Genomic DNA, 72,089 nt, shown 5'->3' on the forward strand with positions numbered 1-72,089 from the left:
TCTAAGGTAAGTAATAATTTGCTTATTATCTTAGAGATAATTAAATTATCTCTAAGATAAGTAATTGTGTGTCTGTAATAATTTGCTCGTCTTAAGCAAATTATTCTCAGGTAACAGAAGATCCTACATCATGGTCCTGCTGCTGACCTCTGGTCTGTTGTTTGTTGTTGTTTCTTTGAAATATATCAAAAGCAACAGTGAGAACAACTTTTGCAAAGACAATAAAGAGAACTGGGTTTATTCCTGGCAACAACTATCTATCAAGCAATGCAACATGGCTCAACAGCAACAGCAAGGGCCCCTCCGTTTCCAGTTCAGGCATTCGCCTTGTTAGGCCGACAACAAAGTTTATTTGCTCACAGCTGTTGAAGCCAATAGAACATCATCACATCTGGAAAAAGCAGAGATGCGACGCTAAGGCAACTAAAACGGATCCCATCAGAACCTTGACTGCATCTAGAAACTGGTGGGAAAGAGCAACCTGTGGAGAGCAACCTGTGGAGGGCAACCTGTGGAGAGCAACCTGTTTAGTGCAACCTGTGGAGAGCAACCTGTGGAGGGCAACCTGTGGAGAGCAACCTGTTTAGTGCAACCTGTGGAGAGCAACTCTCACTATGTTTCTCTAATCTGAACCGTTTGCAAATTCAGTTTTCTAGAAATTAATGCTACCTTTCTTGAGGACAATGTTCATTATAGTCAATCACCCCAATTTACATCATTTTTGAAATCCTGGGGGAACCGGAGCACCCGGAGAAAACCCTCCACTAACACGGGGAGAACAGACAAACTCCCACAGAAAGAGGCGCCTGGTTGAGAATGAAGAACGCTTTTCTGTGAAGATGCAGCACTAACCACTGCATCACCGTGTTGTCCTTTTTTGTTTTTTAGTCTAAAATATAAGATGTAATTTGGGGTTTTGAAAATGGTTCTGACCTGGACTCTTTAACTAGTTGTTTGTTTTAGAGGTTTTCTTTGCTCACCACAAATGTTTCTCCAATCGGAACCGTTTGCAAATTAAATTTTCCAGAAATTAATACGACCTTTTTTGAGGACAATTTACATTGGTCAATAACAATAATTTATATGGTTTTGGAAATCTGTGGGAAACCGGAGCACCCGGAGAAAAACCCACGGTCATTTTTTGGGGGGGATCTAAAATAAGAAATATATTTGGGGTTTTGCAAACGGTTAAGAAATTACATTTTTTCCTAGTTGCTTGATTCAGAGGCTTTCTTGCTTTTCTTTTTGAATATTTGTGGTTTTCTCAGCCCCAAACAGTGTCGTATCTTCTTAAACAATGATTTTTCCTTGGCGACTGCCCCCACTCGTTCCTGTGACAGATTTTCCACAGAGCGGTCCGTCACGTCCATGGATTCTATGTTACTTGGCATGTTTTCCATAAAGTCATTTACCTGGTTGGGAGAGGCATCAGGAACATCAATGTTTTCTGACAGGGTTTCCTCTGTCAGACGGTCCTGATCCATGGACGCAGTGTCAGAAACCTTGTTTTCCGGGGTAGTGTCTTTCTCGTTTGGTTCTTTTTGTCTCGCAGGTCCTAATTCGTGTTTGAGTTGATGTTCAGTTGTCATGTTTTGCTGCTGTGAGTTAAGCTCACAGCCGGAGTGAAGTTGTTTTAGGAGACTGTCCTTCTCAGCTTTAAGCTCGGTGATAATCTTCAGGTCACTCATCATTTGCTCTGAATAAGTTTTAATCTCTTTATGTACATGCTGCTTAATTGTTCCTAACTGCTGTATTAGAGTCAAAACCTTTCCTTCATATCTGGCTTTTAGTTCTTGGTAAGTAATTGTTGCGAACTCCAGAACAGATTGCAGATGTTTTGTTGCCCTAGTTGATTGCCATTGCAGGAAAGAGATCTCTTCTGCCTTTCTCTGATTGAGGTTGTCCTTCTCTGCTCTGAGTGCCTGGATGAGTTCAATGAGATCATGTTTAGTTTTTTCCAAATTAGCTTCTGTCAAGTGAGTCATTTCTTGCTGATAACCTTTGTTTTGCTGTTTAAAGACAGAAACATCTGCTTCATACCTCAACGTTAGTTCTAGGTATGAACCATTAATCTGCTCCAGTTCTCTCAACAGGTATTTCTCGGTTTCCTTGAAGCTGCTGATCTGCTTTGACATTTTCTCTATTAACTTCTGGTCCTGTATGATCTTGTCTTCATAGATCATCTGCAGGTCAGCCTGACGTTTCCTCTCACTAATGTCTGCTTCAGATTTGGACTGAAGCTCCTCATATTTAGCCTTCATGTCGTCCAGCTCTTGTTGGAGTGCTCTGTTTTTGTCTTTTAATTCCTCAACCCTTGACATGAACGCTCGCTCTGTGGCAATATGATCTACCTTCACTGTGTCTAGGTCCTTTTGCAGCTGCTGTTTTGTTTCGCTGTCCACCTCGGAATCGATAATTGCAGGGCTGAGAGTCTCTGGATTGTTGCACATTTCAATTGCCTGTAGTTGTTTCTTCAACTCGATGCTCCTGCCGATGAAAATCTCCTTAAGAGCTCTCTGCGTCTCTACCTCAGCTTTTGCTTCCTCCAGTTTTGTTTGGGTGTCGTCCAACTTTTGGTTCTGGTCAAGCAATTTTGCTTTCTCCATTTTTAAAAGAGAGGCAAGTCGTTGTATCTCTATGTGGAAATCAAAGGGAGGAGGTCTGTTCCCTACCCACCCATACTGACGTCCTTTGGCTACCTCACTGATGGAATTATATTGGCTTTGATGTGCCATGTTTTGACAAAATAATACTTGTTCAAATCAGTCTGTTAACGATCTCACTGTAAAAGCGCTTTGTGTGCGTCTGAACTCCTCGGTAGTGCAGCAAGCAATGACAAGAAGGTAGAAGTTTGTTACATAGATAGAGTGCTGATGACATCACAAGCATGACTCTAGTTGTGACATCACAGAGTTTTCCTTCATCTTTGGAATGTGTTACCGTTGGTTACACTGTCTATGTTGTTATACAATCAGTTTATGGAGAGACGTTTTTTTTGGCAATATTTACATAAAATGTGTGAATTTAGATTTCCAGATTTGTTTCATTGTGTCCAATGAAACATAAAACCTTTCAAAAGTTTTCACACACTCACACTTTTACAAACCTGAAAATAGCAAAGAAAAATGATACTCTCCTTTAAATCTTTGTTTTAATATGTAGCGTCGCTGCTGGCTATCAGTTTGTATTGGGACTTTTTTGTCCTCCTCTGTGATTCTGTACATTCATTTTCGCGTTTAGATGTTTTCCTGTTGGCCTTTCATTAAACCCCTCAAGAGGCTCGGCAGCACAAACACTCAGCGATGATGGAGATCAGCGGGAGCTTACGTCCATCAATCAGTTCTTGGTCCATTAAGTCCCCTCAGAAATATTATCTGTTTCTTTTTGTCTTTTTTTTTACTCTTGGTTTTGTGCTGCTTCTGTCTGCTGTCTCTTTTTGGATCCGTTTGGCCTGAGGTACCGGCTCTCCAGAACTAATCTAGACAAAAGTTTTCTCTTTTGTGATGTGATTAAAAAAAATGCCTCAAAGTCTTTTGTATTATTATTATTATTATTTGCTCTACAGAGCTAAAGCTGGTGGAATAATCTGTTGGTCTCCTTTCTTCCTTTTGTAGAGATATTTGATATTTGAGAGATAAGACACGCCGTGTCTTCCATTTTGTTGACCCCAGTAAAGGTTCCTCATTTCTGCCTGCTACTATGATTAAAGTCCGAGTTCTCCAGCAATCAGTGCAGAACGATTACCAATGAAACATGCAGCAGGAGATCTCTCACCTGTGCAACAACACCGGCTGTTTTACCTGGAGGTTGATACTGATGGAGCTGACAGTCTATGAAGCAACACTGACCTGAAACATAAAATATGCTGCTCTAATTGGAACTCTATAATGTAATCTCAGTAAATATGTTTTGTCTATTTTTATAAACTATCGTATCCGTAATAAAAACAGATAGGTTGCTGAATCTGGCTGATGGGTCGGTCCCGAATGTTTGGGCTGTTAGAGTCGGTTCTTTGAATTGAACCACTGGAACCGGCTCCTGGAGCCGTTCTTCATTATGAGGGCCGGGGCTGCAAACACAGTTCCTACCCAACTCTTCAAACCGCACAGTGATCGATCTGCACAGGTGCTGTGAGGAACAAAAGACAATTTTAACTCTGTTTCTCATCCAGTAGCATAAACACTGAAATTAAGAAACCACAATCCCTGAATTAGGAGGGAATGTGGGGCAAATGTGATGAAAGATTTGCATTATTACCAAACTTCTATCACTGCTGGATCAAAGAATTATGGAATATTATGTATTTATTCATATTTTAAAGGTATGTACTTTTAGGACTGCCATCTAGTAAAAGCTGCATGAGCTGGCTACTGGTGTCTAAAACTCAGTCACCATGTCTTCTCATCTTCTGAAACAACCAGGAGGGGTATTGTGAAGCACCGCCTCACAGGGCGGGTATCAAAAAGGCTAACATGAGGTGCAAGTTGGGCGGGTTAAAGTAAGAGAAACCAGATACTGCATTCAAAGCATGATGAAGACCAGCGAGCAAAACATTCACAGAGTGGATGTAGTAGAATATCAGAGTTCAGGAGACACAGGATAGAAGATTTGACTGAATCAAGACACTGTTCACAAGTTCAGACTGGGGAACTAACTGGCAAGTTGCTAGCTAAGCAGAAAAATAGATTGTATTTACTTAAATTTATACAAACCAATTTTCTCAATTACTGCAACATATAAAAGACAAGTAAAATTACATTGTGTGATTTAAGTATTGCAATCCTAAAATAACTTGAACAAGTTTGTTTTTAAATGTGTTTTATTTAAATGCATTTAGTTGTACATAAACCAAATAGTAAATCTTGACATTAAAAGTTAAATGCGAATAATCTATTTGGTCAAGACTTTTCCATGGTACAAAATATTCTTAAACTCATCTAAAATATTATTCTCAGCAACATTTATTTTTTTTCTGCCTACAACAGCAGCAATATATTTACTACATACATTAAAAATTCATGGTCTCATTTTCCGTCTGCTTGAGCAGAAATGGCGTAGTGTCTGGGTTTGTTAAAATGTTAAACTTTTACCACCTGAAAAACAGCGGCTTCCTGTTATTGTTGTGAGCGGAGGGTGAAAACACGCCGCCTGACGAGGTTCTGTGATTTATGAGCGCCGCAATCTCAAACAGATGTAAAGATAGCATGCAACTTTCTCCATTTTATTTTACAGAAAGAAATAATGACATAATTTGTCATTTTAATGTATGACAAGTTTGGTGTTTTTGCCCTGGGGAAAACAGAAATAAAGTTATGTAAAGTTATGGTACAATAAATAAACAAATAAATAAATAAATCCCAAATTCACCAGTGGTATAAAGAAATATACTGTGTTTGTGCATGCATCAATTAGAACCTTAAAAATACCAAAAACTATACTAACTACATTGGACACAAATGGATGTTTTGTGCATTTCTGAATATTCCAGTGAGCACCGTTGGGATCATGACTGGCGAATCGAAATTCATCCATGAACTAGTCAGGACAAAGAAATGAAAAAATAAATAAAAAATCTTTAAAAAAGTAATATAATAACCAATGAATACTCAGAGAGCTTTGGAAAGACTCTGGATTAGCAGAGTCTCCTTTTCCTTTCAACAGTTAGTAATGCACTGAACTGCTGCAGAGCAAGCAAGTTGAAACGTGTCTCCAGTTTGCTGCAAAATGATAGAACAAGATTTCAAAACACAGGTAGGATCAAATCTGTTCAGATTACAGCATATTGTAACTTTTTGGATGTCACACTCCACTGGCTTTAGAAATGGCACCATACCCACAGTGACATTTGGCCATAAGAACAACCTCCACTTGGTAACCAGTTCCAGGAGTGGCTCCACTTGCTGCTTGTTGACCCGGAAAATACATCTGAAACGCCAAACACTTGATAGTTATTGCCTCAGGATGCCCATCACAGACTTACCATCAACCCATCAGTATAACTTTGCTCAGACGTCATCCACCCCGACTAGCATGACAGGTACAGTAGTCTCAGAGGTAGCTGTGAGGCAAAGAGTACTCTGCAGTCAGAAAGTTGTCAGTTTGACTCCATCTTTCACAACTACGTCAATGTGCCCTCAGGTCCAGGGACTAAACTCCGAGTTACTTACTGATCTGTGTACCAAGAGGCAAGCTGGGGGAATGTGACATGGTGTAAAGGTGCTATTAGTGGTCGGTATGACTCGAAAAGTCCATCACCCCTGTCCACTGAGTCCATATACCGATGCATGAATGGGTAATGAATCCACATCCCACAGAACATCTTCCACAATCATTACCCATTCCGTGCTAAATCATCCTGAAGAAAAGCCTCACAGAGCCAGCGCACACCCGCGGTATCGTTCATTGCTGAGTTTCTTTTATTTTCTGATATTTTTCAAGGCAAACATGTTTTTAGTAGTACTTCTTAGATTCAGCCTTGGAGCATTTAAAAGAACTGCTTGATTTGTCTTGGTAGAAGTGTATTTTAAATTATTTTTTTTTAGGAAACTAGAGATATGTTTCTGAGATGTTTGGCAGTGGAACAAGAAAAATTCTTTGACACGAAGTTGCTTGCCAAAAGAGAGAAAGCCGCCGCTCTCTGATTCAGCGTGCTCCGATAATATTTTTTACTTCAAACACATACATGATGTGGATTTTCTGCCTGGCAGAAGCATCACCACATCCTGCTTTTCGAAGAATGTAAACGATTCTGCGTTTTTTTGTTGGATTTCTTGCCTGCTTCTGTTTTCATAATGTTTGTATCTGTGCATAAATCAGACAACGTCCTGATGCGATCACTACAAACTTTCTTGAAAAGCTCAACACCTTGACATTATCAAGCGCAACACCGGCTATCCTGCTATGGAAACTTGTCTGAGGGATTCCTATCAGTGTGTATAATTGAGCCATTTTTTCATGCCAGTTTTTCAATCACCAGAAATACAACAAAGTTTCCCTGATGCTATTATTTTAAAGTTATTTTAGATGTGGTAAATACAATTCCAGTTTAATTAATCACATTTCCCCCCCTTAAGATTTGAAGACACTGCAGATACTTTGCTTTGCATTTCACACACTGTTCTTGAAGTACACATTTACACACCAACACTCTGCTTTTCTTTGTTTCTTTCGTGTTCTGACAGGTTTGGATATGTAGAGTGTGGGTTATTTAACCACAATGTAACTCATCAGCATGTGAGCTCAGTGAGAGGCAAAAGTGAAACCTAGAAAAATGCCTGTTTTTTAAAAACATTGATGGCCACAAATATAGCAGTAAACAGTTAGCAAAAAAAGATAAGAAACTTTAGCAAATTTATTTTGTTTCTTACCTTCTCTCTCCTTAAGATAGGGTGAGAAGCTCAGTCATCCGGGAGGGACTCAGTGTAGAGCGGCTTCTCCTTCACATCGAGAGGAGCCAGTTGAGGCTCGGGCATCTGGTCAGGACGCCTCCTGGACGCCTCCCTGGTGAGGCGTTCCGGGCACGTCCCACCGGGAGGAGGCCCCGGGGAAGACCCAGGACACGCTGGAGGGACTATGTCTCTGGGCTGGGAACGCCTCGGGATTCCCCCGGAGGAGCTGAATTATTCATAGTGGACTCACGGGATTATATTACATTGACATGAACATTTTCAGTGTGATTGTGTTCAAACTGAGACTAACTTTCATCCTTCTGAGAATTTATTCTCTAACAATCATATGATCTTTCTACATCAGTGGTTCTCAAACTTTTTTCAGTGATGTACCCCCTTAAAAATATATTTTTAGTCAAGTATCCCCTGACATGGGCAAAACATTTTTGGAATTAAAAAGAGGTACAGTGCTGTAAAATCACTGTCTGATTTATTAAAGCCAAACAACTTATATCAGTGAACCTGACAAATACATCCATATTGCAAACATTGCATGGTTAAACAAAAAAGAAAAACAGAAGACAGTGACCACCAGGAAGGTATAAAACCAGTCAAACCGTTTTATTTTAAAGGATATTGAAACTAAATACTGAATATAAAATTTAGTGCATGAACACACATTTATATTTTATCGAACTTTTTACAAAATAATCAGAGAACGCAAATCATCCTGAGTAAACAGCAGCAGGCGGGGAACTGTGTTCAGCTCCAAAGGAATCATATCAATCAACGTGTGAACAGCAAAACCACTTGCTACATGTCAGAATTGGTCAAATATTTAATGATCCAATATGCATCATCAAATCACCAATTCAGTTCAATGTAAATAGACATTAAATGTCATAATATCCAGTATCAAGCAGTCTTCTAAAGACAGTGTTGCCGTCATGGCATGCTAACTGTTCCAATAGTCAACATTGGAATATTCCAATATTCCAATATGGATTTTTCTATATCTATATGTGACTGTGCGGTGAAGCTAAAAATTAAACTACTGTAATAATTGGTGCAACAACAGTTTGTCAGAAATATTTACAAATAAAATATAAATGGGGCATATGGGATCATTTCACCTCCTCTGGGTGTCACAGACACAGAATCTGAGCACCGGCAAGAGGAGCGTTCATATCTACTAGCTGGGGTTTATTTGACTATTTTTATGATTTACTTCATTTGTAAGAAATAAGCTATGTAGGAATATATGTGTGTGCCTGTGTTGCATTGTGCGTGTTTGTGTTTGTGTGGGTCAGACACACAACGTGTCCACATTTGTGTGCTTGTAGCCTGTATTTGTGTTGCTCATAAGCATTGTGTTGGTTTTGTGCTCCACTTACATGAAGAGCATTAGGGTTGTGTTTGTGTGAGTCGTGTGGAAATTAGGGCATAAGCAAATTATCACTGATATTTAAGATAAGTTATAATTTGCTTATCTTAGAGATAAGTGAATTATCTCTAAGATAATAAGTAAATTATTACATATCTCTAAGATAAGTAATAATTATCTTATTAATTAAGATAATTGGGGCCTGCCCATAGCAATGCATAAGGAGAGCAGTACTGACTTGCGAAGCAAGTCAGTACTGCCTCCATGCATTGCATGGCAGGCACCTATTATTCTACACCCAATAGAATGTCTCTTTATTTATTTTTCTTCCATCACCGTTAATGCGGCTCGTACCGCTGCATGCACCCCCACAAAAGTGGTATCAAAACGTGCGGCTCGATGCCGAGAAGGGAGCTATTATTTTTATAAGGAATTGGACTTACAATGGCGACGTAAAAAGCGAAAAACGAGCAAATTTTCCAACTGCCAAAACGCAGAGCATAACTGACACCAACTGCCGCTTTTTTAGAGTGAGAAATGAAGAGAATTTTTGACCCCAAAATAATTTTGAAATCGCCGTCACGCCCATAAATATCACACGATTAGTATCAAAATCGGTCCTGACATTGATACGCCTGTCTGCTCCGGTAAAATGTTTTCGAAATTTATCTAGACCGTACGGTTTTCTGTCACGGTGCTTCAGAGCAAAGTCATGCGACAGGATTTTCTGAGGCTGTCTGAGGCTCTCTCCCATGTATTTGAATAGAATTTCAGATCTGGGCACAACATTTCTTTCTCTTATCGCTGTTAATACTGTGAGTGACGTAGAGATATGAATTGCGGGACTATCGGAGACGACAAATAGCTCTCTCATACGCTTCAAATGCTTTTCGAATATGTATTACGGTTCCCGAACGGGAAGGAGTTGTTTCCAATGCTTTTTTTAGTTCAAACTGGCTGGCTCAAACAGAGAATTGTCTCCCCCTGCATGTCTCACTCACAGCTGACAGTTGGCAGAGAGAATTATTTACCATAGCAACGGAACTCAGGAGGCTATTGGCTGCTGGTTAGGACTACAAATACGCATCACTGTAGTTCTAACTATAGTGGAAGACTCAGTTGAAACAGAGGAGGACTGAACTGGCCTTTATAACTACTTGCTGCTATGGGCTGTATATAACTGATTTAACTCAGTCACCGTTACACATGGGATTAGTTTGGCCTTTTGAAATGAAGCATAAAGAAAATTTCAAAATAAAAGCCTTGAATATTTTTACATCAACTACTTGTGTTTTGAGCATTATATAACTGATTTAACCCAATGACTATTACACATGGGATTAGTTTGGACCTTTGAAATGAAGCTTAACAAAAATTTCAAAATAAAAGCCTCAACATGCCCCTGAGGTTAGTGCACCGCCGCAGGCGGTGCAATAATATTATTCTGCATTATCTTCTTCTCCCAGGTTAGGGAACTGCCTTGCGCAGCAAGGCAGTTCATTAGCATTAGCATTTTAGCTTAAATAAGCTATTAGCTATTTATTTGACTTATTAGCCATGTTTAGTATACTGAATGGAGTAAGTCCATTATAGAGAACATCCTAGTGATGTCCCACATGCTAGTGACAGCAATGATGCTAACATTAGCTTTTTTGCTAATTTTAGCTGATACACTTACTTTATCATACTGAACGGTGCAAGTACATGTTAGTCAACATTCTTGTCATTGTCCTCATATGATTGCGGCTTTTTTTAGCATTGATGCTAATTTCTAGCATCAGAACGCTGGGTCCAAACCGACGGGCACGCTTTGGCAGGCCCCGGTTAAATTTCTTCAGGAATTTTTTAGTTATTATTAATATGCAAATTATTACGTATATCTAAGGTAAGTAATAATTTGCTTATTATTATCTGTAATAAGTAATAATTTGCTTATTATCTTAGAGATAATTAAATTATCTCTAAGATAAGTAATTGTGTGTCTGTAATAATTTGCTCGTCTTAAGCAAATTATTCTCAGGTAACAGAAGATCCTACATCATGGTCCTGCTGCTGACCTCTGGTCTGTTGTCTCCTCTCCGACTCTTTGCTCCTTCTGTTGTGACAATAAACATTTCTTTGAAATATATCAAAAGCAACAGTGAGAACAACTTTTGCAAAGAAAAAAAAAACAGGACTGGGTTTATTCCTGGCAACAACTATCTATCAAGCAATGCAACATGGCTCAGCAGCAACAGCAAGGGCCCCTCCGTTTCCAGTTCAGGCATTTGCCTTGTTAGGCCGACAACAAAGTTTATTTGCCCACAGCTGTTGAAGCCAATAGAACATCATCACATCTGCAAAAAGCAGAGACGCGACGCTAAGGCAACTAAAACGGATCCCATCAAAACCTTGACTGCATCTAGAAACTGGTGGGAAAGAGCAACCTGTGGAGAGCAACCTGTGGAGGGCAACTTGTGGAGGGCAACCTGTGGAGGGCAACCTGTGGAGGGCAACCTGTGGAGAGCAACCTGTGTAGGGCAACCTGTGGAGAACAACCTGCGGAGAGCAACCTGCGGAGAGCAACCTGTGGAGAGCAACCTGTGGAGAGCAACCTGTTTAGTGCAACCTGTGGAGAGCAACCTGTGGAGAGCAACCTGTTTAGAGCAACCTGTGGAGAGCAACTCTCACTATGTTTGTCTAATCTGAACCGTTTGCAAATTCAGTTTTCTAGAAATTAATTCTACCTTTCTTGAGGACAATGTTCATTATAGTCAATCACCCCAATTTACATAATTTTTGAAATCCTGGATGGAACCGGAGCACCCGGAGAAAACCCTCCACTAACACGGGGAGAACAGACAAACTCCTACAGAAAGAGGCGCCTGGTTGAGAATGAAGAACGCTTTTCTGTGAAGATGCAGCACTAACCACTGCATCACCGTGTTGTCCTTTTTTATTTTTTAGTCTAAAATATAAGATGTAATTTGGGGTTTTGAAAACGGTTCTGACCTGGACTCTTTAACTAGTTGTTTGTTTTAGAGGTTTTCTTTGCTCACCACAAATGTCTCTCCAATCGGAACCGTTTGCAAATTAAATTTTCCAGAAATTAATACGACCTTTTTTGAGGACAATTTACATTGGTCAATAACAATAATTTATATGGTTTTGGAAATCTGTGGGAAACCGGAGCACCCGGAGAAAAACCCACGGTCATTTTTTTGGGGGGGATCTAAAATAAGAAATATATTTGGGGTTTTGCAAACGGTTAAGAAATTACATTTTTTCCTAGTCGCTTGATTCAGAAGCTTTCTTGCTTTTCTTCTTGAACATTTGCGGTTTTCTGAGCCCCAAACAGTGTCGTATCTTCTTAAACAATGATTTTTCCTTGGCGACTGCCCCCACTCGTTCCTGTGACAGATTTTCCACAGAGCGGTCCGTCACGTCCATGGATTCTATGTTACTTGGCATGTTTTCCATAAAGTCATTTACCTGGTTGGGAGAGGCACCAGGAACATCAGTGTTTTCTGACAGGGTTTCCTCTGTCAGACGGTCCTGATCCATGGACGCAGTGTCAGAAACCTTGTTTTCCGGGGTAGTGTCTTTCTCGTTGGGTTCTTTTTGTCTCCCAGGTCCTAATTCGTGTTTGAGTTGATGTTCAGTTTTCATGTTTTGCTGCTGTGAGTTAAGCTCACAGCCGGAGTGAAGTTGTTTTAGGAGACTGTCCTTCTCAGCTTTAAGCTCGGTGATAATCTTCAGGTCACTCATCATTTGCTCTGAATAAGTTTTAATCTCTTTATGTACATGCTGCTTAATTATTCCTAACTGCTGTATTAGAGTCAAAACCTTTCCTTCATATCTGGCTTTTAGTTCCTGGTAAGTAATTGTTGCGAATTCCAGAACAGATTGCAGATGTTTTCTTGCCCTAGTTGATTGCCATTGCAGGAAAGAGATCTCTTCTGCCTTTCTCTGATTGAGGTTGTCCTTCTCTGCTCTGAGTGCCTGGATGAGCTCAATAAGATCATGCTTGGTTTTTTCCAAATTCGCTTCTGTCAAGTGAGTCATTTCTTGCTGAAAACCTTTGTTTTGCTGTTTAAAGACAGAAACATCTGCTTCATACCTCACCGTTAGTTCTAGGTATGAACCATTAATCTGCTCCAGTTCTCTCAACAGGTATTTCTCGGTTTCCTTGAAGCTGCTGATCTCCTTTGACATTTTCTCTATTAACTTCTGGTCCTGCATGATCTTGTCTTCATTGACCATCTGCATGTCAGCCAGACGTTTCCTCTCATTAATGTCTGCTTCAGATTTGGACTGAAGCTCCTCATATTTAGCCTTCATGTCGTCCAGCTCTTGTTGGAGTGCTCTGTTTTTGTCTTTTAATTCCTCAATACTTGACATGAACGCTCGCTCTGTGGCAATATGATCTACCTTCACTGTGTCTAAGTCCTCTTGTAGCTGCTGTTTTGTTTCGCTGTCCACCTCGGAATCGATAACAGCAGGTCTGAGAGTCTCTGGATTGTTGCGCATTTCAATTGCCTGTAATTGTTTCCTCAACTCGATGCTCCTGCCGATGAAAATCTCCTTAAGAGCTCTCTGCGTCTCTACCTCAGCTTTTGCTTCCTCCAGTTTTGTTTGGGTGTCGTCCAACTTTTGGTTCTGGTCAAGCAATTTTGCTTTCTCCATTTTTAAAAGAGAGGCAAGTCGTTGTATCTCTATGTGGAAATCAAAGGGAGGAGGTCTGTTCCCTACCCACCCATACTGACGTCCTTTGGCTACCTCACTGATGGAATTATATTGGCTTTGATGTGCCATGTTTTGACAAAATAGTACTTGTTCAAATCAGTCTGTTAACAATCTCACTGTAAAAGCGCTTTGCGTGCGTCTGAACTCCTCGGTAGTGCAGCAAGCAATGACAAGAAGGTAGAAGTTTGTTACATAGATAGAGTGCTGATGACATCACAAGCATGACTCTAGTTGTGACATCACAGAGTTTTCCTTCATCTTTGGAATGTGTTACCGTTGGTTACACTGTCTGTGTTGTTATACAAGCAGTTTATGGAGAGACGTTTTTTTTTGGCAATATTTACATAAAATGTGTGAATTTAGATTTCCAGATTTGTTTCATTGTGTCCAATGAAACATAAAACCTTTCAAAAGTTTTCACACACTCACACTTTTACAAACCTGAAAATAGCAAAGAAAAATGATACTCTCCTTTAAATCTTTGTTTTAATATGTAGCGTCGCTGCTGGCTATCTGTTTGTATTGGAACTTCTTTGTCCTCCTCTGTGATTCTGTACATTCATTTTCGCGTTTAGATGTTTTCCTGTTGGCCTTTCATTAAACCCCTCAAGAGGCTCGGCAGCACAAACACTCAGCGATGATCGAGATCAGCGGGAGCTTACGTCCATCAATCAGTTCTTTGTCCATTAAGTCCCCTCAGAAATATTATCTGTTTCTTTTTGTCTTTTTTTTTACTCTTGGTTTTGTGCTGCTTCTGTCTGCTGTCTCTCTTTGGATCCGTTTGGCCTGAGATACCGGCTCTCCAGAACTAATCTAGACAAAGGTTTTCTCTTTTGTGATGTGATTTAAAAAAAAATGCCTCAAAGTCTTTTGTATTATTATTATTATTTGCTCTACAGAGCTAAAGCTGGTTGAATAATCTGTTGGTCTCCTCCTTTCTTCCTTTTGTAGAGATATTTGATATTTGAGAGATAAGACACGCCGTGTCTTCCATTTTGTTGACCCCAGTAAAGGTTCCTCATTTCTGCCTGCTACTATGATTAAAGTCCGAGTTCTCCAGCAATCAGTGCAGAACGATTACCAATGAAACATGCAGCAGGAGATCTCTCACCTGTGCAACAACACCGGCTGTTTTACCTGGAGGTTGATACTGATGGAGCTGACAGTCTATGAAGCAACACTGACCTGAAACATAAAATATGCTGCTATCATTGGAACTCTATAATGTAATCTCAGTAAATATGTTTTATACTATGTCTATTTTTATAAACTATCGTATCCGTAATAAAAACAGATAGGTTGCTGAATCTAGTTGATGGGTCGGTCCCGAATGTTTGGGCTGTTAGAGTCGGTTCTTTGAATTGAACCACGGGAACCGGCTCCTGGAGCCGTTCTTCATTATGAGGGCCGGGGCTGCAAACACAGTTCCTACCCAACTCTTCAAACCGCACAGTGATCGATCTGCACAGGTGCTGTGAGGAACAAAAGACAATTTTAACTCTGTTTCTCATCCAGTAGCATAAACACTGAAATTAAGAAACCACAATCCCTGAATTAGGAGGGAATGTGGGGCAAATGTGATGAAAGATTTGCATTATTACTAAACGTCTATCACTGCTGGATCAAAGAATTATGGAATATTATGTATTTATTCATATTTTAAAGGTATGTACTTTTAGGACTGCCATCTAGTAAAAGCTGCATGAGCTGGCTACTGGTGTCTAAAACTCAGTCACCATGTCTTCTCATCTTCTGAAACAACCAGGAGGGGTATTGTGAAGCACCGCCTCACAGGGCGGGTATCAAAAAGGCCCACATGAGGTGCAAGTTGGGCGGGTTAAAGTAAGAGAAACCAAATACTGCATTCAAAGCATGATGAAGACCAGCGAGCAAAACATTCACAGAGTGGATGTAGTAGAATATCAGAGTTCAGGAGACACAGGATAGAAGATTTGACTGAATCAAGACACTGTTCACAAGTTCAGACTGGGGAACTAACTGGCAAATTGCTAGCTAAGCAGAAAAATAGATTGTATTTACTTAAATTTATACAAACCAATTTTCTCAATTACTGCAACATATAAAAGACAAGTAAAATTACATTGTGTGATTTAAGTATTGCAATCCTAAAATAACTTGAACAAGTTTGTTTTTAAATGTGTTTTTTTAATGCATTTAGTTGTACATAAACTAAATAGTAAATCTTGACATTAAAAGTTAAATGCGAATAATCTATTTGGTCAAGACTTTTCCATGGTACAAAGTATTCTTAAACTCATCTAAAATATTATTCTCAGCAACATTTATTTTTTTTTTCTGCCTACAACAGCAGCAATATATTTACTACATACATTAAAGATTCATGGTCTCATTTTCCGTCTGCTTGAACCGAAATGGCGTAGTGTTTGTTAAAATGTTAAACTTTTACCACCCGAAATCCTCACCACCTTCAAATAATTCACTTTTTATTTTATTTTAGTTGTTGCATGGAGTCAATTTAAATAGATTAACTTATAAAGAATTACTATATTTGTTTTCTTTATCCAAAAGTTTCTGCCACTTGTTTAAGATGAGTACAAATAAGAAGTTGATGAGAATTAAGTGATGCTCACTTGAACTTTTTTTTTTAACCAGAAGGTTTTATTTTACAGTGAGGAAGGCCAGAGTCCAGCTCTAGCAGACGGCTGAAGGCATCTGATCCGCTTCAATCTCAGTACCTGTTCGCTCTAATGCAAAACTTTGGTAAGGTTAAATTTAGTCGGCTAAAGAAAGTCAGACGGTTCGTTCTCCAACTTCAGAAATCCCTTGAAGTAGTCAAGTTTCTTGTTTGATCAGATCTTGTCAGTCATTTCCATAGTATGATTATTAATTATCGATTCTGTTGTGTCTAGAGGCAATCTAATCATTCATTCACAATTTAAGCTTTATTACCAGGATTCTGCAGATTAAATATTTCATAGCACATTTCAATCATTCCGTTCATACAGTTTAGGCTCCATTACTCACCTGTTTTTTCTTGTACAAAATCCGTCCCACCAGCTTTCACGCACCCAGTGAGACTTTGTCTCCCCCATTCTTCCTCTGGCTGAGAAAGACTTGGTCTCTAACGACGGTTTCTACGTTGTTTCCCGAAAATAACCTTAAAGACCTGATGCAGGACTCGTTGAAAATGTTTCCTTGCTTGTTGTTTTTACCTCAGATTTTGGTTGAAAAGGCAAAATTGACTCAAAAAATGTTTTGGGTAACGGGTTGAGTTCTTCTTCTTTTCAGTTTTGGCGGTTGGTAAAAAACAAAAAAAGATAGGTAAGCATTACCGCCACCTGCCTGTAAGGAGTGTGAACATCAATACAGACATTAATGGCGTCTGTATTGAGGTACACATACGTATGTGTATACTGTACATACACATACTTATAGGTATACGTACTTTTAAATAAGATTAAATACCCTGGTATTTAAAAAGAAATCTAATTACTTGATTTCTAATAGATTTCGACTTGTGTCGTAATAGATTGATTATAGAAAGTAACTTTTCGTCTTTGCTTAGAGCTGACTCTAAATGCTGACGTTCCGCTACTTCTGCCATTATAACACAGTTTGTTTGTCGGAGGTTTTCTCCAGCTCTACATCATCAGGGTGGCGCCGGCGTCATGGCAATCATGTTAGTGTGAATTTACAAAACTTACAGTCTGATATAAAGGTAGGTTGTTAAATCAAAATGAGTCAGTACTGCTTGTAACACAAAACATAAATACAAATCCTTCACCTGCTTACACCAAACAAAATATCTTTAGAATAGTTAGCCAATTATTAATGTCAGGTGTTTTTACATTGTACATTTTTGGGGCTGTATTTCTATTGCAATAATTTATAAATAAGTCAAATGTTCAGTTTTATGACAGTTTATGTTTTTTGTGTGTGTTTGTTTGGTAGAGTCCTGCTCTCACATGTAAACTGATATTTAATTTTCCTACAGCAATAACTCATTCAAAACAGAATGACTGGAGGCTCATTTGGTTGCAACATGCAAAAACCGCTTGGACCTTTGTTTCAACATTTCATATAAATACATCTGAACTGTTTACCAGATGAGGTAAACATCTTTAACTCTGTCTTTAACTCTGTAAGAGAAGCAGGAGAAAAACATCCAAGAATCAAGGTGGGTCATTTTCATGTTTAAAGTAAGACAATTCAGAAGTAAATATATTATAAATATATTGTAAGTAACAAATGTCTGAATATTAAAACAGGTTGTTTTTATGGCATTATCAGCGTCTCGTTAAGAGACCAATATTTTATCAATATTATTTATAGTTTAATACACCCAAGCAATTTTATGGAAAATATAACATTTTGACAAAATGTCTTGTGTCACTTTTCTTAGTACGTTTAATTTTGTTTGTTCTTAATCAGCATGTGAGTTGATTGTTGAAAAAAGGCTACTCTGAATTTATTTTTTGTTGAACTTTAACCTTTACAGTATTAGCTGTGTAGATATTTAGAAATGTGGGATTAGTATGAAATTTAAAACCAGAATCAGCAGAAATAACAATTCCTAGTTCAAAAATTTATTTACAAATCTGTTCATTCAAATGTTTCCACATTCAGAATATTTTGTGCCACTGCTGATTACGGTACACTGCAAAAACACAAAATGTTACTGAGTAGTTTTTAGTAGTTTATAGTGCAAATATCTTAGTACACCTGAAATAATAAAAACTAACTTTTTAGATATTTTCACTCTTCAATATCTAAAAAGATAGATATCTTTATCTAAGATATAAGTTAAAATTTCTTATTCCACTGGCAGATTTTTTCACTTATAAGTAGGTTTTCATCAATATTCAGGGATTATTGACTTAAAAAAGTTCTAATATCTGGATAAAAAATTACTTATTGCTCAGGTTTGTCTGATGTCTAGTGTACTAAGATGTTTTCAGTAGGAACTAGATCAAAAATACTTGGTAAGACTTTGTGTGTTCCTTTTGTTTAATCCATTTGTCACGTATTCATGTTCAGCAGAAATGTCCGTGAACGCCTCTTCGTTCTTCAACAACAGCCTTTCGAACTCCAACATGTCGTCCAGCTTCTTCCTCAACTCTTTCTACACACTCTGCCTCAGCACCAGCCCAAGCTCCTCCATTTATACCACAGTCAACATCATCCGAATATTCCTCGTCCTCCCTCTCTGCCTCTTGATTCTCAGCCATGCTCTTCAGCAGCAAAAGAAAAGTCCATCCTCTTCCTCAGGGACAATGAGTCACACCGACTACTTCACCTATCATCTGGTGACCATGGAGCTCATCGATGTGTTGGGATATATTTTCTCCTTCATTGGCATGAATAACAATGATTTATATCTGACATACTGTGGGATCCATCTGATGTTCTTTGTGTGGTATGGCCAGATGTCCTTCCATGTCCTGACGTGCGTAGAGCGCTACCTGGCTGTGGTTCATCCCATCGCCTACGTGGGATTTAGGAATGAAAGAGGAGTCAGAATCAGGAACAGCATCGTTGGCTGTGTTTGGCTGCTTTCCTTTATTGGAATGGGTTTAATTATTGTGCGGAATCTGGTATTCCCTGCCTGCATGTTGATCATTTCCCTGACGAGCGTTTCCTTCTGCAGCCTGTCTGTGCTGTGTGTCCTGATCCGGACCGGTCCCGGGGAACAGGCTGAAAACCGGGACCGGGTCGTCCCGTCCAAGCAGAGAGCCTTTCACACCATTTCTGCCATTGTGGCAGCTCTTCTCCTGAGGTTAACATGGGGCATTCTTTACGTTTTCCTGTACCTAAGACAAGGAGCTGATGATTGCATCATAATAGTGTCCTGTGCCTGGTTCACCATCCCAAGCAGCCTGGTGTTACCGCTACTGTTTCTACACAGGGCAGGAGAACTACAGTGTTGTAAGCTGCAATGTTTGATAGAGAAGTTACACTTTTAGGGTTAAGTTAATGATATTTAAAATGTTTATCTAGGGAAATATTTATTTATTTTACTATTCTTATGAATTTTAACATTTTACTTCTTCAGTTTTTCCTTAGAAGCAAAGCAGTAAACTTTCCCCCCCTGCCAACTATATGACTCTCTACTAGAATCTCCTTTTGTTCAACGACATCAAATGAGGAAGCATTGAGCCTCTTTCTTTGACTGGTTCAGACGGAAGAAGACTTATCTTTACATAAATCAAGACAGCAGTGGAGTTGTTACAAGGCGGAGCTGGAAAGTTTAGGTTGCGTTTGCGCCGCCTGTTGGCCAGGTGTCGATATATGGAAGCGTGCAACGTTGGTAACCCACACCTGTTTGCAAAACAGCAATAAAACTATAATAGACATCGTTATCATAATTGTAATGTAATGAAATGCAATCGATAATGATGACTGTTTTGATAGTAATTATAGCACCTCAATATCAATAAATAAAGAAGTAAATAAATTCCCTCAAAAGATTCTATGAAAACTTTGAACTACTTTTTTTTATCTTCTAGGTATTTTGGTTCTGTGAAATAAAAACATTAATTTAGGTGCAATTTGCCAAAGGGCGTTTAAAAAATGTAACTAAGCTACACAAACAACTCCACACATTCCTCTCTAAGAATTACATAATGCTGAAACGAAAGCCTCTAAAAATGTCATTTTTGATTCCACATTTATACCATCATGAATGAATACATTTGTTTATGTAATGGTTTAATTTTTAATTAGTAGCTTTAAGTTTTATTTTTGACCCCCAGCAAAACTGATCACATATTTCAGGATGTTAGTGCACAGATCTTCTTTAAGTTTAGGCTGTCGGAAGAACAATGCTACAATAAACTTTATTAATCCTTGTAAGTCTGAGAGAATATTTAGTTCATAAGAAGGAGCTTTTACATCCCAGGAATGACTGTGTGGTTGGTGTTGCTTTTGAAAACGTAACAAATAATCAAGAAGCACAGTGGGGACATTTTGAGAAAAATTATTGGAAAAGAGGAAGTCTTTGAAATAATGTTGCAAAGACAAACTTTGGAAAGTGGAAGTAATTTTTACTTTCACATCCATCTATGTGTGGTTGAAGACATTTTTAACAGAAAAAGCAAATGGTTGCATAATCAGGCACTTTGACAGTTAAAAAAATTAAAGAAAATAAAAATAAAAACCAATGAGGTGATGCAATGAAATAATTATAATACTTCCACAATTCTGTGTCAAATACAGAAAACAAAAGTCTTTTACAGACAAAACGTTTTACTTTTAATGGCAAAATTAAACATTACAAAGCATATTAGAATCTATCTATCTATCTATCTATATATATATATACATATAAAAATTTCCTTCTCACCCTCTGCAGGTGGTCTCTCTCATCCTCTGAGCTCGGTTCCTCTACCAGAGGACTGGGAACTTGATCTTGGGGCTTCCAGTCCATATTCTGCACAGATGTTTTTGTACACTATGCCCGCCACTTGGTTATGTCGTTCCATATACGCTTTCCCTGCCAGCATCTTTCACCCTGCTGTCATGTGCTGGACTGTCTCAGGGGCCTCCTTTCACAACCTACACCTTGGGTCTTGTCTGGTAGATCTGAGCCTCTATTGCTCTGGGGTTTAGGGTCTGTTCCTGTGCAGCCAGGATGAGTGACTCTGTGCAGTCATTATCTGAGATATTCGCTGAGCACATCATCTGTTGAGGCTTTGTCCTTGATGTATTTATGGATCTTGGATGTTTCATCCTGGACAGTGGGTCTCACACTCACTAGTCCTCTGCCTCCTTCCTTACGGCTCGTGTACAGTCTCAGGGTGGAACGCTCCAAGCATGGTTAGTAGCTTCCGAGTCATAACATCCGTGGTCTTTATCTCCTCCTTTGGCCAGCTAAATATTCCTGCAGGGTATCTGATTACTGGTAAGGAATAGTTGTTTATCGCACGGATCTTGTTCTTCCCATTGAGCCTGATTCTCAGGCCTTGCCTTATTCATTGGAGGTATTTGGCTGTGGCTCCTTTCCTTGTGAGGTTGCCATTTGCTTGTGGTATTTCCAGGTACTTGGGAATATCTCTTCCCCTCTCTCTCTCTCTCTCTCTCTCTCTCTCTCTATATATATATATATATATATATATATATATATATATATATATATATATATATATATATATATATATATATATACAGTACCGGACGAAAGTTTGGACACACCTTTTAATTCAATGAGTTTCCTTTATTTTCATGACTATTGACATTGTAGATTCACACTGAAGGCATCAAAACTATGAATAACACATGTGGAAATATGCACTAAACAAAAAAGTGTAAAACAACTGAAAATACCCCTTATATTCTAGTTTCTTCAAAGTAGCAACCTTTTGCTGTGATTACTGCTTTGCACACACTCTGCATTTTCTTGATGGGCTTCAAGAGGTCGTCACCTGAAATGGTTTTCACTTCATAGGTCAACCTGCCCTGTCAGGTTAATAAGTGGGATTTCTTGCCTTATAAATAGTCATGAAAATAAAGAAAACCCATTGAATTAGAAGGTGTGTCCAAACGTTTGGTCTGTACTGTATACAATCATATGAGTTTGGTTTAATATTATTGTTGGGATTTGGGTTTCACCCTTTCTGCAGTTCATTTTGTTCTCCACCAGAGGGCGTCATGGAGCACGGTTGACCCAGCGCGTCTGCTGCTGCACACCTGAAATCAATCACGCCTCATCAAGAGAAGCTGAAGAGTCTGCTCCCTGCTGAACAGTGTTAGCCTGCAGTGGTAACGCAAAGTCCGCTTGTTGTTTTTCTTCTTGATTATCATGTTCAAACCCTGACTTACCTCCTTCTGTTTCCTCCTCTGAGCTTACTCCCTAATGAAGAATGGATTCCTTTCCACTCCTACCTTTGGCTGCCTCAGTCACCTGCAAACCTCCACAGATTCGCGTTTGGCGGCCTGGAGCTCCTCTTTCCCCGCTCCTCCCACTGTTCATTCGAACCTGGTCCGCCCTCCATGGTGCTCCTCAGAGTTCAGCGAGCTACGTAGTCGATCACGTGACTTCAGTGATGTGAAAAAAGTGTTTCTATTGCAGCTTTGTGAAATAAACCAATTTTGATTATAGCTGAGTTCACTGTTCGTGAGGATCTTTCTAGGAACCTTTCAGGCAGTTTTGGTTTTTGCATGAATGTTTGAGGACCACATTAATCTTGGATATAAAGTTTGGCAACATGCTGTGCAGCAATTGCTCCTTCTAATGTCAGCACATCTGACAACTTTGCATCCAAATAAGTACAGCGTCACAAAGCTCATTCAGGAGTCAGTTGTACAGAAGTGTTTGACTGCCAGAACTATTAAACGAGCACAGGAGCTGTATTTTGTTTAAACAAAAGAAAACTTGTTTACTTGTTGGCAGTAATAGTCAAATGCTACCAAACAATATATTTTCCTTCCTCTCTGAGCTCATATAGGAAATGATGCAAACACATTTGTGGAAAAAAAATAAATACATCCTGAGCTTATGTGATTAAGTTAAGTTATGTGATTAAGTTATGAAAGTTTGATGTCTGCAGTTAACTGCAACATCTGACAGCAATTGTCTCTCTGCACTAAAGGTTATTCTGCCTCTTCTTGTACCACAGGAAGCTGCAACAGGAAGGAACGTAAAATAGAAGCAGAGCTCAACAGAGTTTTCAGATACGAATCAGGTTCTCTTCTTTCTGAGGGAATGCACACAAACAACTAAAACTAATTTCTCCGACTAGAAGCAGAAGGATTTTAGCAGAGAAATACTTGACTAGGTTTTGCAAAGTAACACAAACAAACTTGATGAGTTTGATCTTCACTTAAATGACATCAGTTCCCAGTATAACCCCAGCTTAACCTGAAGATGACATCATTTCACACAGTTGGCCTCGTGTTTCAAAGCTTAACCCTTTGTGGGGATAACAAGAGAGAAGTGCCAACCCAAAGGACGCATCTGGGAACGTTAATTCAATATATGGAAACAAGGCTAACACAGACTGAACGGCTTCATTCACTTCCTCTACTGCCATTGCTAAAGCTAAAAGCAGACTACAATTCTAAAACAGAGCAGAAAACCAAAGTTATTGTTCCCAATTTCTTGTTTTGCTTGCTGATTTGCCCAGTAGAAAATCTCCTGGAGGGAATCCAGGGGAAGGGGACAAAACCTGGACTGTGCTGTAAGTGAGATTTTATTCAAGCGGAATCACACAGGAAGGCAATGGCCAGACCAGCTCCTCAGTGAAACTTCCTGGATTTGCTTATCAATATTTTTTACAGCCATTCAGATAATTCAGGATTAGTTTTGTTTTGCTTCTTTTGTTACAACTTTTTTACATCTTTATGTGTATAAATCTAATGTGATAATTTAATGCTGAACAACTTACTGGAGTTGGAATCCTAGGACTGAACCTGATTTACAATTATTGTTGCTCTTTCTTGTTGATTCTACTTCCTGGACTACAAGGACGTAGTACTACTTTCTTGTAGTCCAGGAAGTAGTTTCCTCAACTTCGTCCTCATATGACCAACAACACCAAACTTCCTTTCTGGAACACTGACTGAAACCTCAATCATCTTCCCTCCAACACTGCAGCATGATGAGCAGAACTCAGTGACACTCTAGGAATGTTTTTGATGATGGAATAACATGAGGTAGAGCTCAAAAGTGTATTTTAGATAATATTGCCCCTGTGACCTAATATCAACACAACAATAAAGCTTCATTTCTCATGTAACAGTTTTTAAATTGTATTTTTCTAGATTAATGAAAAATTCTATATAAATTTTCTCACCAACTGAAGTTTTGGTCAGTAGTTTTGGTCAGAAGTAGTAACTTCCTCTTTCAAAAATGTACATATGTGAATGACGTGTGAATTCGACTGAACCAACAACTTATTTATGGCTGGACAGAAAGTACCAAGACAGGAAATGGTTTTTTTTGTTCTAATAGACAAATGTTAAGTTTCCGCATAAGAAGCAATCAGTAAGGACAGATATTCAGTGAAGACAACACTTGACAATCCACTTAAACCGAGAACCACGATTTTTAGATCATGATTTAAACATGACCACCACTTTGCTGTGCTTATTAGGTAAGTATATCACATTTTCTCTTTGAATAGTTCGTCTGTATAGTGTGAAAAACAAAATGTTTGGACTTCAATTGCTGAGATGTTTAGTTTGCTTCAGTCTTTACTCTTGCGTACAATTTGTATTTAATACCCTCTCAACATAATTTTGGTAAATTTTGAATGTGGCCAGAATTTCTTCATGAGCGTCTGAACAGACAGTTGAACTTGCGATGTATTTAGCATGTTTTTTGTGAACAGGTGGAAACACTTAACATTTACACCACTGATTTATTTACATAAAAAATGTCAATATCAAATCATAAACATTATTCACTCTCCTTTTTTATATATATATAATGATTTGAATTATGTTTTCTTAATGTAGGGAGGTGAGGAAAAGCTGAATTGTAATTATTCATGGAAAATGACCAATCTTGTGGCTTCTGTAGCCTGATTACTCTGCCAGAGCTCTGCTACAGCTTCAGTTGAGGAAGTCAGGATCAATTGAGAAAATTATTTTTACATCTTCCTTAGAGGGGCTTTAGTCTGGGGTTTCCTCCGTACCTTATGGATTCTATGAATTCATAAGTTTCTCACCTTGGAAGTAAAGACTCGGGTCCATTTGCTCAAAAAAAAACTTTGCTGCCAGAATCTCAGTCTCTGAAACATGGCGACTCAGATACCTTCATAATCTTACAGGAATGTGGAGGAAATTAAACATTGCAGATCTCTTTTGCCCATTCAGTACATATACAGATTGTGCTTTATGACCTCCTCACTGTAATAGGATGCCTAATGTTTAAAGCCTTTGACATCCATTGAAGGAACTGGCTTGAAGTGGGTCAACAATGTCTCCATTAGAACCAACAGGATCAAAATGACTCCGCTTTTCTTCGTTCATGAAATGTTTTGATTCTTGTAATATTATTGTTGTAAATGATGTGATTTTAGTTCTGTTATTTTTTATGTTGGTTTTAACAACATTGATTGCCAAATAGACAATCAATGAAAATTAGCTTATTTCCGCTAATTCAGGCAAATTCACCTTCTATAATGTTGATTAAAGTGAACTGCCCCTTTAACAAAGTAGAATAAATAAATGTACTAAAAGCCCCATTTAACCCACACTGTTAGATCTAAAATATGCATAGCTGCTCCTCCAGAAGTATGTAAAAAAAAAAAAAATAGCAGTAAATTTATTACATGTGTTTTTTGTTTGTTTTGGGGTTTTTTTTTATTCATATCTAACAAATTGTAAACTTTGCTTTAGTTCCCAGTTTGCTCCTCTGCTGTGGAAAACTTACAGGTAAAACAAAAATCTTCTCTCATTATTGTTGACTAGAGCTGTGAATATTGACTGACATCCACATTTGATTCAATTATGTCTCCTGTTCATTCATCTTCATGCCACACCAGTTAAAAGTTGCCTCAGGGAAACTCAGACAACTTTTACCTGCACTTAAACTACTTTTATTACTACCTTTATTTTATTTTATTATTGTTGGGATTAATACAATGAGTTTTCCTGTTGGGAGAAAAAAAGAAGTGTGTTTTACTGGCAACTTGGCATCTGGAGAACCTTTGATCTTTTGAACTATAAATAGCTGCGAGAGGCGTTGGAGCAACAAACCCGTTATACTTGAAGAGACTCCATATGAGGCGTTTTGGGGAAATTGTAGTCGCTGATTGAACAAACGAATGGATTTAAGATGGATGCTGAGAGAGTTCTGGTGGAGCCAGCTGCACATTGTCTTAATCCCCCCGTTCTCCCTCCGTTATTACAATAGAATATATCATTGAATAGATCAGTGTTATATCCTGCAGAACACTGATCATTGAAACTATTAAGATGGTTTAGTCAAGTTTCCTGGTATTGTGGACCACTGTAGGCCACACCGCTGACACACTTTTTCAGCTCTGCCCACATATCATTTGTAGGACTGAGATCAGATCTGTAACGGTCACTTTAAAACACTGACTTTGTCTATAATCCACTTTGTAAATAACATGATACATGATTAGGTTCCGTCTCTAACTAGACGATTTGTCTTTTTTATTAAATTTTTTTTCCAACTCCACACACAGTGACAGAAAATGATAATATTTTTCCTTATGATACAGGAGTCTAACTATGAAGTGGTGGCTCTTTGAGTCCTAGAAAAATATAAATAAACATTACCAATATGAAAAACATTTCAGTTCTTTCTTCAGTTGCTGATGGAACAAAATCTTCCTATTGAAATGTGTTTTTCTGTGTTGAGTCTGTTTCATTTTGCACAGTTTTAAGATGATTAATACATCAATAATTCTGTTTTCAGCAGCACTAAAGCCAGTCCTGACTGTGTCTCCATCATGGCCGTGTTCTGGACCCTCAGTGAACCTGAGCTGTGCGGTTAAACCTTCATCTGCAGGATGGAGGTTCTACTGGTATAAAGTTGTTCCTGATCTAACACAGAACAACTACAGATATGATCTGCTGCTTGTTGGCTTCTATATGACTGTAGAGACCTCCTACATCGGTCATGGACAGAACCAAACAGCAGGATTTGCATGTAGAGCTGGAAGAGGAAACCCAGAGGATTTGACTGATTACAGTGAACCAAAGTTTGTCTGGTGTTCAGGTCAGTGTGATTCGAACTAATGATCTAATGATCTGTCATTCAGTTTTAGTTAATGTGTGATTATCTCATTCTGACTTAAGTGTGTGTATCATGTTAAACTAAGCAGGGCCGTGCAGAGACTTTTTGAGGGGCAGGGGCTCAATGTTAAAAATGGGCACATTGAACAAGATCTTAAAACACCGTGCAACAACACAGCAACAACCCATATTAATCAAGAATTTAATTGGATCCTATTATATCATTGCCATCATGTGGGGACAATGCAAAGCAAATCTAGTCTATATTTTCCCCAACAGGTATAAAGTTTCTGTTTCTGCTGCTGACAGTCCTGGAGGGCTGAGTTGATCTGAGACTGTAGCTGTTAAACAGACCAGATGAGGGAAGGTCAAAGGTTATGAAGTTATTAAATAAGAACATTTGCTGCTATTTTACTAATTAAGCCCTAATACTATCTATTTAACCTCTAGAACAGGGGTCTCAAACTCCAGTCCTCGAGGGCCGCAGTCCTACAAGTTTTAGATGTGCCACAGGTACAAAACGCTGGAATGAAATGGCTTAACTACCTCCTCCTTGTGTAGATCAGCTCTCCAGAGCCTTAATGACCTAATTATTCTGTTCAGGTGTGGTGCAGCAGAGGCACATCTAAAAGTTGCAGGACTGCGAACCTCGAGGACTGGAGTTTGAGACCCCTGATCTAGAACAACTTGGCTGCAGACCTATTTATAGGTCCAAAAGCTCAAAGGGGTTAACTCTATATAATGTTTTGACGTTAGTATCTCTGAGATCTAGAATTATAAGACTGAGATATCAAGGCAAAGAAAACTCAGTAGCTGCTGGTGGCCTCCAGACATTCAGGGGCCCCTAGAAATGGTTTAATTGAATAGAATAGAAGTACTTTGTTCATCCCAGCAGGGAAATTACTTCGCAGTTACAGCATAGAGACAAGACACAATAACAACGTCTGGGTGTTGAGTCTGGAGTTTGGCTGTGGCAGAGCTGATGACGTCACAGGCCATTGTAACACATAATTGGCCATAATTGTAACACAGACTGTAGATCTAAACCTGTAGCATCATTTATAGAGAATGACAATGTTATTAAATTTTATTTAATGCATTCAGCTGAGAAAATAAATACATTTAGGATTTAATTAGGAAGTTTACTTTGTAAAAGTTTAAAGAATCATCTTGCTAGTTTTATTGCTGTGTTACCATGGCTACAATATGATGTAATCTTTGTGTTTGAGTTGGGTTTGTTCACAAATACATCACAGCAAACGACCAATAATCAGTGATTGATTTTAAACTCGGCCAATGAACCTGGTCTCCCTCTCACAGATTCACCTTATCTGTCTAAGGCCCTATATTACCTTAGACTGGCCCTGAGTGTATGAAAAAAATATTCTTACCCATAATTTGTTAGTTAGGGGGCTCAGATACATCCTCCTCCTCCTCACCACGGACCTGGTGTCTGAACAACATGGAGGCTCTGAGGGTCATTATTAGACTGAGGGCAGCCAGACTAGTTTATTTTTACTAAATTATTATATTTAGCTAAATATTATTGCTGAGGGGCACAAACAGGCCTTCTGACATACAGATTTAAAATAAAAAATTGAAAAGAAAAAGAAAACTCAAAAAGGGCACTAGGGGCATCAAGGATAGAAGGCCAGGCGCTCATGCCCCTTTTGCCCCCTCCGCCCCCCTGAACGTGCCTGAAGCTAAGGCTACATTCACACTGCAGCCGGAAGTGACCCAAATTAGATTTTATTTTTCTTTAGTTTATTTTTTGGTCATGCGATCTGTATTGCAATTTTTTTTCCATGACAGTCTGAACAACACAGATTGGATTTTTTTCCAATGTGATTCAGGTGACTTGGATATGTGGTTCAAAATCTGATCCATATCTGATCTTTTTAAATCTGTACCACCAGGTCGCCTTCATCCTGCATGTCGTTGATATTCGACAAACATCACTAAAAGTTGCTTGTAAGAGGCAGGAGATCACATACAGGTTGCATATTTGGAAATATGAACGACTATACACAAAAAAATCCATTTAATAATAAATTGGAATTGAGCATTAATGTCTGGAGTTTGGCTGCAGCCTTAGAGAATAATCTTGTTCTCGTTCACAAACACAATTTGTACAAAAAGCAGTTATTAATTCAAATATTGGTACTTGGAAAATTTTCAAGGTATTATTGATAAAACTAAAGACTGACTGGACAAGGAGAAGAAAAAGTGAAACAAAGATTTTGTCCTGTTCTGAGTTTTTCTGTGTATTTATTTATTGTTTTCTGTGTCTCTAAGTCTCCTTGCTGTCCTGTCCTCCCCTTGATTGTTCCCTGGTGTCTCGTTTCCTTGATTATCCTCTGTGTATTTAACTCCACCTGTGTTCCTTGTTCTTCGTCGGGTCCTCGTCTCATTTTGGCTTCTGTTCTGCCGTGTGTCCGGTTAGTCCATTCGTGCTCTCTGTTGCTGCCTGTGTTGAGCCTCAGCTTCCGCTCAGCAGTGCTGCCAGGGATTTGGACTGTTTGTGTAGCAGTATTCATCATTAAATTTCCGTTTCTCATTTATACCTCACCACGTACACCACCACCTCATGACAGTTTTATTAGCACAAACTTTCAGGACTCCAGTACTGCACTTGTTGAAATCTGTGAAGAGGAAAAATTATTCATAAACATAGAAAATGTTTGATTTCAAGTTGATTTCCTCTTGATTTTTTTAAAATCTGATTTTTTAAAAAAATGTTAATTCTTGTTCTCCAGATTCTCATCCAGCAGCGTCTCTCACAGTGAGTCCTGACAGAGAGCAACTTTTCACTGATGAGAAAATCCAACTGAACTGCAAAGGAAACTCTGCTGACTGGAGAGTGAGGAGGTTTACATACCATCAGTCAGATTTATCAAACTGCTCCACCTGGGGAACAATGACTGGATCCTCATGTACCTTCATCAGTCCCCAGCACCATGAAGCAGTGTACTGGTGTGAGTCTGGATCAGGAGAGTTCAGCAATGCAGTCAACATCACTGTACACAGTAGGTTTATTTAAATGTTTTTATCTTCTGACTTTAAAGGTTGACGCCATGTTGTCCATCTTAATTAATGACATTAATGTTTACCTGTGAGTTCTGTTTATATATGTCTTTCAATATTGTGTCTTAATTATTGAAAGACATAATAATCAACTTGATTACATTGCACAGCGTTTAATGTTTTTTTTTTTTTTTTCTTTTTATGTATGTTTCAATTTTAAGAAAGCTGAGTGGTTCCGTTTAAATGTTTCTTTTACTTGTTTGGAGATGTCACTGTCTTTCATTGCTCACAATTTGACTAACAAGTTTTTACTATGAAATATAAACCAATAAACTGTTTCTTTGTCCAACAGCACCAGAGTCCATCCTCACTGTGTCTCCATCATGGCTGAATCTCGGAGCCTCAGTGACTCTGAGCTGTGAGGTTAAACCTTCATCTGCAGGATGGAGGTTCCACTGGTATCAAGCTGTTCCTGATTTATCAAAGAACATCTACAGATATGATCCACTGCCTGGTAACATCAGTGGGACTGTAAATAACTCCTTCATCATTCATGGACAGAAACACACAGCAGGTTTTGCATGTAGAGCTGGAAGAGGAAACCCAGAATATTTTACATTTTATAGTCAAACAAAGTTCATCTGGTCTGCAGGTCAGTGTGTTTCTGTTCTACTACTAAACTTATATCTTGTTATTGACCAACCTGACATCCCACTGATCACGTTAGATGTTTTGCTGCACAGAGGTTTGTAAAATTAGATTGTATGATTAAAGATTTAGTTTACCAAACAGAACTTTTTCCAGTGGTGAAAATAGATTTAATTTCCATTCATAAGAGCTGGACAATAAATCATTAACAGTATATATTGCAATAGACGAGGTCAATGTCAATAAATAATACATCTGATAGAATATTAAATAATTTCACTGAAGTCCAACGCAGAACCGCACAGCATTCTGGGAGATGTAGGCAGAGGAAAGGATTTTACCGCTCAACCTCTCATGGTCAACTAAGCTTGGTGGGTGGCATCAACTAACTCACTGGTTACCTAGCAACAACCTGCTGAGTAACATGCCTCATAAAAAAACATTTAAAATAAAAGAAAAATGGAGAGGAGTGATGAAGGATAAAACAGGAAAGGTCACTTTGCCAGTCTTTCAGTCTTTAGAATATTAAAACAAAAATAAGCAGTAATTATTGATATTGACTGATATGAAACTTTTATATATCGTCCAATCAAAAGCACAGAGGCCCAGACTTCCCTCCCCCCAGCAGACAAACATAGACCCTCCAATGTGTCCTGGGAGGAAAACCTGACCCCTCAGGGTCAGGGGTCAGGACGCCTCCTGGACGTCTGATCAGGCGTCCAAATCAGATGCCTGACATTTGATTCAAAAATAAATATAAAAACTGCGGGAAGCATTTGCAAAGGGTGGAAAAAGAGGAGATATTGATTGGATAATCACTGGAGATGCTGTAAAAAATAATTCAGTTTTTCATTCATGATCAACTATCAATGTGTGCTTAAAGGCTTTAGTTCAGAGGATTAAATAAACAGCTGGACAGCTGAGACAGTTAAAAACCACTGAGGTGAGAAGTGAGGAACAAAAATATCTAACACACAGTTATGTCTTTGGGATAAAGAGGTTTTTCCACCTTTTATAAGAACAATGCTGCAAAAATGTTACAAAATGTTTTAAATCTGAACAAAGAAAAGATTTTCCTTTTCAGCTGTTTGTGTTGATTCTTGTTGTCTTGTTGTTCCATGTTGTTTTCCAGATCCTCATCCAGCAGCTTCTCTCTCAGTCAGTCCTGACAGAGAGCAACACTTCACCTCTGAGTCTGTGACTCTGAACTGTGGAGGAAACTCTACTGAGTGGAGAGTGTGGGAGGTCATAGAATCAGGTTATCTGTTAAACATCAACAACTGCTCCACCTGGCGGTCAACGACTGGATCTTCATGTACCTTCAGTAGTCACTGGTCCCATAAATCAGTTTTCTGTTGTGAGTCTGGATCAGGAGAGTTCAGCAATGCGGTCAACATCACTTTTCAACGTATGTTATTATGTGTGGTTTTGATTAATTGTAGCAGTTTCTCATAAAATTAACTGTTCAATATTTCAAAAACTATTTGAAATGTAGTTTTTCAAAGTGAATGTATATATTCAAAGTGAATGAGAACCGTTTCAGACAGCCTGATTTAAATTCCCAGGTCCTTCTTGACAATGAGATCTAGATCTCAACGGGGTTTACCTGGTCAAATAAAGGAAATTAAAAAAAAAAAAATCAGATGATCACAGAAGAAGAAAATATTTGTTTGGAATAACTATAAATAACTCAGAGCCTCTCAGGATAGTTTTAAAGATCAGATAATAAATTATACCCAAACTTTGAAAACATTTGTAGATTTTGGTTTCCACAGTTTTTGGAATCATAGCGCTCATTTATACATTTAGTTTATCAAGTCTTTTTAAAATGTAACATTTATTTATCTTTTGATTACATTTTTACTCTACTGGAAAAATCTCAATATTTCTTTTCTCTTTCAACACAGTTTAAGCAAGTCTGTACTTTTAAATTCAAGTTACTTCTCTTCATCATCAAAACGTTGCTTCCTAGGTTGTCAGTAACTGTGTGGTCTGTAGCTTCTGTTAAATTCATTGAACATTGCGTGGAAAAAACATAAAATGTCAAACAAAATATATGTTCAGTTCATTCTCTGTAACTTCCTCTAAGGTTTTCAGCAGCTCATTTCTAACAGGACCTTAATATCTTCAGACTGGTTTACAGATGAAGATCTTCTCCTGGTGAGCCCCGTCCATCCTGTGACTGAAGGAGCTTCTGTTACTCTGAGCTGCAGACTGAGAGGAGAAAACCAACTTTCTAATGTGACTTTCTATCATAATGACAAACTGATCCAAAATGACAGCAGAGGAGAGCTGAATATCTCTGCAGTGTCTCAGTCAGATGAAGGTTTCTACAAGTGTGAACATTCAGGAAAAGTTTCACCTCAGAGCTGGATGGCAGTTAAAGGTGAGCAGAGATACGATATTTTAATAATTTAATGAGAGATAATAATCTGAATTAATGGAATGTTAGTATTGTGCAGAATTATTCTCTGATCATTTCCAGCAGCTAAACCTGCATTAAAACCTGGAAGCTCTTCATTTCCTGTGATGTTGCTCGTTGGACCAGTGATTGGAGTCGTTCTCTTAATTCTCCTGTTGCTGCTGCGTCGGTTCAGACAGACCAAAGGTGAGGCGATGAAGTGGTGAATTTGTATGTTTCGCTTTTATTGGTCATGGCGTTTATGACTCCATGAGCAATTTTTACTGTTATAGTATTTAGATAATTTGTAATTAGTTTGTTGAATTTAATTTGATGCATTTTTTAATCAAATAACAATACTTGCAACAGTAATAAGTCTTTGAAATCAAGTGTATTTTACTTGACAACTAAATCAGTAAATAAAATAAGTGAACTCAAGCAGTCAAATATTTTAGCTCCAAACCTGAACCAGGTCTAGAGCACCAAAGCTAAAGTTACTTACTGAAAAAAAATTGCTCTATCATAAGGTTTTTTTTGGGGGGGGGGGTTTCTCTATCTATATTTTTTGTATTTCACAAAACTGCAATCGAAACACTTTTCACATCACGAGTTTTGACCGATAAATTTCTTATTTTATTTTTTTTAATGCGATATTAGTGGAATACAGCCAATTTTGTGTACATTTGTAATGGAAATGTAATCTTTTACAACGATATGATACCATGTGCTATAATAGAGGTTGAATCAAAGTTTCAAATGGCCTTCAGGGTCATTACTGCCACCTACAGGTCAGAGAGAAACGTGTTTGAGAAATTTACTGGTTTAATTGAGAAATGTGTTTCAGGAACATTTTTAGGATCCAGTGTAGTTTTCTGTTAATGTCCAGCCTCAACCCTCCACATTCCTGACTGTTTCATTTTCTCCACCATTTTGTGACAATTGTTGCAATATGCAATTGTGATATTTGATCAGTATTTTTATTTACAAACCCAACATTTAAACCTGTCCGTCGATGTTACAGGTCCATGTTTAACAGACTTTTTATATTTATATAGGACATGACATAAAATAAAAATGTCTCTTTTGTGAAAAGGTTCTGGAAGAGTGGAGACTGTCTACCAGGATGATCTGCAGCAGCCATTGTACTCCTCTCTCCTGCATGGTCAGAGTCCCACTTTGCTCTCAATGTTTATCTAACATAGATTATATTCATGTTTTTTATCCTTAATGTCTGATTCTCAAAAAGGAAAGAAAAAAATCCTCTCTGCTTTGACTTTTATTCTGTTTAATGATATACCAGAAAACATGCATTTTATAAGATCAAATCATATATACATTATTTTGTTTTAACTATTTACTGTATTTATAGAGAAGTGAATAATAATATATGTTATCTTTAAATTCCATCCAGTCTAGCCTTATGTAGCTTAACATAGCCACTGATCAACACAATAAAGATGATTTTTGGCTTTCAACCTTTTTAACATAAATTATATAACTATACCTGATGCTGCTGTTTGTTCAGTCCTCTGAACAAATGGCAAATATATTTAAGTGTAACTTTTTTCTAAAAAAATCCCCCCATATTTTCAGTCTTAGCTGTTTTGACTACAATCAGCATGTTGAACCACAGTGCAGCTTGGTTTTTACAGCAGTAATAAAGTTTCCCCTCAGTTAACTAGATTCATGATATAAATGGTTAGAACTTCCATCCATCCAGTTTCTTACACCCTTTTCCCACTGGGGTCAGGAAGCGCACTGGTGCCCATCTCCAGCTGTCAGCGGGCGACAGACATGGTCACCCTGGACAGGTCGCCAGTCCGTCGCAATACTGGATATAATTTATAACATCCATCTATTTAAAACAATGATTTTGATAAAAGGAATTTAAGTCAAGAGTGTTAAGGATATGTAAAAATGTGGATAGCGGTTCTAATGTTAACTTTCCATCAGCATCACTGACAAGATGAGACGTTTTTAACTTTCCTGTGTTTATCACTGATTTGTAGGAGATCTTGGTGTTTACGAAACAATCAGACAGCCTGGAAACTACATAAATGGTACAGTATAAAGATTAATTATCATATAAATGCTGTTAAGATTTGCAATTATACAGCGACTTCAAACAGCAATAAACTGAAGGACTAAATTACAGTTTCAGGTCAAGAACAACCGGTTTATGCTAATGTCGGCGCCTGGTCAGATTCAGCCTGAAGATTTTGTTAAGAGGAATGAATCAGCCAAATCTGGAAATGATCAGTGTGAACAATACAGTGAGGAAAATAAGTATTTGAACACTTTACGACTTTGCAAATTTCCCACTGAGAAATCATGGAGGGTCAGAAATGTTCATCTTATGTGCATGTCCACTGTAAGAGACATAATCTAAAAAAAAAAGTTCGGAAATAACAATGTATGATTTTTTTAAAATAATGTATGTTTGTGTGACTAATAAGTATTTGAACACCTGGCAATGAACAAAAATTAACATAATGAATCAAATTGTGTTAAAGTTCTGTTTTGGGGATTTGAAGTTTCTTCAGAAACTGAAAAAGCATCAAATTTCTCTTTAAAATGTTCTCTTTGGTTTTTCATTCAATGTTTTTAGACCTGAATATCTGAGTTAGTGTGTTGTTATAGAGAGGAGCCTATTTAACTTGCATACATGCTTTATCAAAACATCAAACTACTTTTTATCTTTTTCTTTTTCAACTTCTATCTTTTTTTATCACACTTAACATAAATAAGTGTGTAACTGGAAAATGAGCCTCTAAACCTTCCAGAGTGTAAAACCACAATAATTAAATAAAAAATATGTTGAATAAATGCAGCCTTTGTATTTTTAGCATCTTTCTAATTACACAGTTTGCATGTTGACATTACCTGTGATCAGGCAGAGAAAAACTACATATTTCACAAGACAACTTCATTATTTTGACAGTTTTAGAAAGTCATTAAGATTAGATAAAGTCCTAAAAGGGTCTCAGTAGAAATAAGTTTCCTAGAATGGAAACATTTCAGTGTTTCGTTACCTGAGCCACACATGGTGAAGCCTTCTGCCTTGTGTTCTTGACCCTCTTCATGTTTATTATCAAATTAATTTTACTATTAAAATGAAAAAGGGATTGGGTGCAATCCTGCTCCTTTAATGGAGCAGGAAAAAAATGAGACAATTGCAGCATTTACTGGACTTCATTAAATACGTTTGAGCTTTCCATACACATCAACCTCTATCCTTTAAGTTCTGTAAAAAAAAAGAGGTAATTTAATGCTAGCTTTGGACAAAACGTTTGGCTCCTTCTTCCTCTTTTAATTTTGCCCGGGATCGGTGAGTGACGTTCTCCGTGGGCGACGTGCAGCGACCGCGTGCTGCTAAAACGAAACAACAACAAAGCGTGTTGACGTCACAGATCACAGAGTTTAATCTCATACAAAGCAATCAACAACAAAGCTGCAGAGGAACAGAGATATGCATTTTTCTCATAAAAATAAAGACACACAAGGGGAAGACAGACAAACACAAAACAAAGACAAACAAAAAGCAAAGACGTCTTTGGAGAGAGAGCCAAGGCAAAAAGCAAAAAAGTGGCAACTCTCTGGATTTTCTCTCCTAACACGAAATCATATAGTAAAGAGGTGTTTCTCTATTTAATTTATGCATTCTAGGCGTTCCCCTTGTTGACCAACTGGAAGCTCCCAGAGAAACTTGGAACTCCCCTCAATCTACGCAAAGATCAAAAGGACCATCTGCCTTCTACCGAAACAAAAGAGCGGATAGCTGGCCCTGACCCCCCGTGGCTCCCTCGGTCATTCTGAGTACAGAACGACCTGAGATAAGACCTCACAGATACCTGAGAAATCTAAAGTATCTGTCTCCCAAGGAAAATGCAAATTTTATGGCTTCGCCTGTGGCCTGGCCTCACAGTGGGGGTCCCATTGAGAGATCTCCCTTAATCAGCATTTGGTTCCTGTGTCTCTGAATGCTTACCCATCTGGTTTAATTTTAAATGCTTAACACAACCCTGTTCAAAATAAGAGTGTTCCATATACCTTTTAAGATTAACTGTATTAAGCATTAAAAATAATCATATTTCCCATACACATCAACCTCTATCCTTTAAGTTCCTACTAAAACAATAAATGGGTGCAATTTTTCTAGCAACAATAACTACTGTAAGGTCTTTTATTTTTCTTTTTTTTTAAACACTGACAGCATGCATTTTTCTTTCAGGAAATAAAGTTTAACAAGATGAGAATAGATTCAAAGCATGTTTCCATGGTAAAACTTGCACTGTTGTAATTCATTTAGTTTTATAAACTGTCCTGCCTCATAAAACTCATAAGATTATTGAAATGTTGCAAACAGTTTGCCGCTGTGTGGCAGGGCTAAAACAAACCGCATCCACGGTTTTCTTGTGATCAAGTTCATTTTTATGAGAGTTTATACAGTTTGTGCTTAATACCAATGTATGAAAATAAAGATGTTGCTGCGCTGTAGATAATTTTGTCTCTTCATTTTAGACGGGGAACTGAGATGGGACAGGAAAAAAAGGTGTGAATTTCATCAGAGTTTTCAGAAGTCCACTGTGAGTCGGGTTCTATTGTTTCTCAGGGAAAGTACACAGAAACAACAAGACTCACTTTTATTGGAAGCAGGTTAGACTCTTGCCACAAAACATGACGACTACATATGTTGATAGAACTGTTTTGTCAGAAAACATGTTCTCTATCCAGTTGAAAAATGTGTGTATATCAATTATGCAATTATGGGAAAAACAACCCTAATTTAAACATGTCAAATAATCTAAGTCAGGGGTGTCAAACTCCAGTCCTCGAGGGCCGCTGTCCTGCAACTTTTAGATGTGCCTCTGCTGCACCACACCTGAATGGAATAATTAGGTCATTAGCAAGGCTCTGGAGAACTGATCTACACAAGGAGGAGTCAATTAAGTCATTTCATTCCAGTGTTTTGTACCTGTGGCACATCTAAAAACTGCAGGACACCGGCCCTTGAGGACTGGAGTTTGACACCCCTGATCTAAGTGATGGCATACGTTCTTATTGACCAACAAAAAATGTTTCATTTAATTCAAAACATAAAATTAAAATGGGAATATTAAATTGTAAAGTTTACTAGAGAATACATCACCAGGAAAAGGTTGATTTATAGTTTAGCTACATGTTTACTCTTCAATATAATTTCATTATCTGACAACTGAAAATATGGAGACTTTGAACACAAAAGGTAATATCTTTACGTGTGGTTGCTAACCACACTGTATTGTCTCTTTTTCAAGTAACCACAGTGTTTACCTAATTTAAATAACCACAGTAAAGCTTCAAGCTTCGTGTAAGACGGTTTCACAAATGATCTTTTTCTTATTGCGCAAAATATTTTTTACAAAGTCTCACCAACTTATGTTTTTGTAACACCCTTTAATAAAAACATGCAGTTTGTGTGCAGGCGGCTGAACAAGCAGCTTGTGTTTGTGGTGGCAAAGAAAGGAAATTATTGGCCAAAACAGGAAATGTTAGAAACATAGTTTCCTCAAAAGAAGGAATCACAAGTGCGGATGTTCTGTGGTTCTTTTTTTCACTCGTTCCGCTAGTTTCGGCCTTTCTCTTGTGACCAACATCTGAATTTGGTTGGTCACAAATTCTGCTGAATTTGAATCAAAACTGAATTTGAACTTCTGGGGCGCACAGAGGAGCAGAAACATTTTATTTCTGGATTTAAACATGGACCACACGTTGCTCTGTGTGCCGGGCGTATTGTGTAAGTACATTACATTTTCTGTTTGAATCGTGTCGGTAAAATCATCTTTAAATGTTAGATGTTAATCGCCGTGGTCAACAGGCGTTGGTTGGTTGCTTAGTTTCCTGCAGACTGTTTTAACAGATACAGTTTGTATTTAGTACCTTCACAGTTTGGGCCTGATTATAAATTCCTTCATAATAAGTGTCTGAACAGAATTTTAGACTTTCAGCATATTTAACATGTACAGATACTTTGTGTTTTTTTCCATTTCTGTAAATAAACATTATGAAGCTCTTAAGACACAAAGGTCATATAGAGACCAACCAGGGTGTTAACTCAGAGAGGAAAGTCAGCCATGCAATGTCGTAAACTAACATGGTTGGTGTGTGTGTGTGTGTGTGTGTTTAACTCACAGTGACTGATTACTCAGTGCAGTTTTATTCTTCCACTGATTCCAGATGAATCACTGAACATTCAAAGACCAGCAGGTCTTCGTCTCTGTGGCAGAAACACAATCAGATTCCTGAAACCCTCCATTTCATCCACACTGCTGGATCTGAAATACATGTAACAACATAAAGTTGCAAAATGTATTTCAACCTTATGACATACCTTTCAAAAGGTTGAAATACCTTACGAAAGGCGTTTCATAAGGTATTATGAAATACTTCTGCAAATGCAATACATTCTGCAGAAGTATTGGATGCAATACATTTTATGTCATTCTTCTTTAGAGCGACTTTGTTGGTTTCCCATCTAACAAAATTTCATTCTGTGCTTTAGTTCTCAGTTTTCTCCTCTGCTGTGGAAAGCCTCCAGGTAAAAGATCGTTCTTCTTTTGTCTTTACTCGAGCTGGGAATCTGGGCTGGTGTTTTGGCCTGTTCCTCCTGACTCACCTGGTGTGACTGAGTCGGGTTTTGTAAGAGATTCTGTCCTTCCACCTTTTTGTCTGTACATAACTTGTCTATGTGGAACCGAGATCAGATTTCTGTGACTTCTTTGAAAACATTGAGTTCAAGGGAAGTCTGAGCTACAATTCACTTTATAAATGACCGTCCGGGTTATTGTCGATTGGGAAGACAGTGAGAAATTAAAATATTTAAACGACATTCATGCTGAATACTCCCAGTCCACCAGTCCCTCCTGCAGTAAAACAGACAAAATGTGATGCTGCTACCTCTGTGCTTGACAGTTATTTTGGTATTTTAACATCACTGTGGATTATCAAAGTCTTTAACCAATTTTATCCAGTATCCTTACAAGGTCTTTTCTGATTTATTCCAGTTTAATTTCTGGTGAAAATTTCCTAAATAAAACAGGAGTGAAGAGAGCGGAGGCTCTTTGTGTCCTGGAAAAATATCATTAAAAGTTACAGACGTTAGAGAGAGTTTAGCTCCCTCTTCAGGTGCTGATGAATGTGTGCATTTCTGCATGTTTCATTGTATCTCGTCATTTTGCACAGTTCATAGGAGATCTGGAGATGAGAATCTGAGGTCAACGGCTCCAAAGCCAGTCCTGACTGTGTCTCCATCATGGCCGAGTCCTGGAGCCTCAGTGACTCTGAGCTGTGAGGTTAAACCTCCGTCTGCAGGATGGAGGTTCTACTGGTATAAAGCTGTTCCTGATCTATCAAAGAAAAACTACAGATACGAGGTGCTGCCTGATGCCATCAATGGGCCTGCAAATAACTCCATCATCATTCGTGGACAGAAACACACAGCAGGATTTGCATGTAGAGCTGGAAGAGGAAACCCCGAGAATTTGACTGATTACAGTGAACCAAAGTTTGTCTGGTCTGCAGGTCAGTGTGATTAAATTGAATAATCTGTACGTTTCACTGTCATTTAAACAAATTCTCATTTTGACTGAAAATGTAGTGGAATTTATGTTTAAAGTAATGAAAAGCAAAAAGAACGTTGTGATTGAGAAAAATAATTTTAATGAATAAAATCTAAATAGTGACCGGACAAGCTGCAGAAATAGCAAAGTTAAAGGAATTAGTTGTTTGAAGATTTATTCATCCATCTAATGAATATGCTTTATTTATTACACTCATGATTAAACAAACAATACATTTCATCTGTTGAAATCTACAAGATAACCCCAAAATGGAAAAAATCCTGTAAAGCACAAAAACACAGATTTTATTGTCAGTTGTCTTTTTCTTGATCTCACTTGATCTCTCTCTTTTTTTTTATTCTCATAATTCAGATTCTCATCCAGCAGCGTCTCTCACAGCGAGTCCTGAGAGAGAGCAACTTTTTACCATTGATGCAATTAAACTGAATTGTAAAGGAAGCTCTGCTGACTGGAGAGTGAAGAGGCTTACAGACTTATATTATCAGTCAGATCTATCAGACTGCTCCATCTGGGGAACAATGACTGGATCCTCATGTACCTTCATCAGTCCCCAGTACAGTAGAGGAGTGTACTGGTGTGAGTCTGGATCAGGAGAGTTCAGTAACGCAGTCAACATCACTGTAAACAGTAGGCTAATTTAAATGTTGGTTTAACCTCCTGAGTTTGACGGCTAACGCCATTTTGTTCATGTTAGTTCATGATGTTTTGCAGCTTTTGCTTTGAGTTCTGCTTCATGTTGAGGATATAATGAGTTTGATCAAATTTAATGGCCTTTAATGTTTGCAATTTAAAATAATAGCACCCTTGTTTTCCTTTTAAGGATCTGAGGCTTTTCTTTTCCAAGCTGATTTTAGTTGCTATTTTTTTGTACAGTTTGAAGACATTACAGCTGTATAAGTGCTTGCAATGTTGCATGTTGACAATATACATGTTATCTAATTACTAACAAAATAAGTATTTGAACATCTTCATCTGAGGTGCATGTCCACTGTGAGAGACATAAAATAAAACAAACAAACAAAAGAAACAGACATTACAATGATTTTTTACTTAAGTGAATTGTGTGCAACTGCTGCAAATGAACACCTGTGAAAATCAATGTTAATATTTGGTCCAGTATTCTTTGTTTGTAATTACAGAGGTCGACCGTTTCCTGTAGTTTTTCACCAGGTTTGCGCAGCAGCAGGGATTTTGGCCCATTCCTCCACACAGATCATCTCCAGATCAGCCAGGTTTCTGGTCTCTCGTTGAGAAACACAGACTTTGAGCTCCTCCAAAGGTTTTCTATCGGGTTTAGGTCTGGAGACTGGCTAGGTCACTCCAGAACCTTGATATGCTTCTTACGGAGCCACTCCTTGGTTATCCTGGCTTTGTGCTTCGGGGTCAAGACGCAGCCACGACCCTTTTTCAATGCTCTAACTGAGGTTGAGGAATTCAGTCCAGAACTACCCAGAAGCTGGTCAATGACCTGAAGAGAGCTGGCACCATTGTTTCCGAGGTTACTGTGGGTAATACACCAAGACGTGATGGAGGAGGACCGGGGCCGATTTTGGGGAACAACCTCTTTCCCTTTCTTAGGATCATTGATATGCCACCAGGTGAGGCCTTGCATGGAGCCCCAGTCTGAGGTAGACAGACAGTCGTGTTGAGCTTCTTCCAGTTTCTAATAATTGCTTCAACAGTTGATCTTTTTTCACCAAACTGCTTGGAAATTGCCCCGTAGACCTTTCCAGCATTGTGGATGTCTGCAATTTTGTCTCCGGTGTCTTTGGACGTTGGAGTCTTACTGACTGTGTGGGGAGGACAGGAGTCTTTATGCAGCCAACGACCTCAAGCAGGTGCTTTGAATTCAGAATAATAAGTGGAGTGGAGGTGGACTTTTTAGAGGCCACCTCTGAGGGCCAGAATTTTTGCTGATTGGCAGGTGTTCAAATACTTATTTTCCTCACTGTATATATGCAAGAAAAAACAAAAAACATATCGTTATATCTTTTTCCAACAGCATTAGAGTCCATCCTGACTGTGTCTCCATCTTGGCCGAGTCCTGGAGCCTCAGTGAACCTGAGCTGTGAGGTTAAACCTTCATCTGCAGGATGGAGGTTCTACTGGTATAAAGTTGTTCCTGATCTACCACAGAAAAACTACAGATATGAGCTGCTGCCTGGTAGCATCAGTGGGACTGTAGAGAACTCCTTCATTGTTACTGGACAGAAACACACAGCAGGATTTGCATGTAGAGCTGGAAGAGGAAACTCAGGGAATTCCACTTATCGAAGTGAGCCAAAGTTTATCTGGTCTGCAGGTCAGTGCTGTTTATGCTCCACCGGTTGACATGTGATGTTATTTATCAACCAGATATCCAACGTCCAACAGATTCTCCATTTGAGGAGACAATAGTGTGATAGTCACTGGAGGTTCCGTAAAAATAATTCAGTTCCTATTTTTTTTTTTTTCTTTAATGACAATCTATTAATGTTTGTTTAAGATAAACAGTTATGTAGCTGAAACTGACAGTTGAAAAATACTATTGGGGTTAAATACAAATAAATGAAAATACCAGTCTATGTCATGAACACCAAAAATATACATATTGGTCTATTTTATTAGACCGGTATGTCTAGCAAAATATGTTTTATCTTTGCTATGATGTAAAAGCTTCACACGAGGTGATAATCTGAACAAATAAGGGCAGCATTTGAATTAAGATCTGGCTATTTACACTGATTCTTTTCTCCATGTTGTTTTCCAGATCCTCATCCAGCAGCTTCTCTCTCAGTGAGTCCTGACAGAGAGCAACACTTCACCTCTGAGTCTGTGACTCTGAACTGTGGAGGAAACTCTGCTGAGTGGAGAGTGATGATGGTTAGAGGATTCAGTTTATCATCATACCCTGGAGTATGCTCCAGGATATCGAGACCTGGATTCTCCTGTACCATCAGCAGCCAACAGTCCGATAAAACGGTGTACTGGTGTGAGTCTGGTTCAGGAGAGTTCAGCAACGCCGTCAACATCACTTTTGCGTGTATGTTATTATGTGTCATTTTTCATTCATTTTAACAAATATATCATTTCGTTAAGAAAAAAAAAACATTTTCTTCCTCTTTTCTTTTAGATTGAAACTAAATTAGGTTTTTGAAAAGCTGCTGCCTCATTTATGTTGAACCAATCTGGCTGTAGATTTAAATATCACCACACAAATTAAGGCCAAACTTTGAAATCACCCTGGATTTTAATTCCAACCGGTTTTGAAATTATAACCTGAACTTTCACAATTAAATTAGTGAAGTTCATGGAGTGGCACTTTGACTGGGCCATTCTATGAACACCATCTAATAACAAATTGTACCATGTGGTTGATTGAACACTGTGAAAACATTGTGCTTATTTGCTCAAATGTCAACAAAAAAAAAATACATTAAGTTTGTTCTCCATAACTTTCTCTAATTGTCTCCAGCAGCTCATTTCTGACAGAAACCTAATTTTCTCTGACTGGTTTACAGATAGAGGTTTTCTCCTGGTGAGCCCCGTCCATCCTGTGACTGAAGGAGCTTCTGTTACTCTGGGCTGCAGAATCACAGGACTAAACCAACTTTCTAATGTGTTTTTCTATCATAATGACAAACTGATCCAAAGTGACAGCAGAGGAGAGCTGAATATCTCTGCAGTGTCTCAGTCAGATGAAGGTTTCTACAAGTGTAAATACTCAGGAAGGGTTTCACCTCAGAGCTGGATGGCAGTTAAAGGTGAGCAGAGATACGATATTTTAATAATTTAACGAGAAATAATTTGTATGACAGTGATCTTGTTTTTGTGTGGAGTTATTCTCTGATCATTTCCAGCAGCTAAACCTGCATTAAAACCTGGAAGCTCTTCATTTCCTGTGATGTTGGTCGTTGGACCAGTGATTGGAGTCGTTCTCTTAATTCTCCTGTTGCTGCTGCGTCGGTTCAGACAGACCAAAGGTGAGGCGATGAAGTGGTGAATTTGTATGTTTCACTTTTTCATTCTTCAAACACAGAACTGAGTCATAAACTGCAACAGCAAAAACCAAGAGAAGTGATTAAAAATAATAATTCAATTTAATGCATCTTTTGTATCAAATGGCAAATTTAGTTATAATAATGTCTTTCAATTGAAGTATATTTAGTTTGAATCAACGAATGAACAAATAAGTGAAGTAAAGTGATCCAATCAGGTATTTTCACTTATTTTATCTCTAAACCTGATGCAGGTCTGTTGTAGCTAAAGCTAGCTTTAGAGTCCAAAGGTTTCATTAACCTTAAACTGGAATTATGAGAAATAAATACTTTTAATGTAAAAACATTCAATTAGAATTAGCATAATTCACAACACAATAATTGTTCAACAAATGTTATCTTTTTTTGCATATTAATGGAATACTGTCAATCTTTGTGCACATTTGCAATTAAAATGCAGCAGCATGTTTTACACTGATGTGACGCCATTTGCTTTAATTGAGGCTTCAAAGTGACAAATGACCTTCAGGGTCATTACTGCCACCTTCAGGTCAGAGAGCAGAATTGAAGAGAGGGTTTGAGAAATGGCATTAATAAAGTTTATAATCCAGTGTAGTTTTCTGTTAATTCTCTTCCTCCCCAACCCTCAACATTTCTGACTGTTTCATTTTCTTCACCATTTTGTGTCAATTGTTCCAGTTTATTCTCATAAAATTCAGACATTTCATCAGTGTTTTTATTCACCAACCCAACATTTAAACCCATCCATCGATGCTACAGCTTTATGTTTAACAGACTTTTTATATTTATATAGGACATGACATAAAATAAAAATGTCTCTTTTGTGAAAAGGTTCTGGAAGAGTGGAGACTGCCTACCAGGATGATCAGCAGCAGCCATTGTACTCCTCTCTCCTGCAGGGTCAGTGTCCCACTTTGCTCTCAATGTTTATTTAACATACATTATATTCATGTTCTTTTTTTATCCATAACGTCTGATTCTAAAAAAAAAAAAAATCTCTTTGCTTTGACTTTATCTTGTTTTATGATATAACAAAAATACATGTATTTAATAAAATAAATAAAATAAATTTTCATTACTTTTTGTTTTAACTATTGAGAATGTCTTTATAGACAAGGGAATAATATGATCTATAAATGTCTTTCTGTCTGGCCTTATGTAGCTTATCTTAGCAGAAAAACACAATAAATGTCTTTTTTTTTTACTTTCAATCCAATTAACATGAATTATATAAGTGTACTTGAAGCTGGTATTTTTCAGTCATATGTAGCTGGTAATTTCAATATAACTTAATTGTTTTGACTACAATCAACATGTTGAACCACAGTGCAGCTTGGTTTTTACAGCAGTAATAAAGTTTCCCCTCAGTTAACTAGATTCATGATATAAATGGTTAAAACTTGTCTTTTTAAATAACCTCCATCTATTTAAAACATTAATTTGGATGAAATGGTTTTAAGTTAAAGGTGTAAAAATGTGTATAGCGGTTCTAATGTTAACTTTTCATCAGCATCACTGACTAGATGAGACTTTTTTAACTTTTCTGTGTTTATCACTGACTTGTAGGAGACCTTGGTGTCTACGAAACAATCAGACAGCCTGGAAACTATGTAAATGGTACAGTATAAAGATTAATTATCATATAAGTGCTGTTAAGATTTGCAATTATACAGCGACTTCAAACAGCAATAAACTGAAGGACTAAATTACAGTTTCAGGTCAAGAACAACCGGTTTATGCTAATGTCGGCGCCAGGTCAGATTCAGCCTGAAGATTTTGTTAAGAGGAATGAATCAGCAAAATCTGGAAGTGATCAGTGTGAACATTACAGTGAGGAAAATAAGTATTTGAACACGTTGCAAATTCTCCCACTCAGAAATCATGGAGGGTCAGAAATTTTCAGCTTAGGTGCATGTCCACTGTAAGAGACATAATCTAAAAAACAAAGTTTTAAATCGCAATGTGTAATTTTTTTTTTTAATATATATATGATTTATGTGTGTGTTACTAATGCAAATAAGTATTTGAACACCTGGCAATCAGCAGAAATTCTTCCAACATAACAATGAATCAAATTGTGTTAAAGTTCTGATTTGGGGATTTGAAGTTTCTTCAGAAACTGAAGAAACTTCAAATTTCTCTTTAAAATGTTTTCTTTGGTTTTTCACTCAATGTTTTTAGACCTGAATATCTGAGTTAGTGTGTTGTTATAGAGAGGAGCCCATTTAACTTACATACATGCTTTATCAAAACATCAAACAGCTTTTTATCTTTTTCTTTTTCAACTTCTATCTTTTTTTATCACAGTTAACATAAATAAGTGTGTAACTGGAAAATGAGCCTCTAAACCTTCTAGACTGTAAAACCACAATAATTAAATAAAAAATATGTTGAATAAATGCAGCCTTTGTATTTTTAGCATCTTTCTAATTACACAGTTTGCATGTTGACATTACCTGTGATCAGGCAGAGAAAAACTACATATTTCACAAGACAACTTCATTATTTTGACAGTTTTAGAAAGTCATTAAGATTAGATAAAGTCCTAAAAGGGTCTCAGTAGAAATAAGTTTCCTAGAATGGAAACATTTCAGTGTTTCGTTACCTGAGCCACACATGGTGAAGCCTTCTGCCTTGTGTTCTTGACCCTCTTCATGTTTATTATCAATTGAATTTTACTATTTAAATGAAAAGGGATTGGGTGCAATCCTGCTCCTTTAATGGAGCAAGAAAAAAATGAGACAATTGCAGCATTTACTGGACTTCATTAAATACATTTGAGCTTTCCATACACATGAACCTCTATCCTTGAAGTTCCTACTAAAACAATAAATGGGTTCAATTTTTCTAGCAACAATAACTACTGTAAGGTCTTTTATTTTCTTTTTTTTTTGGAAAACACTGACAGCATGCATTTTTCTTTCAGGAAATAAAGTTTAACAAGATGAGAATAGATTCAAAGTATGTTTCCATGGTAAAACTTGCGCTGTTGTAATTCATTTAGTTTTATAAACTGTCCTGCCTCATAAAAACTCATAAGATTATTGAAATGTTGCAAACAGTTTGCCGCTGTGTGGCAGGGCTAAAACAAACCGCATCCACGGTTTTCTTGTGATCAAGTTCATTTTTATGAGAGTTTATACAGTTTGTGCTTAATACCACCGTATGAAAATAAACATGTCGCTGCGCTGTAGATAATTTTGTCTCTTCGTTTTAGACGGGGAACTGAGATGGGACAGGAAAAAAAGGTGTGAATTTCATCAGAGTTTTCAGAAGTCCACTGTGAGTCGGGTTCTATTGTTTCTCAGGGAAAGTACACAGAAAACAACAAGACTCACTTTTATTGGAAGCAGGTTAGACTCTTGCCACATAACATGACGACTGTCATATTTATAGAACTGTTTTGTCAGAAAACATGTTCTCTATCCAGTTGAAAAATGTGTGTATATCCCTGCAATTAAGGAAAATGGCGTGTGCAGGCGGCTGAACAAGCAGCTTGTGTTTGTGGTGGCAAAGAAAGGAAATTATTGGCCAAAACAGGAAATGTTAGAAACATAGTTTCCTCAAAAGAAGGAACCACAAGTGCGGATGTTCTGTGGTTCTTTTTTTCACTCAGTTCGCAGCTTCAGCCTTTCTCTTGTGACAAACATCTGAACTTCTGGGGCGCACAGAGGAGCAGAAACATTTTATTTCTGGATTTAAACATGGACCACACGTTGCTCTGTGTGCTGAGCGTATTGTGTAAGTACATTACATTTTCTGTTTGAATCGTGTTGGTAAAATCATCTTTAAATGTTTGGACGTTAATCGCCGTGGTCAACAGGCGTTGGTTGGTTTAGTTTCCTGCAGACTGTTTTAACAGATACAATTTGTATTTAGTACCTTCACAGTTTGGGCCTGATTATAAATTCCTTCATAATAAGTGTCTGAACAGAATTTTAGACTTTCAGCATATTTAATATGTACAGAAAGCCAAGTCATTGCTTCTATAATAATCAATGTTTCTGAAGACTGAATGACGGATTTTTGTAGGTGTTTTGAAACCAAAAAACTATTTGAAACGACCAAAACTCATTGCTCAGTCTTCATTCAGATATAAAATGTTTATCATTTGAATGAATTTTTTAATGAGTCTGATTCCACTGCCATCTTGGCTGCAAGTTGACGAGAGGAAATGAGAACAAACTTGACGTCGATATTTTTGACATCTTCATCAGAGGAGCTGTAATCTGAATGTTCATCTACAACTTGTAGCTCTGAGACTTGGTCTCCCAAAATAGTTTCTGCTTCCTCACCTGTTGCACAATAAACCCTATTATGCAACATAAATTATAAAGGTACCTTATTAGATACCTTTATAATTTATGGAGGACAGGGAGTATTGCAGAACTTTGTGGGCGTCCCCATTTCTGTAAATAAACATTATGAAGCTCTTAAGACACAAAGGTCATATAGAGGTCAACCAGGGTCTTAACTCAGAGAGGAAAGTCAACCATGTGATGTTGTAAACTAACATGGTTGGTGTGTGTGTGTGTGTGTGTGTGTTTAACTCACAGTGACTGATTACTCAGTGCAGTTTTATTCTTCCACTGATTCCAGATAAATCACTGAACATTCAAAGACCAGCAGGTCTTCGTCTCTGTGGCAGAAACACAATCAGATTCCTGAAACCCTCCGTTTCATCCACACTGCTGGATCTGAAATACATGTAACAACATAAAGTTGCAAAATGTATTTCAACCTTATGACATACCTTTCATAGGTTATTACGAAATACTTGTGCAAATGCAAAACATTCTGTAGAAGTACTAGATACTTCTGCATTACATATTACATGCTTCTACATTCTGCAGAAGTATTATATACTTCTGCAGAATGTTTTGCAGATGTATGCAATACATTTTATGTCATACTTTACTCCGACTTTGTTGGTTTCACATCTAACAAAATTTCATTTTGTGCTTTAGTTCTCAGTTTTCTCCTCTGCTGTGGAAAGCCTCCAGGTAAAAGATCGTTCTTCTTTTGTCTTTACTCGAGCTGGGAATCTGGGCTGGTGTTTTGGCCTGTTCCTCCTGACTCACCTGGTGTAACTGAGTCGGGTTTTGTAAGAGATTCTGTCCTTCCACCTTTTTGTCTGTACATAACTTGTCTATGTGGAACCGAGATCAGATTTCTGTGACTTCTTTGAAAACATTGAGTTCAAGGGAAGTCTGAGCTACAATTCACTTTATAAATGACCATCCGGGTTATTGTCGATTGGGAAGACAGTGAGAAATTAAAATATTTAAACGACATTCATGCTGAATACTCCCAGTCCACCAGTCCCCCCTGCAGTAAAACAGACAAAATGTGATGCTGCTACCTCTGTGCTTGACAGTTATTTTGGTATTTTAACATCACTGTGGATTATGAAAGACTTTTATCCTCACAAGGGCTTTTTTAAAAATTCATTCTAGTTTAATTTCTGGTGAAAATGATCATAGGTTTCCTAAATAAAGCAGGAGTGTCCTGGAAAAATATCACTAAAATATAATGATGATATAAAGTTTAGCTCCCTCTTCATGTGCTGATGAATGTCAGCGATAGTCTTTAAAAATCCATGTTTCATTATATTCTGTAATTTTGTACAGTTTTGTGGGGATCTGGACACGAGAATCTGCGGTCAGCAGCATCAAGGTCTGTACTGACTGTGTCTCCATCATGGCTGAGTTCTGGAGAATCAGTGACTCTGAGCTGTGAGGTTAAAGATTCATCTGCAGGATGGAGGTTCTACTGGTATCAAGCTGTTCCTGATCCATCAAAGAAAAACTACAGATATGATTCACTGCCAGGTAGCATCAGTGGGACTGTAGAGAACTCCTTCATCATTCATGGACAGAAACTGACAGCAGGATTTGCATGTAGAGCTGGAAGAGGAAACCCAGAGGATTTGACTGATTACAGTGAACCAAAGTTCGTCTGGTCTGCAGGTCAGTGTGATTAAATTTAATGAACCATTTGCTTCACTATCATTTAAACTAATTTCCATTTTGACTGAAAATATAGTTTAACCTACACTGAAAGTAATGAGAAGGGGGAAAAAAATCATTGGAATTGAAAAAAAAGTTTAAATACAAAAAAAGAGGGACTGTACAGGGTGGAAAAACAGTGATTATACAGAAAAAATTCTCTATAATACAAAAGCACAGATTTTTATTTCTTCTTGATCTCTTTTTTTCCTCGTTTTTCAGATCCTCATCCAGCAGCTTCTCTCTCAGTGAGTCCTGACAGAGAGCAACACTTTGCCTCTTTGTTTATGTCTGTGACTCTGAACTGTGGAGGAAACTCTGCTAAGTGGAGAGTGGTGGAGTTTAGAGAATCAGGTTCTTCTTCATTTCTATGCTCTACCTGGGGGACAATGAGTGGATCCTCATGTACCATTAACAGTCTCCAGTCCCATAAATCAGTGTACTGGTGTGAGTCTGGATCAGGAGAGTTCAGCAATGCAGTCAACATCACTTTTCAATGTATGTGTGTTAATTTAAAATGTGATTTTCTGAAAAGCTCATTTCTCATTCACGTTAAAGTTATTTAGCTGTAGACGTTTTTAATGAGGGTTTAATTTGTGTTTATAACCCTAAACACAAATTAAACCCAAACCTTGAAACCTTTATGGATTTTGATTCAGACCAATTCTGAACTCATAATCTGAACTTTCAAATATGAAACTGAGGCTTTTCAAAATGCATATAAAAACTATTCACAGCTATGGATGTTTTTTTTTCCTTTTTATTACTTTTACACACCAATAGTAAACAACAACATTTGACTTGAGAAGCTTTTACAAAATAAAACTCTTCATTGTCGAAGTATGCATGTAAACACACACATGTTCAAAATAATATATTGTTTTGCTTGTAAAAACGATACTGTGTAGTTTATGTTAGCCAAAAAAAAATTGTACATTCGGTTTGTTCTCCATAATTTCCTCTAATTGTCTCCAGCAGCTGATTTCTGACTGAAGCTTAATTTTCTCTGACTGGTTTACAGATGAAGATCTTCTCCTGGTGAGCCCCGTCCATCCTGTGACTGAAGGAGCTTCTGTTACTCTGAGCTGCAGAATCACAGGACTAAACCAACTTTCTAATGTGATTTTCTATCACAATGACAAACTGATCCAAAGTGACAGCAGAGCAGAGCTGAATATCTCTGCAGTGTCTCAGTCAGATGAAGGTTTCTACAAGTGTGAACATTCAGGAAAAGTTTCAACTCAGAGCTGGATGGCAGTTAAAGGTGAGCAGAGATACAATATTTTAATTAACGAGAAATAATTTGTATGACAGTGATCTTGTTTTTGTGTGGAGTTATTCTCTGATCATTTCCAGCAGCTAAACCTGCATTAAAACCTGGAAGCTTTTCATTTCCTGTGATGTTGGTCGTTGGACCAGTGATTGGAGTCGTTCTCTTAATTCTCCTGTTGCTGCTGCGTCGGTTCAGACAGACCAAAGGTGAGGCGATGAAGTGGTGAATTTGTATGTTTCACTTTTTCATTCTTCAAACACAGAACTGAGTCATAAACTGCAACAGCAAAAACCAAGAGAAGTGATTAAAAATAATAATTCAATTTAATGCATCTTTTGTATCAAATGGCAAAATTTAGTTATAATAATGTCTTTCAATTGAAGTATATTTAGTTTGAATCAACGAATGAACAAATAAGTGAAGTAAAGTGATCCAATCAGGTATTTTCACTTATTTTATCTCTAAACCTGATGCAGGTCTGTTGTAGCTAAAGCTAGCTTTAGAGTCCAAAGGTTTCATTAACCTTAAACTGGAATTATGAGAAATAAATACTTTTAATGTTAAAACGTTCAATCAGAATTAGCATAATTCACAACACAATAATTGATCAACAAATGTTATCTTTTTTTGCATATTAATGGAATTCTGTCAATCTTTGTGCACATTTGCAATTAAAATGCAGCAGCATGTTTTACACTGATGTGACGCCATTTGCTTTAATTGAGGCTTCAAAGTGACAAATGACCTTCGGGGTCATTACTGCCACCTTCAGGTCAGAGAGCAGAATTGAAGAGAGGGTTTGAGAAATGGCATTAATAAAGTTTATAATCCAGTGTAGTTTTCTGTTAATTCTCTTCCTCCCCAACCCTCAACATTTCTGACTGTTTCATTTTCTCCACCATTTTGTGTCAATTGTTGCAGTTTATTCTCATAAAATTCAGACATTTTATCAGTGTTTTTATTCACCAACCCAACATTTAAACCCATCCATCGATGCTACAGCTTTATGTTTAACAGACTTTTTATATTTATTTAGGAAGGACATGACATAAAATAAAAATGTCTCTTTTGTGAAAAGGTTCTGGAAGAGTGGAGACTGTCTACCAGGATGATCAGCAGCAGCCATTGTACTCCTCTCTCCTGATGGGTCAGTGTCCCACTTTGCTCTCAATGTTTATTTAACATACATTATATTCATTTTCTTTTTTTATCCTTAACGTCTGATTCTAAAAAAAAAAAAAAAAAATTATTGTTTGCTCTGACTTTTATTTTGTTTTATAATATTAAAAAAAATCATATATTTAATAAAATAATAAAAGAAAATTTTTTTTGTTATTTCTGCTTTAACTATTGAGAATGTCTTTATAGACAAGGGAATAATATGATCTATAAATGTCTTTCTGTCTAGCTTTATGTAAAACATAATAAATGTCTTTTTTTTTAACTTTCAACCCAATTAACATGAATTATATAAGTGTACTTGAAGCTGGTATTTTTCAGTCATATGTAGCTGGTAATTTCAATATAACTTAATTGTTTTGAATACAATCAACATGTTGAACCACAGTGCAGCTTGGTTTTTACAGCAGTAATAAAGTTTCCCCTCAGTTAACTAGATTCATGATATAAATGGTTAAAACTTGTCTTTTTAAATAACCTCCATCTATTTAAAACATTAATTTGGATGAAATGGATTTAAGTTAAAGGTGTAAAAATGTGTATAGCGGTTCTAATGTTAACTTTTCATCAGCATCACTGACAAGATGAGACGTTTTTAACTTTCCTGTGTTTATCACTGACTTGTAGGAGACCTTGGTGTCTACGAAACAATCAGACAGCCTGGAAACTACGTAAATGGTACAGTATAAAGATTAATTATCATATAAATGCTGTTAAGATTTGCAGTTATACAATAAATTAACTGAATGACTAAATTACAGTTTCAGGTCACGTACGACCAGATTATGCTAATGTCAGCGCCAGGTCAGATTCAACCTGAAGATTTTGTCAAGAGGAATGAATCAGCAAAATCTGGAAGTGATCAGTGTGAACATTTTCTATAAATCAGACATGTTTTTTACATAATTGTGTTGACGTTATATTCAGAGAAATTTGGAGCTTTGATGCGTCTTGAAAAACTGTCCATGCATGTATTTTCTCTTTAAAAGGTTTTGAGGATTAGATGTAGATGAAATGTAAGAAGATTTTAGTTTTACACATTTTTTAGATTACCACAAGATAGATTATGTATATACTGTAAATGGTTAATCAAAACATCCCGCATAACTTTATTTTATAATTTTTGAAGCTAGAATTTTGACGACTGGCTGCTATTCATGTTTCTTCTTGTTGATAATTCATGAGTTATTTGAAGAATTTGCTAAAAACACAAGAATCAAACTAGAACTGCAAGCAGTTATAATGGTTTCCTTGCCCAACCCACCAGCTTCCAAAATTATGGGCAATTGAAATTTGCAGCTACATACATAGCGATGCTTAATTAGGTATTATGTCGTAATTGGGGAAAATAAATCCAAAATCCGTCGCTATAACTTTTTTTTTTGTTTCTTCTTAGCTTATATTATTCCAAGTTTTATTGGGCTGCGAGTTAATCTCAGGGGGTGAGATTGATTTTGGTTAATGCATTCTTCATGGCTCTCTGCTGGGAAAAGAAAAAATCCACCAAACGTTTTTGCACAGTGTTCTGGTAGAACTTTGCCCATATCAGTTTTGCTAAATGGTACATGCCATTTTCGCGTTACAAGGACAAGTGTGCATTTTCTACCATAGCGCCACCTACAGGTGAAAATGCCTGAATGTGTGCATCTGAGTAGCGGTGTGATGTAATAAGTTGTGCGGGGCAGACTGCAGTATGAGTTTCAGGGGAGAAGAACATATAATAAGAATAATGGAAAAATGGAGAAAAACAAGAGAGTTCCCTGCCTTGCTTTGGCCGTCCGCTCGCTCAGAACCCTAATAAAGAGATGTTGACTGAATACTGTCTTTGTGTTTTTAGTGTCTTTTTAATTACACAGTTAGCATATTGACATTACCCGTGATACAACTTTCTTCAGAGTTGTTGCTGATTCCTCTGGGGAGGAAGAGTCTCCTATAGCTGTCTGTGTTACAGCGGCTCTGTTGAAGCTGCTGAGTGACTCTGATTTCTGTGCGCTCTGCTCATGGAGGAAGCTTCTGCACAAAGTGACGTAAAGTAAAGAGCAGGCAGAGAAAAGCCACAAGACAAGTTCATTATGACAGTTTTAGAAATCCATTAGTTTGAGATTAAGTGCTAATAGGGTCTCAGTTGAATTAAGTTTCCTTTAAAGGAGACGACATTTCAGTGTTTCATTACCTGACCCACATGTAGTCAACCCTTTTGCCTTGTAAATGAAAAAGGATTCGGTTCACTCCTGATCGTAAAATGAATAGAAGAAGGGAGACAATCCTGGCACTTGCTGGACTTTATTAAATACATTTGAGCTTTCCATACAACTGAGACAAACTAACTGACATGTTCCGTGTTTGTCTGTGTCTATTTTGAGTTTCCTGTGTCTCTGAGTCTCCGTGTTGTCCTGCCTCCCCTTGATCACTTTTGTCATTTCTCTCTGTGTATTTAATGCCACCTGTGTGTCTGTGTCCTCGTCCGGTCCTTGTCGTTTGTCTAAGCAGTCGTGTGAAATGTGCTTTGTCCGTCTTTTTCTCCATTCGTGTAGCCTGTCGCTACCAGTGTTGAGCCTTAGCTTCCGCTCAGCTGTCCTGCCAAGTTTTTGGACTGTTCAGGAATATTGTCACCATTAAATCGTCATCATACATCTCATCTGGGTCTGCTGCGTTTCCCTCACTGCTTCCACCACCATACTTCATGACACTAACATTTAAGCTCCTACTAACACAATACATGAGTACAATTGTTTTAGGAAACATAATTGTGCTGAAAAGTCCTTTTTTAACAAACACTGACAGCATGCATTTTTCTTTTAGGAAATAAAGTTTAACAAGATGAGAATAGATTCAAAGTATGTTACCAAGGCAAACTTTGCACTGATGTTATTCAGTTAGTAATATAAGTTGTCCTGTCTCATAAAAACTCATAAGACCATTGAAATGTTGCAAACATTTCATTTTGCTTCAGTGCTAAAACAAAGGGCATTCAAGGTTTATGTCATCATGTAGATTCCTATGAAAGTTTGCGCTTAATACCAACGTATGAAAACAATAGTTTCTGTGCACCATAGATAATTTTGTCTCTTCGTTTTACGGGGAACTGAGGAAGGAAGGACAGAAAAAAAAAGTGTGAATTTCATCAGAGTTCTCAAAGGTCCTCTATGAGCCAGGTTCTATTCTTTCTCAGGGAAAGTACACAAAAAACAAGAGTCCCAGGTTTCTAAGTTTGTTCTCATTCCTTTTCTGGGTTAAATAATGAGTACTCCACAGTTTCTACCATGTAATGACTAAAACAAAAAGGGAGAATGACATAAGAAAAGATTGGACACATTAGGGCACATTGCAACATTCAGCCAAAACAATGACATGAGTGAAAGGCCGTGACATCACGGAGTGCATGTGCTTCCTGTGCATGTATCTGAATATGGCCATGACAACCATGTAGCTCAGTGTCCTAAGAATTAATCTGATGGTGTTATCTAAGTGCATGTCCTTGGGAGCGCCCAGCTCCACCGTCACATGAATGAGAAGAGGAGGTGGTGAGGTGTGAAGGAGTGTTATGTTTACATACTGTATCTTCAAGATCTGGAATATGCAGCCCTTCCAAGGCTAACACGAGATGCCAACTCAGATACAGAATGTCTTAGACCAGGTAGATTATAAGTTTCAGTCAACCATAAAATCTCACTGATGCATCTCAGTTCATCCCAATTATCCACGTTAGTTTGGTCGTTCCACTGAACCGAAACTAGCAACTTGTCCAAGATCGAGTCCATCCCCTTATTGAGTTTTGGAGTTCTCAGCTGGGCAGCGAGTCTCAGCAAGACTCACATCCAACTTGCGTCTCTGTCCAGACCAACAGTCCGAGTGTTTGCTAGCTCGGCCAAGTCTGTCACAAATTTGTCGACATGCCAGGAATCTGCCAGCGCCAAACAGCAGAAATCCTGTTGTCATGAATAAATCCAGGGTGAATCCCGCCGGGTGTGCCCCCGCAGGACAAGAGGGCTCACCTGTGCCCAGACTTCTCGTCGAGAAAATTGCATTGAGGGACCGGTTGACCAGATCCATAATTTGTAGATTTGGAAGATGTGCAAAAAAAAGGCTCCAAAAAATAGAGAAAAAGACAGCAGAAAAACAGAGCAGGCAGGGCGGGGAGTAGAGTAAAAAATGTCTGAATACACCAAGACCTAGAGAGAGAGAGAAAAAAAAGTATGAATTTCATCAGAGTTCTCGGAAGTCCACTATGCAACAGGTTCTATTTTTCTCAGGGAAAGTACACAGAAAACAAGTCACTTTTATTAGAACCAGGTTAGAATCTTGCCCCAAACTATTTAAGCTAATTTAAATAACCACAGGAAAGTTTCATTCCTCATGTAAGACCATTTTTCAAATTACATTTTTCTCATGGCATGAATTATTTTTTAAGAAAATCTCCCCAGCTCAAGTTTTAGTATCATTTTTATTAAAAACATGCAGTGTGTGTGCAGGCTGCTAAACTTGTGTTAGTGGTGGCAAAGAAAGGAAATGATCAGTCAAAACAGGAACTGCAGTTTAGAAATATTAATAGTTTCCTCATAAGAGGAACCACAAGTGCGGATGTTCTGTGATGACGACCTTCGACTATTTTCTACTCGTTCCGCTCGTTTCAGCCTTTCTCTTGTGACCAACACCTGAACTTCTGCGGCGCACAGAGGAGCAGAAACATTTTATTTCTGGATTTAAACATGGACCACACGTTGCTCTGTGTGCTGAGCGTATTGTGTAAGTACAATACATTTTCTGTTTGAATCGTGTCGGTAAAATTATCTTTAAATGTTTGGATATTAATCGCTGTGGTCAACAGGGGTTGGTTGGTTGGTTATTTTGCTGCAGACTGTTTCAACAGATACAATTTGTATTTCATACCTTCACAGTTTGGTTCTGGTCAGAAGCTTCTTTATGATAAGTGTCTGCACAGAATTTTAGGCTTTCAGCAGATTTAACATGTATATAAGTCCATGTCATTAGTTCTATAGTAATTTTTCATGTGACATTTACTAATAGGATGGTGCTAGAAATGAGTGTTAAACAATATTTTTCTGTTTTTTAGACAAAAAGAAGTTAGTTTCAAATCTTTTGGATTTTGCCCCCTGGTGTTTAGGATTGAGCCTCATAATAACTTCTTACTATTATAAATATGTTTAGAAGTAAATTCTGGTGTCCTTGTTTTTCTCTGTAGGGTATTGATCATTGAAAATATAAAAAAATAATAAATATTAGTTTCATAGTTTGATAAATTCATTTTTAACCTGTTGGTCAATTTATCGTACAGACTGAGCTAGACATTTTAGACATTAAAAATAAGATAATTTAATTAACTGACATCAAATCAGTAAAAAATGTCTCGTATTTTTTCAGGAATGACCAACAGAGTTATATTATTTCCCTTAATGCCAGAATAATTTGAATCTTTTTGGTTACTTTCTTCAAATTTAGTACTTCTCGTGAAGTTAAAAAATTTAGTCCAGTTTAATTTCTGGTGAAAATGATCATAGGTTTCCTAAATAAAACAGGAGTGACGAGAGCAGAGGCTCTTTGTGTCCTGGAAAAATATCACTAAAATATAATGATGCTGAAGAAAGTTTAGCTCCCTCTTCACGTGCTGATGAATGTCAGCGATAGTCTTTAAAAATCCATGTTTCATTATATTCTGTAATTTTGTACAGTTTTGTGGGGATCTGGACACGAGAATCTGTGGTCAGCAGCATCAAGGTCTGTACTGACTGTGTCTCCATCATGGCTGAGTTCTGGAGAATCAGTGAACCTGAGCTGTGAGGTTAAAGATTCATCTGCAGGATGGAGGTTCTACTGGTATCAAGCTGTTCCTTATTTATCAAAGAAAAACTACAGATATGATTCACTGCCAGGTAGCATCAGTGGGACTGTAGAGAACTCCTTCATCATTCATGGACAGAAACACACAGCAGGATTTGCATGTAGAGCTGGAAGAGGAAACCCAGAGGATTTGACTCATTACAGTGAACCAAAGTTTGTCTGGTCTGCAGGTCAGTGTGATTAAATTTAATAAACCATTTGCTTCACTATCATTTAAACTAATTCCCATTTTGACTGAAAATATAGTTTAACCTACACTGAAAGTAATGAAAAGGGGGAAAAAATCATTGGAATTGAAAATAAAAAAAGTGTAATAATTACAAACAAAAGAGTGACTGTACAGGGTGGAGAAACTGTGAAGATAACATAATTACTCGTTTGAAGAAATATTTATCAATCTAGTGAATTTGCTTGATTAATTACACTCATGATTGAACATACAGTACTGCACATGTTAAAATGAAAGGAAAAAAATCCGTATAATACAAAAGCACAGATTTGTATTTGTTCTTGATCTCTTTTTTTCCTCGTTTTCCAGATCCTCATCCAGCAGCTTCTCTCTCAGTGAGTCCTGACAGAGAGCAACACTTCACCTCTTTGTTTAAGTCTGTGACTCTGAACTGTGGAGGAAACTCTGCTAAGTGGAGAGTGGTGGAGTTTAGAGAATCAGGTTCTTCTTCATTTCTATGCTCTACCTGGGGGACAATGAGTGGATCCTCATGTACCATTAACAGTCTCCAGTCCCATAAATCAGTGTACTGGTGTGAGTCTGGATCAGGAGAGTTCAGCAATGCAGTCAACATCACCTTTCAATGTATGTGTGTTAATTTAAAATGTGGTTTTCTGAAAAGCTCATTTCTCATTCATGTTAAACTTATTTAGCTGTAGACGTTTTTAATTAGGGTTTAATTTGTGTTTATAACCCTAAACACAAATTAAACCCAAACTTTGAAACCTTTATGGATTTTGATTGAGACCAATTCTGAACTCATAATCTGAACTTTGAAATATGAAACTGAGGCTTTTCAAAATGCATATAAAAAGTATTCACAGCTTTGGATGTTTTTTTTCCTTTTTATTGCTTTTACACACCAATCGTAAACAACAACATTTGACTTGAGAAGCTTTTACGAAATAAAACTCCTCATTGTCAAAGTGTGCGTGTAAACACACACATGTTCAAAATAATATATTGTTTTGCTCGTAAAAACGATACATTCTGATTATATAATCAAAAAAAAGCGATCTAATTAAGGAAATCTGGATTTATAAATACAGCTAGTTGTGAGACTACAAGCACCAATTGGATAGACCTCTGTAGAATTAGGTCAGTCACTTGAAATGGGTGGATTTTGATGCAATCACCTTATTTATCTTGAATATTTTTATTTAGTTGCCTTTAATTTGTAGAAATCGATTTTATCTTTGATGTCAAAGACTTTTTTATTTATGTAATTTTCTCTTAGGAACATCACATTTTAATTTTAAATGCAATTAGAAAACATCTTAAAGGGTAAATACTTTCTATAGGTACTGTAATACAAAAATTTACTGTGTAGTTTATGTTAGCCAAAAAAAATTATACGTTCGGTTTGTTCTCCATAATTTCCTCTAATTGTCTCCAGCAGCTGATTTGTGACTGAAGCTTAATTTTCTCTGACTGGTTTACAGATGAAGATCTTCTCCTGGTGAGCCCCGTCCATCCTGTGACTGAAGGAGCTTCTGTTACTCTGGGCTGCAGACTGAGAGGAGAAAACCAACTTTCTAATGTGTTTTTCTATCACAATGACAAACTGATCCAAAGTGACAGCAGAGCAGAGCTGAATATCTCTGCAGTGTCTCAGTCAGATGAAGGTTTCTACAAGTGTGAACATTCAGGAAAAGTTTCACCTCAGAGCTGGATGGTAGTTAAAGGTGAGCAGAGATTAAAATTTACTTTTAAACAATGAGAATATTATCATTTTTAACATTTTATATCTCAGCTGTTTCAAGACGTGTCAGCTCTTCATTTCCTGTGCTGTTGGTTGTCGGACCGGTTTGTGGAGTCGTCCTCGTTGTTCTCCTGCTGCTTCTGTGTCTCTTTGTAAAGTCCACAGGTGAGATTTTCATCTCCTTCTGAAATATAGATTATATTTTTTCATAAATTACACTTAGGCCACCGGCTAACTATCTTACGGCAGAAAGCAGAATAAAATTGCTTTGAACATTTAATCATATGTTGAATACATAATATATAATGGATACAGGTGTATTAAATAAATCTATGTACTAGTAGTACAAAGTAATATTATAATATTACAAAATTATTAGAATTGTACAGTTTAATCTTTTAATTAATTTTTCTTCAAAGTAAGCTTTGTTTAGATTTTTGTGACAGGATAGTGAAAGAAAATAATGAGCCATAATCTACAAACCTTGACTCTACGTCATTCAGATCAATTAGGCGATGAATGATAATAAAAATGAAACCAACTTTTTGTTTAATTTTCAACTACAATTAATTACAAAAAAAATAAGTCGCTCTACTAGGACATAATTTGTATTTTATGTTTTTTTTTTGTTTTTAACTCTAGCTACATCTAACTTGAATGACTCAGTGAGAATCCCTGAAGATCCTGTAAACGGTGAAGTTTACCTGCTGAAACACTGAAACATCCGACACCAGGCTGAAAACAAATGACTGAATTTAAGTCTTGATGTGTTTCAGATGCAAACGACGACCAACACGTCACCTACTCTCTCCTTGAACTTAAAAACTCCGGAAACAAGAGTGAGTTCTTCCAAAATTCTGTGGTTGAAGATGTTTTTCAGAAACGTTGCTTCTTAAAAAGCATATTATATATATATATTATTTATTTATTTTTTTTCCTTTTATCAGGTCGCCATTGTGAACCAGAGGAGGGCGCTGTTTATTCTAATGTGAGAGTAGGATCTGCAGGTCAGTAGAAACTGTAACCATTAAACATCATTGGATATAAATTGTCAGAACTTCTTTATATGTTCGACTTTCAATAGTTGTGGGTTTGGACTACAGGTTCAGTCACTGAGATTCAATGTCTTTCATTCACTTTGTCCTAGTTTGAGTTTTAAGATGTTTCTGTTTGTTTGGAAACGGTCATGTTTCAGTTTTAACCAATCAGAATCCCACGTGGCTTAATGGACTCAAAACATCCAGAACATTTGACACAACCCAAACGCTTGTTTGACGATAGGAATGTTTGCTTTGACATTTTAAATTGAATATTTGTTGAGTATTTCAGGCTCAAATACAGTATTATCTTCATGGTTAAGATCTAGTTCACATTTGTCCTAGTCCATGTAACTGTCTCACCTGATTCCTCTCTGCATTTACAGGAAGGTCCAGTCCAGCAGCAGCCGACGCAGCCGTTTACTCTGAAGTGAAATCGACCTCTGGATACTGATAATGCTGTTTGGACTGAATGTTAGATGGGTTTGTTAAAAAATATATTCTCGACATTTAATTCAGATTAATAAGACATGTATTGATATGTGTTCAATTGAGAAATAGATCAGATATAAAAGTACTTAATTCAAGACTGGGTCAAGTCAACAATGATACTCCACAGAGCTATAATATTCCAGAGTTAAACAAAATGTAATTTTCTCCTTGGCTGTTTGCAGACAAAAACACCAGGTAAGGTAAAATGCGTTTAAGATGAAATCAAACATAGTTTTTTGTTGTTGTTGTTTTCCTTTTGACTCAGAACAAGGTGAATAAATGCATAAAATTAAGAAAATCAAACACAACGTAAAACGGATTAGATTTACAGGGTTTTTAAGTTGTTTGATTTAACAAATGGAGAGACTGAGGTTTACGTTCTGGAAGTGGCGTTAAGTGAACACAAGGCAACAAAAACAAATCTACGTCACACCAGGGCCAAAATATTTATAAGTGAATGTCTTGGAGCTTGCCTAAGTCAAAATGTATTGATTTGATGCCTATTTTATTTCTTTAGCTGCATGCTGTTCAGTGTTTTTGTTTTTTCCTCTTTTTGAGTGGGGGAGTTATTGTGGTTGCACAATAACTCCAGCAAACCTGATTATATCAAGTTTGCTGAAAGAACATAGAAGATAAAGAGAGGAGTCTGTGTCCCAGAATGTCATGAATTTCAGACTCTGTTACATTAAAAAAATATAGTACTAGTGGATATATACAGTATATGCGTTCATCTTCAGTCGTATTGATTATTGCAACAGCGTCTTCACAGGTCTGTCCAACAAATCAATCAAACAGCTGCAGCTGATCCAGAATGCTGCTGCTGGCGTTCTGACTAAAACCAGGAAGATAGAGCACATAACACCAGTTTTAAAGTCCCTCCACTGGCTCCCTGTAGCTCAAAGAATAGACTTTAAAATACTGTTGTTAGTTTATAAATCACTGAACGGCTTAGCACCACAATACATTAAAGATCTGCTGTTGTTGTATCAACCTTCCAGAACCTCTCAAGTTCTGGTTCTGGTTCTGCTCTGCATCCCCAGAACCAGAACCAAACGAGCAGAAGCAGCTTTCAGCATCTATGCACCACAAATTTGGAACAAACTTCCAGAAAACTGTAAAACAGCTGAAACACTGACTTCCTTTAAATCTAGACTAAAAACCCACCTGTTTAGGATTGTATTTGAAACGTAATCAATTACAAATTTATTGATGGAACTTGACTTAATGTCGGGTTTTGATTATTGATTCTATGTTGCTTTGTGTTTCTGTGTTTGTAATGATGTAAAGCACTTTGAAATGTCTTGCTGCTGAAATGTGCTATACAAATAAAATTTGATTGATTGATTGATGTATAATATATATATGAGCAGCAATTTCAAACATGAAGCATTTTAGTACGCATAAGTAAATTGCTCGACGTTTGATCCAGAACAAATGGCGCAAAACAAATCCGCGGACCTGTGTCAGAAAACATAACTTGTGAATATTTCTTGCTGGTTTGCTGTTTTTATATTGTCAAATATTGAAAGTCACCTGCCATAACCTTCTGTCACAAGTAGCTAACTGCAGCAATAATGTAATTTGTCAAGACCAGTGAAGAAGGTGGAAAATATTGATTAATATGGAAACTCAAACCAGAGTTCATATATTTGCATTATTCTGCTTTGTGTGGCTGTTTGTCACGTGGCTTCAGTGAGGGATTGTGGGTAGGATTTATGTTTGTTGTTAATCATTTCAGTGAATTGCTTTAGCAATGGCAGCTCTTAAACGCCATCTGGTGGTTGATTCTTGAACTACAACAAGTATTGCACTTCTTCACTTTGTTGCTGTAAAGTTTGTTTTGCTGTTAATAAATTTATGTTCCACAAAATGAAAGTGGTGTAAGTTGAATTTACACTGTGGGCTTGTTGTTGACATATCTTTGTTTACTCAAACTAAAACTACTGCTGGTAAAGCAATCAAAGTGAGTTAAGTAAAGCAGAATTCAGTGATTGCCACATTAATTTCAGTCAGTTTCATAGGAGCTGCAAAATATTTTAGATTTTTTTTTTATTAAATAAAGTTAAGTTCCATTTACATACTGAACATAACACAGTTTTGCGGAAATTGTTGATATGACTACAGTAAATTAATTAAACAAGTTATTTTTTGAGTGTATTCAAAGGTATTATGATCATTACTGAAGGCCAAGAGGTACGACTGACTTGTTTGCTCTTCTTAACAGGCTGGCAGCAGATGGTAATTCCCTTTTTAGGAAACATGCTTCCTGTAACTTTTAAATTAAACTACAAATTTCTTGTTTGTTGGGTCTAATGATTCAGGAACTTTCTCCTCATTTTGCTTGTTGACCAAAAGCAGGAAATGAAAAAACTGCTTTTTTTCCCCTTTGTCACATTTTCTTGTTCTAGGATTATATTGTGTGTGTGTCTGCAGTTTTTTCATGCACCACTTTTGCAACAAATCAAAATCAGTCATCATTTATAATAACATAAAAACAGCACTGAAACCAACTTTTGTTGATTTCAGCATGGCTACAAAGTAACACGAACCCATCCACATCTCACTCCTCTCCTACATTTGTTTGCCAGTTTTCCTTTTGATCAAAAACTGACTGAGGGAAAATTCAGACCACATTCAGAATTCACAATTTCACAAACATCCTTCATTTTGTGTATTTAATTTAAAGCTGCACACGGCATGGCCATTTCCACGTTGCCTGTTTGGTCCACATGATGCTGCGGTACGAGCAAATGAAGCAACATTTTAAGGAAACACGGCAATCTGTTACTGAATCTGTCCTCCTGTTTGTCTTTCAGACATGAGGACAGACATTAGTAACACTGTCTCTCTCTCTCTCTCTCTGACTTTTCCTCTCCGTATCTGTCCTCCTGTCCGTGTAAAATGTAATTAAATGACGGTCAGGTTACTGTTAAGATTGCGTTAACCTGACTGGCAACCCTGCTGCCCGTAATTTACTGTAAATGTTACCGTCATTTTTTTATTTTGCTACAGTGTGTAGTGCAGTTTCAGCGTTTCTCTTGTGATAAAGGACTATATATCTGCAGGAGTCAGAGGAGCTGCAACACTTTCTGTCTGGATTTAAGCATGGGCCGCACGTTGCTCTGTGTGCCGGGTGTTGTACGTGAGTAAACCCCCTTTTTCTCTTTGAATCGTGTTTGTTAGATCATATTTAAGGTGCGAAGAAAAGACGGTTTGTGCTTTACAGGGACCATCAGAGAATTTATTTTATTTGAAGTCAGTTGGTTGTTTAGTTTGCTGCAGACTGTGTTAACTCTTGCAAACAGTTTGTATTTATCTTAATTATAGGCCAAGAATTCCTTCATAACTGTTCAGACTTTTAGACTTCGGACTTATTTTACATGTATAGAAAGTTGATTACTGTTATTATTATTATTACTCAATGTTTAGGATGACAGAATGGAAGGCTTATTTTAAAATCTATAACAAAAATAACAGTACCCAGTTTTCCCTCAGACAAAAAAGCAAAAATACCTTCATATTTGTCCTTGAATTAGGTTTTATTTTCCTCGACATTTAGGTTTTAGGAAAAACCTAAATGTTGTTAATTGCGTGTGAGAAGTAACCAGTCTTGTGGCTTCTGAAATCTGATTCTGCTGCTGTCTTGTCTGCAAGTCTACATGAGTAAGTGAGGACCCGCTAAGGACATTATTTGTGACGTTTTCATCAGAGGAGCTGTAATCTGAGTTTTCCTCTGGAACTCGTGACTCTGACACATCGTCTTCCAAACTGGTTTCTGCTTCCTCACCTCAAAAGACGCTCTGGCACAACAAACATTGATGCCAGAACCGTCGTCATTGAAACATGGGCTGCTCAGATACCTTTATAATCTTAGAAGGAAACGTAGGAGACTGAGTATTGCAGATCTCATCTTTTTGAAGTTCCAACCATTTGGCAAACATACATAATGTAACCCAGAGGTCATACGGAGGTCAAACAGGGACTTAACACAGAAAGATCCCGCAATGTAATAAAATAACTTGGTGTGTGTGTGTTTAATTGACAGGAAATGATAACTAGAGCAGTTTTACTCTTTCACATACTTCACGGAACAGTCAAAGCCCACCAGCTGTCTGTAGTTAGAACTCAGATTCATTAAACGCTCTCTTTGATCCACGCTACTGGATTTTAAATCCATTTTAAAACACAAAGATTGCATTTGAGCAGTAACTCCAGACATATTTTTAAAAAAATCATCAGTAAATGTATGTATTTCTGCAGTGATTTTTAATATTTTTTTAAAATTGTTTGACATCTAACAGAGTTTCAATCTTTGCTCCAGTTCTCGGTGTACTCCTCTGCCGTGGAAACCCGACAGGTAATGGAACATTTTTCTTTTTTACTCTAATATCTTCATTTTGTTTTGCCTCAACCGTTTCGGAGGTGGACTTGCTGGTTCGCTTCGGACAAAAGCCCTGACCTGAATTCCCTTGAAATTCTGCGGCATGACTTTAAAAAAGGTGGTTCATGCTCAAAAAACCCTCCAAAGTAGTTGGGACGAGTGACCAAAATTCCTCCACAGCCCTGAATGCGATTCACCCAAGGTTATCGCAAACGCCTGATAGCAGTCGTTGAGGCCGAGGGTGGCCCAACCAGATAGTCTTCTTAGGGAGCAATCATCTTTTTCACAAAGGAACATGTGGGTTAGAAGTTTACTTGTGTTGTCATTGACTAACATTTAGCTTGGTTTGATGCTCTGAAACACTCAGAAACTAGAAATTGAACACCACGCAGCTGACCGAGAAGGCTCAACAGCCGCATTCCTTTCTGAGGAGAAGCACAAAGTTTGGCATGTCGGCTGAGATCCGCAGGAGTTTCTGGAGCTGAGTTGTTCGGACCGTCACGAACCAGCTGTAGTGCAGCGTAAAAACGCCGGCGGAGAGCAGCTAGACAAACAGGACTCTACTCACGCCCTCCGCAGAGCATTTACAAAGTCCTCAGTAGAGCTGCCGCCATTACTAGAAACCCCACCATTCCCCAAAACACTTAGATGAATTCTAAGAAAGCTGAATCTTGTCTTTTTCCCGCTCATTTTGTAGATGTTTTTGTCTTCTAAATACTCACAATGTTACTCAGATCTAACAGTTGGGGGGAAAAACCTAAACTATTTCTCTGTCCAGATAAAACAAGGCCTGTCCTGACTGCGTCTCCATCATGGCTGAGTCCCGGAGCCTCAGTGACGCTGAACTGTGAGGTTAAGCCTTCTTCAGCAGGATGGAGGTTCTACTGGTACAAAGCTGTTCCTGAAGCCTCCCAGGACAAATACAAATACGAGCTGGTGCCCGGCAGCGCCGGCGGGACCATAAACGACCACTACAAAATTAATGGACAGAAACACACGGCAGGATACGCATGCAGAGCTGGACGAGGAAACCCAGAGCTTTTCACTCAGTACAGCGAACCGAAGCTTGTCTGGTCAGGAGGTCAGTGTGTGTTTTTATCCACCATTTCCTTGGTGAACTTTAATGTCTGTGGTCATTTTTGTCATGGAGACAAACGTTTCGACAGAATGTGCCGTTTCATTTGTGTTGGAGGCAACGAAAATGAACAAAAAAGATGCAAAGTATAACTTGTATATAAAACGAATATAAACAGATTGGAAGGGGTGGAGAAATTGGGAAGATATTCCAATTACATCTGTAGTGATAGTTTTTACCAAACTTGACTTATCAAGCTGATCAGTCAAGTTTGGTAAAAACTTACTAAAGTCAAGCTGATAATACAGCGCTGCAACTGCTGACATCTGCGAAGTGTGTAACAGAGGGAGAAATCCTTCGAAACAACATAAAATGTTGATTTTTCTCTTGATATAAAACCTTTTATGTCCTAAATTTAAAATCTCCGCCTGGATATTTTTTTTTTGTGGTTATTTTAATAGTACGCGGTTCTTTAAAAGTCCTGTGAGTAAATATATTTGCCCATTTATCCACAACAATTGGAGCTTTCAATGTGTAGGAAGTTATTTCATTTTACCGTCTATTAAAATAGGTAAATTTCACACCTTGCTACGGCGGGGGGATAAGTTACCGTAATAACCCAATATTGGCTGGAAAGCGCAACGTCTCCCCTTTCAGAAACCGTTGGAATTTTTCAGGTACCAGTAAGTGTGGCGGAATTACGGTACTGAAGATTTGACTGGGCCTCCGGCGCTGTTCTCGGGACTTATCAGGGTTAATTTGGTGTCTTTGTCCCTGTTTCAGCTTCTCACCCAGCAGCGTCTCTCACACTGAGTCCGATGAAAATAAAGCACTACACCGTCGATGAAATCCAACTGACGTGTAGCGGAAACTCTGCTGTCTGGAAAGTGAGGCGGTTCAGGCAGTACTACCCGTCGGACGCATCGGACTGCTCCGCCTGGGGGAAAATGACTGGACCCACGTGCAGCTTCAGCAGTCGCTGGTACCAGAAGGCGGTGTACTGGTGCGAGTCTGGATCCGGAGAGTTCAGCAACGCAGTCAACGTCACTATACACCGTGGGTTTACGAACCTTTATTTGTGCTTTATGCCATGTTCACCATGTCAAATTAATGAGTTTTCGTCCTTAATTCAGTTTTTTTTTAAGTTGAAGACGTTCATAGTTGCCAGTTTTTTGATGGCAACGAACAGCTAATGTGTTTATCTTAAAGCAGGCTGTATAAGTTTCAGTTTTAAAAGAGCTTAATCTTGTCTTTTAAATCCTCGCGCTTTTTTTTCCACACAATTTGGAAACGTCATCGACGGTCAAACGCCCCAGTGAGGTTTCCCTCCCCACCTGCTTCAAATCAGGCACAATTGGTGTCAAGCGTTTGTGCGGCAAAACATTTCGTTTGTGCCGCTGGCATTTTGAAGATTTTAAGACATATTTCCAGAGGTCATGAAAGGTCAACCAGCGACCCCCACACCTCCACCTTGTCCAAATAAAACAAAATCAGCAAAAATTTTCGTTTGTTTCATTAGATATTAATAAAAGTTAATGATTACCTTAATTAATTAATGATTAATGATATGAATGAAAGTTTAAAGGTCAAAAAGTCAACCAGCAAATGACCTTTAAACTTTCATTAGTATCTTCAAAGCCAAAGCAGCACTAACAAAAATTTCTGCTGCACAATCCAGCCCAAAAGCAGTCGAGTTTTGTCAGGTCTTTCAAACGTGTACAATGTTACTCAGATCTAACAAAGGATGTCTCATGTCTTTATTAGGAAAACAAAAACTAAACTATTTCTAACTAACAGCACCGAGGGCGGTCCTGACTGTGTCTCCATCATGGCTGAGTCCCAAAGCCCCGATAACTCTGAGCTGTCAGGTGGAACCTCCGTCGACATTATGGCGGTACTACTGGTACAGAGCCGTCCCCGACCAGTCGAAGTACAGCTACAGATACGACCCACTGCGCGGTACTCATAAAGGGACTGCAACCAACTCGTACGTCACTCAGGGACAGAAGCACACAGCAGGATACACATGCAGAGCTGGAAGAGGAGACCCGGAGATCTTCACTGATTACAGTAAAATCACACTGAGCTGGTCCGCAGGTCAGTGTGATTCTGATGTGTGTGATTATTTCCTTCATGAAAACAAATAGTTAATTTGTGATAGAGGCAGAAAAAAGAAACAAAATGTATTTGGACTGGAAAAAAATACAAAGTATAATTGATAAAAACAAAGGACTGATTGGACAGAATGTAGAAATGGTGAAGCTAATGGTTACTTGTTATAAGATAAATTTATCAAAAAAAAAGAATCCTTTTATGCTTTGAGTTCACTACACGGACAGCTATCTAAAAGCCATTTTCTTGTTTATTTTTATGTTATACATACACACAGACCACTGAAGTGGACACTAGTGCATCATACAATACACTATCAACTACTGGCCATCCACCCAAAGAGGAAGAACATTTTTGTTCAATCCAACATGGCAGACAGACAAAAATAAAACAAAATAAGTCCTTCCTTGCACGTAAAAAAAAAACATATATTGTGGCATCAAGTAACTCTTAAAGAACAATACTACTGATGTATTTTCCAAATAACAACTTTGTATTTGGAGAAAATTACAACTGAACACCTAGAAAAAAAAATTCCCACCTTTTTTTTTATGCCTTAAGAAAATCAAAAACACTCTGGAAAAAAAATCGTGACGTAAAGGATCATAATTCATGCATGAAATTGTTTATTATTTTAAATTCTCAGGGTCGACAATATATTGTTGCACCTGAAGGGGAAAAAAAGACATGGCTGCCATCCGATTACCTTCTTGATTTCCTGTCTTGTCTCCGCGTTTCTCGTATTCCAGAATCTCATCCGGCAGCTTCTCTCACGGTGAGTCCTACCAGGGAGAAACTTTTCACGGGCGATGAAGTCCAGCTGAAGTGCAGCGGGAGCCCCGGCTCCTGGAGAGTGAGGAGGTTCAGACAGTCGTCCTACAACTCGGACGTGTCCGACTGCTTCAGCTGGGGCACCATGTCCGGCTCCTTGTGCACCTTCCGCAGTCGCTGGCAGCAAACCGCCGTGTACTGGTGCGAGTCTGGATCGGGACAGCTGAGCAACGCGATCAACATCACCATACACGGTAAAACCCCACGTTAAAGCCACAAACGTTTCACTGGAATTTTATGTGCAAGACCAGCACAAAGTGGTATACAACTGTGAAGTGGAAGGAAAGTGATACATGATTCTAAACATTTTTGAAAATTGCACAATACGACCATACTATACTTTTGTTGGGTTTTGCTTCTACCAGCTTTGCACATCTGGTGACTGAAACTGGTCTGGTTTGATTTCCATGCCGTCACCACGTTTAGTGTTTCTGTTTGGAAAAAAAAAAAAACAACAACCATGTTTCAATTCTGGTCTTATTTACTTTTTCTATTATTACTTCTGTCAGCTCAGATGAAACAAACTATGAAACAAATTATGAAACAGAGTCAACTATTTCTCTTCTCCAGCCGCACCGAAGGCTGTCCTGACTGTGTCTATGCAATGGGCGAGTCCTGGAGCCTCGGTGACTCTGAGCTGTGAGGTTAAGCCTTCGTCACCAGGATGGAAGTTCTACTGGTACAAAGCTGTTCCTGAACAGCCCAACACCTACAAATACCTCCCACTGAATGAGGGAACCCATGACACGCTACAGGACTCCTACGTCATCCATGATCAGAAACACACGGCAGGGTACGGGTGTAGAGCCGGATGGGGAGTCCCAGAGTATTTCACCAATTACAGCGAGCCAAAGATCGTCTGGTCTGCAGGTCGGTGTGATTCATATTGATGATTCCTTTTGATAAAGTCACGTCTGTGTCTCATTTTAACTGGAATGCTGCTTAACTTATGATAAAAGTTGTGAAAAGAAAAAAAAAACCCTTCAAGATAAAAAAAAAAAAATACCAAGTATGATTGGTAAAAACAAAAGACTT

At 37.8% G+C, this 72,089-nt stretch overlaps 2 protein-coding genes across 5 annotated transcripts; both read left to right on the forward strand.

Annotated features, from left to right (window-relative positions):
* Positions 1–38,838: 38,838 nt before the first annotated feature.
* Positions 38,839–55,153, forward strand: LOC111610982 (obscurin-like). Of its 4 annotated transcripts, XM_023346385.1 has the most exons (19): positions 38,839–39,035; positions 39,801–39,836; positions 40,481–40,819; positions 41,230–41,505; positions 42,881–43,180; positions 43,628–43,900; positions 44,379–44,621; positions 44,718–44,840; positions 45,708–45,776; positions 46,443–46,493; positions 48,094–49,879; positions 50,507–50,552; positions 50,708–50,845; positions 51,107–51,382; positions 51,906–52,148; positions 52,244–52,363; positions 53,236–53,304; positions 53,964–54,014; positions 54,098–55,153. In XM_023346385.1, the coding sequence occupies exons 1-11, from the start codon at positions 38,999–39,001 to the stop codon at positions 48,252–48,254; spliced, it is 1,908 nt and encodes a 635-aa protein (XP_023202153.1). In that variant the 5' UTR covers positions 38,839–38,998; the 3' UTR covers positions 48,255–49,879; positions 50,507–50,552; positions 50,708–50,845; positions 51,107–51,382; positions 51,906–52,148; positions 52,244–52,363; positions 53,236–53,304; positions 53,964–54,014; positions 54,098–55,153. The 4 variants fall into 4 exon arrangements, with proteins under 4 accessions (XP_023202153.1, XP_023202154.1, XP_023202155.1 ...); XM_023346386.1 differs by having other exon boundaries at positions 44,721–44,840; positions 48,094–50,845; XM_023346387.1 differs by lacking the exons at positions 50,507–50,552; positions 50,708–50,845; positions 51,107–51,382; ... (3 more) ...; positions 53,964–54,014; positions 54,098–55,153 and having other exon boundaries at positions 46,589–48,180.
* Positions 55,154–57,986: 2,833 nt separating this feature from the next.
* On the forward strand, positions 57,987–63,362 carry LOC111610986 (Fc receptor-like protein 5). Its single transcript, XM_023346396.1, has 9 exons — positions 57,987–58,082; positions 59,027–59,365; positions 59,734–60,009; positions 60,867–61,109; positions 61,178–61,291; positions 61,769–61,819; positions 61,903–61,965; positions 62,074–62,133; positions 62,550–63,362. The coding sequence occupies exons 1-9, from the start codon at positions 58,046–58,048 to the stop codon at positions 62,615–62,617; spliced, it is 1,251 nt and encodes a 416-aa protein (XP_023202164.1). The 5' UTR covers positions 57,987–58,045; the 3' UTR covers positions 62,618–63,362.
* The last annotated feature ends 8,727 nt before the right edge of the window (positions 63,363–72,089 follow it).

The sequence above is a fragment of the Xiphophorus maculatus genome, chromosome 14 (assembly GCF_002775205.1).
Source record: "Xiphophorus maculatus strain JP 163 A chromosome 14, X_maculatus-5.0-male, whole genome shotgun sequence".
Lineage (NCBI taxonomy): Eukaryota > Metazoa > Chordata > Actinopteri > Cyprinodontiformes > Poeciliidae > Xiphophorus > Xiphophorus maculatus.

Coding starts and splice junctions, on each gene's coding strand:
- LOC111610986 (XM_023346396.1), top strand. CDS start 58,046: ATGGACCACACGTTGCTCTGTGTGCTGAGCGTATTGT. Junction 60,010..60,866: donor AGTCAACATCACCTTTCAAT/GTATGTGTGTTA, acceptor ACTGGTTTACAG/ATGAAGATCTTCTCCTGGTG. Junction 61,966..62,073: donor TAAAAACTCCGGAAACAAGA/GTGAGTTCTTCC, acceptor TCCTTTTATCAG/GTCGCCATTGTGAACCAGAG.
- LOC111610982 (XM_023346385.1), top strand. CDS start 38,999: ATGGACCACACGTTGCTCTGTGTGCCGGGCGTATTGT. Junction 43,901..44,378: donor CGTCAACATCACTTTTGCGT/GTATGTTATTAT, acceptor ACTGGTTTACAG/ATAGAGGTTTTCTCCTGGTG. Junction 44,622..44,717: donor GAGCTGGATGGCAGTTAAAG/GTGAGCAGAGAT, acceptor GATCATTTCCAG/CAGCTAAACCTGCATTAAAA.